The 72,089-nt window shown below is 27.3% G+C and overlaps 1 protein-coding gene and 1 long non-coding RNA gene across 2 annotated transcripts; both read left to right on the top strand.

Annotated features, from left to right (window-relative positions):
* The first annotated feature begins 9,368 nt into the window (after positions 1 to 9,368).
* Positions 9,369 to 10,439, top strand: LOC136077076 (uncharacterized). Its single transcript, XM_065791589.1, has one exon. It carries the CDS (start codon positions 9,369 to 9,371, stop codon positions 10,437 to 10,439), a length of 1,071 nt encoding a protein of 356 aa, XP_065647661.1.
* A 14,952-nt stretch (positions 10,440 to 25,391) lies between these two features.
* LOC136076320 (uncharacterized) lies at positions 25,392 to 27,274 on the top strand. The gene is made up of 3 exons (XR_010636162.1): positions 25,392 to 25,415; positions 25,710 to 25,757; positions 27,214 to 27,274. It is a non-coding gene; the product is annotated as an uncharacterized LOC136076320 (long non-coding RNA).
* The last annotated feature ends 44,815 nt before the right edge of the window (positions 27,275 to 72,089 follow it).

Below are 72,089 nucleotides of genomic sequence, written 5' to 3' on the forward strand. Positions count from 1 at the left end.
GAAATTACCAAAAAAATTGAAAAAACATTACTTACCCTAAATGTTTACTCATTTCTGATGTACTTCCATGGCAGCAAGTTAACACTGCTTGGCATTGATTACAACTTGATTTATAAATTTTCTTTTTGGTGACAGAATTCACTGTCACTTCTGGTAGTTTGGTAAAGTAATTCCAAATTGCATTATTAACTTGAGACATTGTTGTAAATTGTAATGTTGTTGTTGTTTGTAAGAGTTGTTTGTGAAACAATAAATTGTAACTGATTAGATTTTCACAAACCCCACTATTTATACTGGTAAAGGGGAATCCTTTAGGGGAGGTAAATTAAATTTGAATGAATTTGAATTTAATTTCGCACGCCATTATTAAAACGTATTTGTAATAAAAACGATTCTTTACAATAAAAACGATTTTTTAATTAATAATTGAAATTTACCGTTTTTATTACAAAGAATCGAAATTACCGAAATAATTGAAAATATTGAAAAGAATCGAAAATATTGATTATAACGGAAGTATATTATTAAAAAAAAGGCGAGTAATCAATTTACGGTTCTTTTTGATTCCTATTCTGATAAAGAACCGATAACTTCGGTTCTTTGCGATTCCTTTTTTTATAAGGAACCGATAACTTCGGTTCTTTTCGATTCCTATTCTGATAAAGAACCGAAACCTTCGATTCCTTTTGATTCCCCGAAAAATACCGAAGAACCGAAGAACCGTTTTTCGGGAACTTCAGTCCTTAAATTTATTCAAGCGCGTTTTGTTTCTAAGAGTTTCAGTACATTGATTTTTTTTGTTTGCGTAAAAGATCGATTATGTGAACAAACAAAAAAGTCAATGACGCCAAGTACTGAAACTCTCAGAAATAAAACGTGCTTGAAAATATTATTAAGTCTGTTGATTGCGGCATATATTATGCTGTGTTTTTTTATCAAAATATTTGCTAAGCAAAATCAATTCTCAGTAATTAAACTGTAATAACATTGTTTTACCGATGAATTAAATGTAATTTTATTAAAATAAGTTTTTTATATTTTCATAAAGATGATTTATAAAGATGATTTGAGCTTCATGGTTTCATGTTTAACAGCGTAAAAAGTTAAAAAAGGTTGTGCCTTTTATATATTCAATATTTTTATCTTTGATGCAAATGTTTTTTTTGTTGTTATTAAAAAAATATGCATCGTAATTATGTTACAAAGAATTTTGTATTAAAAATATCACATTTTTAAACAAGTTATTTTCAAAGAACTCTTGACATCATGAATCATCATGAATATTATTGGTAAATAACATTCATATTTTTATATAGTTAAAACTTGAAAAATACTGATATTTATTCATATAAAATACAAAAAAACTTAGCTAATCCTACTATTTTGGATGCAGTTGTAAATAATATAAACTTAACTGCAAATCATAACCTGTCTAATTTCATAAAGCATCTTTGATGAGGGTATATATGCAAAAACTCTAAAATTTATTTTGAAGAGAATAACAAACAATGGATACAAAATGAGCCAATATCAGTTTAATTTGCAATTGATAATGAGAAAATTCTGCTTCCATTGATAAAGAAAACTCTGCTCTTATCCAACTGTAGTATCTGGCAGACCCCAGGCGAATTTTGATTCTTTAAGTAGAAAAACAAAAAAATGAAGATTGACGCAATTAGTTGCATCATATTCATCTTAAGAACTATTGTTTGCATCAGGGCAGTGCTTGCACCAAGATAGTAAAGAAAAAGAAGCTAAAGCTGTTTTACAATTATCTGAATATATGAGTTGAAAACTATTACAGGCCATTTTTTAACACCTAATTACTTAAAAACTCACCACACTACTTCTCTTGGTACTTTGTCAAAAACTTTTTAAAGGTCTACAAATTACATTCACAGGTTTTCTTTGCTTTTCTAATGACATTCTTGCCTTAGCTTGTCTTACAAGAAATATAGCTTCTATTGTTCTCTATTTCTTGGCTTAAAATTACCTAACTGCATATAATGGTATATTCACTGGTTCCATGGGCGCCTGCAAGATTTTTTGATGTTTCAGATAGGACACTTTCACACATTGTGCAAACTCCAAACTTAGGTATGTTCATACCTAAATGAGAAAGTCTTGCAAAAACTTGGGTCGGCGGAGGCCTGGGAACAAAAAAACCCTAAAATATTCCCCCCCCTCTGCCCAAACGTGAGGGTACTAATGTTGTAAATTTTTCAACTTAACTATCTTAAACTAAATTGAAATTTATTGACAGATTTTTAATTTTGTAGAATAAAATTGTAAATTAGAATGCGAATTTCTAAATCCCTCAAAATGAGGGGTTGTGAACTTTGCATGGTCATAACTTTTGTAATTTACAATATTTTTCTACGAAATTTAAAATCTGTCGATAAATTTAAATTTAGTTTACGATAGTAAAGTAGAAAAGTTTACTACATTAGTACCTTAACGTTTGAGCAGAGTGGGACAAATATTTTAGGGCTTTTTTGTTACCAGGCCTCCGCCAACCTAAGTTTTTGCAAAGCTTCCTCATTTAGCATAGGTATAAACATAATGAAGTTTAGAGTTTGCACAATGTGTGAAAATGTCCTATCTGAAACATCAAAAAATCATGCAAGCGCCCATGACTGCTTCCTATTTTGTCAGTAATAATTCTTTTTTTAAATTTCCTTACTTTTTCAAGCAATTTTATTTTTCTGTTTAAACCATATTCTTTACCTCCTTTGTAAATCTTTACTCTTCAACTTTTCTTCTGATTGTTTGAAATTTTACCTTTATAATTGCTTCAATTGTAAGTTTTTTTTTTAACTTTTTTATCCAGCTCTTTAACAACCTAAACATCTTTCAATCTCTTTAACAACCCTAATATACTCTTTCAACAACATTTCCTATTTTTATAAACATTTGTTTTCCGCTCAGAACATTTTTTTCCTTTGAACCTTTTTTTTTATGGCTTGTTTTTTGTTTTGTAAAACTAAGTATTTTTATTGTGACGCCATCACTAGGAAGATTAACATCCTAGGTTAATACGCTCCTCTTGCCTTTATCTCACTAAACTTAGGTTTTTATTTCAAAATATTCCATTATTCAAGTGAGTTGCCTTCACCATTACTAAAGAGCCTCATTTGCCCTAAAATATTTTTCTTTTAAGATCAGTTATAATCATGACATTATATAAGCAGACATCTCCTTTTGGTAAGCATTGTAGTGCTCACTAAAAGGAAATTTCACAAATCTTTTTTTCACTTGTTTTAAGTGCTTAATAAGTGCTTACAAAAATTTATCCTTAATAAATAATCTTTAATAATAATAAAGATGATGATCATGATCATAATAATAATAATAATAATAATAATAATAATAATAATAATAATAATAATAATAATAATAATAATAATAATAATAATAATAATAATAATACCAAAAATAACAATAATAGTAATAATAATAACAATAACAATAATAATAATAATAGTAATAAACACTGGAGAACCCAAGTTTTTTTTTGAATGGAATTTCATAGTAGTTATTGATTAAATTATAGGTGCTAAATTAAAAAATGATCTTAGTTTTTCTCTAACACGTCAAGTTTTTAAATTATAGGGTTTTCATTTTCTTAAAAAATGTGATAAAATGTATATTATATAGTACATAGCCGGTATAAGCGTATTTTATCCAAATATTACCATATAAAAGAAAAATTAAGCAACTGCAATGTTTATTGAACACAAATAATGTTTTTACATATAATATGGCTACTGAATATATCAATTTTATAAGTAGTTAAGGTAAAAAATGTACGTTTTTAGCTCTTTCTGGAATGTTCAGATTGAGGACTATGGCGTTTTATACTCCAACAAAGTCGGCTATCAATTGTACATCACATCTATCTTGATAACGTTGTTCCATGATCTTCAAGTCTTGATAAAATTGTTCTCCGTGCTCTTCACTGACAGCACCAATATTTTCACGAAAATTGGCGAGATGGCAATGCAGAAAATGTAGTTTGATGCTCTTATTGCTACTAAGTGCTTTCTAATTTTCCGATAGTTGCTAAACAATTTCATTTAATTATAAGCGTATATAAATATTATATTATGTATATTAGCGCTTATAGGAATTTTAGGTTTCCAATTTTTAACTCTAAACTGTTGTGGGATCACAGATGTCAAGTATGTCTGTGAAATCACAATACTATTAGCCTAATCGCTTCCCAAGAGTTTACAATTTGTTTCTTTTTTTCAAAGTCACTTGGAAGTCTTTTTATTAGAAAGTCTCTTGGAAGTCTATTTATCAAAAAGTGTCTTGGAAGTCTTTTTATCAGAAAGTTTCTTTGAAAGTCTTTGTATAAGAAAGTCTCATTGAAAGTTTTTTTTTATCAGAAAGTGTCTTGGAAGTCTTTAACAAAATAAAAATATTTTGATAGTTACAAATTAAATCATTTACATTTTTGATATTCTTTGTATACAAAACTGAGTATACAAGTATCTGGTCTTTCATTGTTTTTTATTGCTTGGAGGAGTAAAGCTTCATAAATTATAGAAAGATTTTTTTCTCATGGCGAACATGGGTTTGACGAAATTTCAAAACTTGATATAGAAAAGGCGTAAATGTCAGTAAACACCGAAAGTTTATTTGTATTTCGATCTACATAATATATTGTTATTCCTTTTAAGTTGTCATTGATAGTCCATGTAACTGTGTTTTATATCCCCAAAATCTGATATTTTTATTATCAAATTTTGAATGGAACCACAGACCAACATGTTGGTTGGTTTAATGTCTTTATGTATAATGTTTTTTTCATGGAGGTACATTATTCCATCGCAAGCTTGCGTTAAATAAGATATTCTTTCAGTTAAATTAAAGCATTTATTAATTCTTTTAGAGAAGACAAAAGTGTCATGGACATAAACACAGCATATTTCAAAACACAGAGCTGAGAGTCAAACACTGTATCCAATAAAGTTAACAATATTTTTATGCCGAATTTATCTGAGCTCTTCACAGACTGTAAAAACGCGTTTTTTTGAAAGCTGTGTCTTGAAAACTACTACTGCTAACTGTCGTTTTTTTATGGTTGACTGCTAAATTATTAGCAGCGCTCCCTTCACCAATTAGCTGGTCGAAGTTAAGTGATAGTTCTGGGATCTCCAGGTGTTGCACTTTTTTTTCCAATTCGCTAATTTTAAAAGTAAAAAACTCATTTTTTTCAGGTACAAACTATACAAAGTATAGATAAATCCGGTTGCCGATCAGACAGCTGATGCCCAATCCAAATAGCTAAAGAAATAAAATGTCATATTCAATTAATAATATTTTCAATGATTGAAACATCTTAAAATCATTTTTTTTTTAAACATACGTTAAAAAAAAAGAAGTTAAATTTCTGCTGTTTTATAATTATAATATAAGTTATTTTTCAATTTATAAATCCAAAATAATATTTTTTACAAAACACATATAAACCTATTTAATTCAAGCGTGGCTTTCGGTCAAATGCGCACTTTCTAACAGCTGTTTTATCATAATTTTTGTGTTAATTTTGTGAGAAATAAACCAAAAGTTTTCGACATTAAAATTTACAAAGATATACTATGTCAAAGATTTTCGAAGCCTGTTTACTCTGAAAGTTTTTGTTTTTTCACTTAACTTTTTTTTTTTGTTGAGATTTTTTTAAAATTTTTTGTTGATAACAATTAAAAATTAATATACAGGGGGTGGGGGGGGGGGGTGGGGGTCTTAACAAGCTTAGGATGTGCCAGAATCTCATATTTTTGGAAAAAAGTCATAACTTTTTTTCCTTTCATCCATAAGCCTCAAAATTTAATTGGATGATTATAATTTGAATGAGTATTTTTTTTTTGTGGCTGCCATGGCAACCCCAGTTGCATAGCAACACATATTTATGCTTAGTTCCACAAGATTATTTTTAGCCAAATGATTCTAAACTTGGTATGCAAATAATTTGATAATTCTAATATGATTGAGCATGCTATTTGTTTTAATTTACAGTCACACTTTCATATAGGTATTCACATTTCCAAAATTATAAAGATACAAAAGACACATTTATAAACTAATATTATCTGTGGATGACCTCAATAAGTCAATAACTCCAGCTGGTAAGTTTTTTGTTTAAGTGTGACTTCCTGATGTCTTTCTCCGAGATGCAATAAATGGATCAGATGTACACAGTAGTCGATTTAACAAATCTTGGTTAGTTTTCACACGAGATGATTTTCTTTCAAAACATTTACGATAGTTTTAAAAGTCTTTAATGCGAGCTTCTTAAGCTACTTCAGAATACATACCCATGGGTAATGCTAAAGTTTTAACAATTTCAGAACCATAGATTAAAATTTTGTGCAGAGTCTGTGGCATATAGTACCAAGGATAACAATGAACCAAAAGTCGAGCTGTTTTTAAACAGAAGGCCTCAAATTTATCAGTGTCAATGTCGAAACCACATAAAACTGTTGCCAATATAATATGCAAATTTAGAATCAGCTTAACATCAATATTTAAAATTTCTGCAATTTTTCCGCATTTTGAAATGCTCTTCGAGCCGTGTTTCCATCATTTGATGTTCTACTATCACCAGATTTTGGAACATCAACTATCTAGCCATCTTTAAATCTATTTTGAATTTGTGTTTTAAGCCTTTACTTTAGATTTATCTTCCACTGTTCTTGCCTGCCACTTTTTCAAAGTCATTTTATATCCAATATGAAACAAACATTCAGAAAAACGTATCCAAGCATGTAAGGATAATAAACCAAATGAATAATTGCCTGTCATACCCTTTTTCAAAACCATTTTCTTCTATACCATTCATTGCTTTAGGACTTGTCCCACATATAGTACAGCATTGACTAGAATTTGTAACATCTGAAAGAGCAGTGTGAACTTTTCCATCAATCATAGTAATTTGTATTATATGATGTATTTTGATTTTTTTATTATTTATATCAACTTCAGTATCTTGCAAGTTTAAAATCTCAAGCCTAATAAGTTCTTCTTTTGATTTAGAAACTGCTGCTGTTTCTTTTTCAAATTTAAATCGCAGAGGTCTACAGTACATTGTTGATGATGGTCGTGGATTTTGGCAAGCTGGGTACCGTTTTCCATTTGAAAAGCCACACAAGTCCAATGAAACAAGGCAAGTAATAAAATGTGCCTGCTCATTGTTAAAATATCTTGTGATATTTGTTTATATATAGACTGTCCTGTGGCACCATCAAAGCCATTTTGTATCTCAGAAAAAGTCTTTTTGGAGTACCTTCAGTGCTAAGGACATCATACTGTGCCTTGCATATTCTATTTGCTGTATGATCTACCAAAGCTTGCAGTTTTATATATGATGTGGGTCTTGCATTTATACATAAAAAAAAAAAGAATATTAAAAACGTTAAACTCATATATATTGAGTGCTTTCATATCATATAAAAGAGGCTTGGCATGAGCAAAACAGTCCTTGAAATTTATAAGGCATGCAACATGCTTCTGTAAAAGTAAACTTAAACCTCTCTATCTGCCGATAGAGAGGTTTAAGTTTACTTTTATAAGTGCCACCCAAAGCAATGTTTGCATAGTTAATATGGCAATGAATTCGCGAATAATATAATTGAATTAAGGTATGTTTATCAAGAATGTTTCTTATTTTGTATAAAATGCTAATACTCTTTGAAATTTTATTGCACAAGTTAGCAATGTGGCTTTTCCAAATAAGATTTTCATCGATATATACACCTAAAAATCTTGTCACTAGAACTTTTTTAATAATTATGTTATCGATAAAAAGAAAAGGTAAGTTGCTGGGCAGCTGGTGCTATTTACCATAAGGATGGAAAAAATCCATTTAGTTTTATCAATATTGAATGATAGTTTGTTAAACCACTCTACCAATCTTAACCACTCGGAACTTCACCTTCTTCACTAAACCAATCTAAACCACTCGGAAATTTTGGCTAGTTCAATGTTCATGTTGCTAAAAAGTGTAAAAATGTCTTTATGATTAAGAAATAAGTAAGAATCATCAGCAAACATAATTTAATAAATTCCCAAGTACTTCAAAAAATAATATTAAATACCGAAAACAGTTTTTTAAATGGGGCTAAAAGTTATAGTTATAGTTAGTTTTTTCTCTAAGTACCGTAAGTTTAATTTTTTTTATCCATTTATTCAACCAAAAATTGAAAAATTACAAGTTCTTTTTATAATTTTACGAAGTTAGGTTAGGTGTCACTCATAGTTAAAAACTCGTCATTGGAGTGACACCTAAATAAAATAAACAAACAAAAAAAGTAGTAATAAAACCATGTGTAAATTAAATTAACTTAAAAGTAATAATAATATCGATAAAACTATAAGAAATTAAATAATAAGACAAAAAATATGAAAGCACTAAATTAATAACAACAGCAAACAAAAATAAAAACAATTAGCAAAACAGCACAAATAAAAACAAACTTTACGCATACGAAAAGACAAAACACAAAAAACGAAAAATGAAAATGCAAACACAAAAACTTCTAAAAAATAAAAAAATAAAAATAATAATAATTTTTTGTTATTTTCGGCGAAAAAAAAGGTGTTAGAAAAGTTGGTACCGTAAACCGGGGTAAATTTGGCCAGCGGGGTAACTTTGGCCATTTTAAAAAATTTTAATTAAACATCTGTAACTTTTTAACATTTAAGTAACGTTTTACTATTTTTGTTTTATTTGTAAATACAATCTTTCTTGCTTAAATTTTGATATGAAGTTTGTTTCAAATGCTCTTTACTATAAGTAAAAAAGAATGAAATCTTGGTAAAACACAATCAAAAACTGTAAAACAGAATGTTGTCTGGGCAAAGATAAAAATGATAGCAAACAACTCAGTTTTACTGCTGTTTTAAAGACAAAGGTTCAGATAAAATTAAGTGAAAAGTTTTTGGCTCAAGTAACAACATTCTGGTTTTTTTACAGGGTGGTCAAAGTTACCCCGGTTACCCGTTAGGTTTATACTCTTTTGGTTTAACTTAGGCCATGTAAATAATATTCATTTTAAAGTAGTTTGATCGTTATTTATTCTAACTATAATATTTTTTGAAGCATGTTATCTGAATTGTTTATTTTGAAAAACAGTTTTTAGCATGAATGTATTTAAGGATTATTAAAAAAGTATATTTTCTTGTTAAACTATTTGTTGTTGTTGTTGCTAAATCATAATTTTGTTAACTTTATCACAAAATTAAAATTTAGAGACTCTTATTTTTATATTTAATTGCAATTTAATAAAATTATATTATAGTTTAATAAATTATTACATTGCAGTTTGCTTGTGTTGTTTATATTCACTTTTGTTTAAAGCATAATGCCTCGTAAATATAACAAGCATAGTGTTGGAAAACGTGCATACAACACCTGTTCTAATACCATTCTTTTGAAAGAGTGTATAGGTGCAATTAATGAAGGTATGTCTATTCGTCAAGCCTCAAAAAGGTTTAGTATACCAAGAAGCACTATACATAATAAAATGAAGTCAAAGCATAAAAAATGCATTGGTGCACCAACCATATTTACTTATGATGAGGAGCAGTTATTTTCATCTAGAATCAAGGTCATGTGTGATTGGGGATTTCCATTAAATAAACTTGATGTTAAAATGTTAGTAGCTGGTTATTTAAAATCGCAAAATTGTACTGTAAAAATATTTAAAAACAATATTCCTGGTGATGATTGGGTCTCAAGTTTTATGAAACGTTCACAGTTAACCCATAGAATAGCGTCAAATATTAAAAGAAAACGTGCAGCTATAAACAAAGAGCAATTAAAAATTCATTTTGACAATATTAGACTTGAGCTTGAAGGAGTTCCACCTTGTAACATTTGGAATTATGATGAAACAAATTTGCGTGATGACCCTGGAAATAAAAAAGTTGTTATGAAACGTGGAACTAAGTACCCTGAGAGAATAATGATTAGCAGTAAAGCTTGTTTCTCTGTAATGTTTTGTGGAAATGGTGTTGGAGAAATTCTTCCACCATACACAGTTTTTAAAAGCACACATTTATACGATTTATGGATAAAACATGGTCCAAAAAATTCTCGCTTTAATAAAACCCAATCTGGCTGGTTTGATGAAAATACTTTTGAGGATTGGTTTTTTCGAACATTATTGCCATGCATCAAGAAACAAACTGGGAAAAAAGCATTAATAGGTAACAATCTCTCCTCCCATTTAAGTCATAAAGTTATTCATTCTTGTGAAAAACATAACCTTAGATTCATATGCCTTCTGCCCAATTTAACCCATTTACTTCAACCTCTTGATGTTGCATTCTTTGCACCATTAAAAAAAACCTGGAGAAGTATACTTCTGGGTTGGAAACTTACTTCGCGTGGTAAAAAATATGCAACGTTACCAAAAGAAGATTTCTCTTAGCTGCTGAATGATTTAATGACATCCATTAATGAATGTTCGAGAAAAAATTTAATCAGAGGATTTAGTGCTTGTGGTTTGGTGCCATTTAATCCTAATGTTGTGTATATCAAATTACCAAGTGAAAACGTCTTAAGTCCTCGTAAAGCTTTAGACCAGAGCCTTTTAGACATTTTAAATGAGTAAAAAAATGAAGGTGGTGATAAGAAAGATGTTACACAAAGTAAAAATAGAAATAAAAAAAATATATCCAAAAAAAGACTTAAAATTGAACCAGGAAAATCTATTTCTGTAGAATACAATAGTGAAACAGAAACAGCATCTGAAGGTGAATCAGTCTCTATTGAATTTATGATAGATTACTGAAGAGATGCCTAAATTTTTTTAAAAAAAACAGAGTTTATGTTACAAATTGTTTGTTTATGTTACAAATTGTTTGTGTTACAAATTGACGCAATTTGTGTTACAAGTTGTGTTATACAAGTTTTGTTACAAATTGAAATAAGTTGTGTTACAAAGAGTTTATGTTACAAATTGTTTGTACTCTCTTATTTTTTGGTTTTTCTGACATTTAATAAAAAAATAAAAAAGATTATTTTAGCTACTATTTTTTATTTTTTTTGGTTTTCTTTTCTTTTATTATGTTATATAAAGATTTGTGTTGCATGCTACGAAGAATACGTGATATTTACCAAATTAACGATGCCCCTTAGTATTGTTTTAACAGCCATCATAAGATGACATTTAATTTTAACTTTAGAGAAACATGTTTAATTTTTTTTAGTTGATTAAGGCGTCAACATTTGCTAACATTGGTCAATTTGAGGCGATTATTTTAGCAAAGATATTATTTTTTAAAAAACTAAAAAAAAACTTTTGCAAAAAAAAAATGTTTTCCTAATTCTTTCTTTTTATAAGTTAAATGTTAATATATGAGGCTATTGATTAATTGCATTGAGACGTTCTTGCTTCTCCACAACTTATTGTATTATATATTGTATTAGGAGTTTTGGAAATATATAAACTTAGAGACAAACTTCGAGAAAATCTACAACTTAAATATATTCTTAAATAATACATGGAATATGAAAACTTTTTCAGTAGATTTATGTCTTCATTTTTTAGCAGAATTATGTTTAATGTCCTTTTTTCGATATTTTGAAAGCGTAACGTATTAATGTTATATATTTTGCAAAATTTTAATCCAAATGAATCCAAGCCTATTTATTGAAAGTAGTAGGAGCGCGTGTAATTAAATAAAGAATTTTGAGAACCACCTTATTGTATGTTTTGATCCTTAATTTAACCATTAAAGAGAGGATTCTAACCTCTTTTTTTTACATCGTTTTAGTATTACCAAAATTATGAATAAGAGATCGTCCATAAAGTACGTACGCTCGGAGGGGAAGATGGGTTTGCAAATGGCGTATATGTGATGGGGGGATGGGGGCAGTGAGTAAATTGTAGAAATAAGGAGACACTAAATTAAAAACTGTCATAAAATGTTGGGTGGGTGGGTTAAAAGCGGAGGTACTTTTAGGAAGCCAGAGGGAACTCAAAAAAGCGTATGGCAAAATGCGGGGAAGGTGAGGCTGGAATAAAAGCGTTCGCACTTTATGAACAACCCCTAAGTGTAAGTGAATAAGTAATACCAAAAATATGAATAAAACAATGATTTTTAGATTAGTTCTTAAGTGCCAATTTAAAAATTATCAAAGCTAAAAAATTTTCAAAAAGTGCAGTTAAGTAGTTTGGCATTAGACACGTCCATTAATTTATCATGTAGATAAATTTAAAAATTTTTTTAAATGTATTTTAAACGCATATATTTATTTAAAAAAAGCTATTAAAAAATAAAATGTTCTTTAAACTGTGACTAATTAATGTAAATTATGTTTGTAATGTAATTAATGTAAATTAATTTTTTTATTGTAAAATAAATGAAATTTAAATGAATGCAAATTTACTTTTTTCCTTCCTGTTTTCTTCTCTTTTTTCTTTTACTTGATCTAGCTAACAAAATTACAACACCTTTACCAAAGGTACCTTATACAAAACCCATTTAAAGAATTTTATTGCCTTGATATAAGAAGGCATTATTGAAAGCAAAGTATACACTTGGATTTTTTTAATTATTATTATTGAAGTTTCTACTGAGAAGATACAAAAAAATTTTGATCCTTTTTAACTATAACGATAATTCGGTATAATATAATGAAAACTTTTTAAAGAATTTAATTTTATATATAAATAATCAAATAAATTAAATTGAAGAAACTTAAATTGGCGGGAAATATTTAGAAGTTTTGAAAATTTACAATCAAAATATTGCTAAATTATTATGTAAATATAGCTAAATCAAATTATTTTTAAGGTGCTTCACCATTAAATAAGTAAAAAAGTTGGTTTTTTTAAATTAAGTGAAAAATTGACAGAAGTCTCACAAAAAAAAAAAATACATATGTAAGCTCAAAAACATAAACTTTCTTTATTATTCTGGGTAACTATTGTTGTTTATTTAAAAATTAAATTCTATAGAAACGTTGCTAAGGGGCAATTTTCTTGAAGTAATTTTTGTAATTTGTACTTATTTACTGAAACGAATATTTTTAGCCTGGTGGCTAGTATAACCAATTATAAATTAATATTTATCTTTATTTTCATTTTTATTAAATATATTTATTTTATAAATTAATTTTTATTTTCATTTTATGAAAAAATGAAAAAATCACTTTTTGTTCTCACAGTTTCTCAAATATTTTAAGATGTTGAAAGTTTGAAATTTTTCCAAAAAATTTTAAAATGAGTATGACTACAATACGAACCTCGTCATTCAATTAAGTCTCATCCTTTTTCTGTGACTGTTCCTAAGTGCTCCGAAAACTCTTATTTGTCTAGTTTTTTTTCTTCAAACATCAATTCTTTGGAATTCGCTTCCTTCATTTTGCTTTCCTGATTCATATAATTTGCAATCCTTTAAGTTGTCCGTCAATCGTTACAATCTTCATCTTTTCTGTTCCAGTAACTTCCAACTCTAATTAGCGTTTGCTTGCAACCTTGTTGGAAGCGAAGTTGTTTAAAAAAATAAAGTTAGACTGAAGCAATTGGTTTTTCTTTTTCTTTTGTGTTTTTCTCAAAATGTGATTTTTTGAAACGGTGCGATAAACAACTTTTTTCAAATAAGTGTAAGACCTGAAATTTGGTACACTGATTCTATTATATATAATCTATTGACTGAATTAACATTTTTATTTTTTACTTTTTCGGTTCTTTAGTAAATTGGGCTTCTGTATTTTGGATCAAAATTTTGCTGCCATTTTGAATTATAACTTAAACAAAAACTTTTCAATAAATTTTTATTCTTTTGATTCAGCCGATTCAACCACTGTATCTCTAATCCTTCTTGAGTAATTTATCACAGGGTAGATGCCCTTTTTTTGGTCCCGCGGACCAAAAAAAGGGCAATAAATTTAAATAAAAATTCATAGTTAGAAAAGGTTTTTATATTGTTGCCAGATACTGAGTTTTTTGTTAAAGAATTTAAGGATTTAGTTTTCAAGGTAGACTACCACCTTAAAAACAGGAATCATTAAAACAGATATATCAGATCACTTATTTAGACCAATTTATTATTTATTATTTAAAGTTGTAAGAACAGTTCAAATTTCTGTAACCTAAATCTACGAGATCTAAATTATAAAATTTCTCGGGAACAAAAATACCCAAAAAGTGTGTTTCCAGCCCGAGTGTGACGGCATTTAATTAATAAAATAATCTTTTTTAGAATATTATAATAAGTTAAAATTCTTTAACAGGTTTTTAATTTTGCCTAATAATCTTTTATCGTTCAAAAATCACGACCATGTAAAAATTCTACCCTCACCCAAATGAGGGGGGTTATAAATTTGACACGATCATAACTAAAAGATTATTAAATGAAACTAAAACATGTTGATGAATTTATAGTATATGAGTTTGTTGTATTATTTAATTGCCCTCACACTCGGGATGAGGGAACACAATTTTTTGGGTATTTTTTTCCCCATGCTCCAACCACCGCAATGTTAAAAAACTTGAAACGTACTGAAAGAAATACTCGGAAAAACCACACAAAATTAATTTCTTTTAAAACTTTTAATAAAAACTTTTTGCTAAAAAAAATTTATAAAAAATTTCTTTAAACACTTTATTGATTGCGACAGTTGCCCACCTTTTCGACGCCGTCTTTACAGCCTTCATTTTTTACAGCCTACAGCCTTTATAGCCAACACCTTAAAGAAAAAGAAAATCAAGAAACCAGATACATGATTAACGGGTGGTTACTAAAAATCCGTAATAACTTTTTCTGAATTTTAAATGCCACAAGCTAAATATTTTTTTTTCATGCTTATATCCATTTTAAAGCTTATTTAATTCTCTATAAGTTAATTTACTTGTTTTTAATAATAATTAAGATAATTAATAATGATTAAGAAAATAATGATGGCCAAGCAAAAAGAGGTAAGAAAACGGATTTACGAGTTCTATTCGAATAACAAATTGCAAGGTAAAAAGTTCACAGTAGCTCACTTCAATGAAAAAATTCCAAGAAGCACTATCTATGATATAATCAAACGTGTTGAGAATGATTCTAGGCGCAAGAGCGCCTTTTTTTTTTTTTTGGCTTGTGGCTTTTGTAACGATCGGACGTGTTTTTGCAACGTGGTAAAAAAAAAAAAAAAAAAAAAAAAATTAAATTAAATTAAATTAAAAAATTATAATAATATAAAAAAATAAAACAACAAATCTACAAAAATGACAGTTACATTAGTGGAAATTAAAAGAATGATAAAGGATATGTTTGAGGAGTTTGAGAACAAAATTGAAGAAATACTGAAAAAACAAGAAAAAATTTTTGCAAATATAATCAACGCTAATCTAAAAATAACAAATCAGCGTCTTGATAAAGTGAAAATGATGTCGAACGACAATGTTAATATTATTAAAGCTATATCAAAAGATGTGGAAGAATTAAAAACGAGTTTAAATTATCATGAAGAACTTGTTGAGAAGAAGATAAAAACCGCCGTTAACACAGTGGATAACTATAATATAAAAATTATAATGAAACAAAAAACAATAAAAGTGAATTTACATATGTAAAAAAGAAATTAAGAGAAATGGAGGACAGGTCCAGAAGAAACAACCTAAGGGTGGACGATAATGAAACCTGGTGCGATAGTGAAGCGAAGGATCTTAAATTGTTTGATGAGCAACTTGGCTTAAAAAGTATAAAAATTGAGCGTGCACATCGCACTGGACTGAGAAACAATAAAAAACCTAGAACTATTGTCTTAAAGCTATTAGACTTTAAGGATAAAATTGCTATCTTAAGAAAGTCATCAACATTAAATGGAAAAAACATTTACATTAATGAAGATTTTTGCGCAGAAACAAACCTAATAAGAAAGGAGTTGAGAGAAAAAATGAAAGTGGAAAGACATGCGGGGAAATTCGCTTACGTATCGTACGATAAATTAATCATTCGGGATTGGAATCAAAAGGAAAAGTAATTTATGTTCTTAATATCTTCTTTCTTTTTATAGTTTATATTTGTATATCTTTTTATATACATAAGTGCTCTATTTTATATTTTTACGAATAAAAGAAATAAGTTTTCTAAAGGAAGATAGAAATAAAAAAATTATAATAAAAAAAAAAAAAACTTTAAATATTTTAAATAATATTTATTAAAAAAATTAAAAATGGTTTCGAATATGACTGAAAACGAAAATTACTTCGAAAATAGTTCATTTCATGTTTTTAGATTAAATAATTTAAACACGCTCGATGAGCACGATCCTGATAAAATTTAAACACGCTCGATGAGCACGATCCTGATAAAATTATATTTGATGACTATTCATTAATGAATACGGAAGCACAGTATTTATTTCCGGACGAAATAAAGCAATATTTATCGGATATTGAACCTTTTGAGAACTTATCTCTTCTTCATCTTAACATAAGAAGCGCTAAAGCAAATTTTGAAAACTTTAAAATATTCTTAGAGGAAAGCAATTTTATTTTCAATATAATTTGTTTAAGTGAAACTTGGCTAACTGATGATGCATTTAGCGAAAGTTGTAGGTTTGACGCAATTCACTTACAAAGAAAGTCTAAAAAAAGAGGTGGTGGTGTTGTTATTTACGTCAAAAATAGCTTGCGGTTTAAAATGCGAAAAGACATGTGCATATATGAATGCAACGGCGAATTTGTTTCGATTGAAATAGTTGATGATAAAACCAAAAATATTTTAGTAACCTGTTGTTACAAACCGCCAAATGCGTCCACAGAAAATTTCTCAAATCATCTCCAGAATATTATTCAAAAAGTTTCTCTAGAAAAAAAAAACTGTTTGTATTAGGTGACTTTAATATTAACGCCCTAAATTATGATATGATATAGAAAGTCAAAACTTTTACAATGATTTATTTCGATATGGTGTGGATATTATTAAAGCAAAATATCAAAAAGTATTGGCGTTCTATATCAGTCACGGGATTTACTTAATAAGCATCATGTAAAACAAATCTGTTTCAGTTTTATACAAAGTTACTTGAATTACGCGAATATTGCGTGGTGTAGTACATCTAAAAGCAAGCTTGAAGCACTCTATCGAAAACAAAAACATGCCTTAAGAATAGTAAATTTTAAAAATAAAAACATACATGCAAAACCACTGTTCGAAATTATGAGCATCTTTACGTTATACGAGATAAACGTTTATAAAATTTTATGTCTCATGTACAAAAGTAAATTTCAACAACGCCCATCAATTTTTAATGATCTTTATGAAATAAAACCTAACATTAAGTTACTTTACGCAAAACAGGCTTAATTGAACCATTGTGCAAAACTAAACAAGAACAATTTAAAATTATGTATCGTGCTCCGCATATCTGGAATAAAATCTTTGCAAAATATAGTAATTTACAAGATGTAAACAATATAAACTGCTTTCAAAAACTAATAAAAAAGAGTATTTCAAAGTATAAAAATCTTATTAATGATTTATTTTAAACTGCTTTTTTTTGTTTTTGTTTCTTTGACTGTTTGTTTTATTTGTTCTTGTCTTTTTACATTGAATGTTTTTGGTGTTAACACTATTTACCTTAGGTAATTAAGTTTTGCTTTTAACAATATTATAGGAATTTAATATTGTAAAAACATAACTAGTACAACGGTTCTTGATGATAAGACTTAATGGTCTTCTGCAAGTTTCCCGCGTTTTTATATATTTTTGTATAACTATCTCTTATTATTTTGTCTTTGATTTTTTTTTTATATTTATAACTGGATTATTTTTGAAAGAATAAGAGTATCTTGTATTATATTACGGAATTTAATTGTAACAAAAACGGAAAATTTAATAAATAAATAAAAAAAATAAAGAGTGCAAGGAATTGGTTGTGTAGCCAAAACCATGACCACTAAGGGTATCAAGCACCTGAAAACCATATTTGATTACAGTGATTTAGTTTCGATTAGGCCAGCTGGTCGAAAATATGGATGCAGTCATTCGCATATCATTAAAACTCTTGCCAAGTACACTGACATTAAAAGTTATACAAAACAGGGTACACCTCATCGACAAGAGAACCAGAATAAGCAAATCAAACCCGGCATTGATCGTCTTTATTGTGATTTTAAAGGAAAATTGGTCATCCTTGACAACGAGTCTTACTTTACGTTGTCGCAATCAACAATTAATGGAAACAGCACCTACTACTCTAGCAACAGAGACAAGACTCCACCAAGTGTTAAATATCGCAAAAAGCGCAAGTTCGAACCCAAGGTACTTGTCTGGCTGGCCGCTTCTGACAAAGGTATTTCAAAGCCATTTTTGGTCCCCAGCGGCCTTGCAGTCAATAAAGTCATCTATGAAATTAATTGTATAAAGAGAAGATTAGTTCTGTTCATCAACTCTCGCCATGCCGATGGCAATTATATATTTTGGCCGGATCTGGCGTCATCGCATTATGCCAAAACCGTGACCAACTGCTATGAAACTCATAACATCAATTTTATCAAAAAAGTTGACAATTTTTGAAAGTCAAAGTGTATAAGAGTAACTGGCGAGCAAAAGACGTGAAGCAACAACAAACCAGAATAAAGCTTTGCCTGAAAAAAATTGATCTTAACCTTGTATTTTCATCTTTTGGGTCAACTCGTGTTAGAGTTGTCTGAATCCAAAGAAACAGACTGGTTGAAGACAAAGTTAATTAAAATAAATAAATAACTAAAAGTTCTTTTTAATGATTACGCAATCTTTTTAATCATTACGCAAAAACTTTTGACGTGAACGGACGTGCTTTTATAAACTAAATTAAAAATGGCTAAATTTACCGTTTCTCAAATTAAAGACCTGTTAGATATTCATGAGAATACTTTATTAAAAATATTTTACGAGAAGTTTGATAAGATGGAAATTAAGCTATTAAATCTTCAAGAAGAAAATACAAAACTAAAAAAAGAAACTAATGAACTAAGGAAATCGGCGGAGTTTCTTAGCGAGAAATATGAAGCAATTGTTCAAGAACTTTCTGAAATGGAAAAAAAGCCAAACTTAACATCAAACCAAAATGATATTACAAACGTTGTTGTCAAAGACAAACTAGCTGAGTTGGAAGACAGGAGCAGAAGAAATAACCTAAGGTTTACGGGAATTGAAGAAGATGAAAACGAAACGTGGGTATTGAGTGAGGAAAAGATTCAAAATGTTTTAAAGACAAAACTTGGATTTAAAAGTAATGTTGAAATTGAACGGGCGCACAGGACAGGGAAAAAAAGTAGCGATGGAAAATAGTACAACAGAACCATAATAGTTAAATTTTTAAACTACAAAGACAAAAAAACTGCGTTGGATAACTATGTTCAGTTAAAATTGTGGAACGATCGATTTTACGTAAACGAAGACTACAGCGAAAGAACTTTAGATTTGCGAAAACAGTTATTTAAGGGGGAAACCCCCTCTAAATTTACCCAAATTTTATAAAAAATATTTTTATTTATTTATGCATTTTAATGTATGCAGAATTCAAAATTATTTGTTTATTTACTGATTTTAATCATTAAATCCTTCAAGTTTAGCATTTTTTTAAGGTACCTTAAAATTTATACCATAGCAACGCCCATAGCAACGGTGTAGCACCTTATTAAAAATCCTAATAACTCATGTGTATTTTTAAATAGCTGCAGTAAAATGCTTGGTTTGGCTTCTTTACTTATCCAGCGAGCGAAAAAAGTCTGGTTTATCAGGTTAGATTACAGTTTTCTGTTATTCTGAAGCTTTTAAAGTTGTCAATTTTCTTAATTTTTAAAAAAATTGGTAAAGCGTGTAAAATAAAATCAAGAACAATAATTAAAAAAAGGAGGAGAGGTTTCTTAGGAAAGAAATTTAACAGTCTTTACAAAGAAAATATTGAAATGGAGTTAAATGATAATCTTTCTGTAACAATTTTGATTGATTCAAATAATACAACTGTCAATAATAACTCTGTAAATAATGAATCTGGATTAAATTTATTTTCTACATCTGTATCTGCGAAGAAGGTAACGCCAATTAAATGCTCCAGAGCTTTTACAAGAATAAAAATATCTGGATATAGGATTATAGATTGCTCTATATTATCTGATATATTTAGTGCTTTAGCATGCCCTCAATGTGGCGAGTGTTCATCCTTGTCATTGTCCGAAAAATGCAAGACAAAAAAGGACTTGCCTCAAAGTTACTTATCAAGTGCTTTAACTGCAAATATAAAAATGAGTTTTATACTTCAAAACAATGTAACAGAGGATATGATATTATTTGTAGAACAGTATACGCAATGCGTGCACTTGGACAGGGACATTCTGGTATAAAAATATTCACTACTTTAATTAATAAGCCACAACCAATGACTCAAAATAACTCTGATAAGTTAGCTGTGAAATAAGGTGCTGTCACACAAAAAGTTGCTAAAGATACCATGTTTGATGCAGTAGCAGAATTGCGTAAACATGTTGCTAATGATAAAGTTTTTGATGGTGTGTCGTGTGATGGTACTTGGCAGAGAAGAGGCTTTTCATCATTAAACAGTGTCTTTTCTGCATTATCAATGGACACTGGAAAGGTTTTGGATGTCGAACCAATGTGCTTGTTCTAAAAAGGTTGCTTTTTAAAGAAAGATCTTTTAAAAACAAACCCTACAGCCTATGCCCAATGGAGGAACTCTCACATTTGTGAAAACAATTACAAAGGATCTGCAAGCGGTATGGAGACCACTGGTGCAAAACGTGTGTTTTTAATATCTATTGATAAGTACAAACTGCGATATGTGAATTTTTTAGGAGACGGGGACAGTAAAAGTTTTATTAATGTCATAGATGCTTACCCTGGCATTCAAGTTAATAAGTTAGAATGTGTGGGACACTATCAAAAACGTGTTGGTACACGACTACGAAATTTAAAGAAAAGAGAAAAAGGTCTCGGTGGGCGTGGTTGTCTTACAGATGCAGTAATCGATCCTCTGCAAAATTTCTTTGGCGTTGCTATTAGGCAAAATGCTGGAAACTTAGCAGGTATGAAGGCAAGCGTATTGGCTGCATTATTTCATGTTGCATCTTCCTAAACAAATAACTTGCACTTTTCTCACTGTCATACCGGCATCATTAGTTGGTGCAAGTTCAACTTTGATAAAGCAAATAAAACCAACACTTACAAACCAGGTCCAGGTCTTCCAATGAACATAATTTTGAAAATTAGACCTATTTTTGAGGATCTTAGCAAAGATTCAGAACTAAAAAAATGTTTACATGGTAAAACTCAAAACGCAAATGAATCGTTCAGCAGTATGATTTGGGACCGATTACCGAAGACCAGATATGTGTCACTCGATAATTTGAAATTTGGTGTATACGATGCGGTAGCAAATTTTAATATTGGTATGAAAGCTTCAGTGTTAATTTTTGAACAATTAAATATGTTACCAGGTGCTTTCATGGTTAAAGGTTCCAATAAAATAAACAATAAAAGAATAAACAATCTAATTATAGAATGAATGAAAAGAATAATTTGAGGCGATAGTTAAATAGAGCAAAAAAATGACAATAATTTGGAAAAAGAGGGTATAACTTATAATCCAGGGAGGATTTTAAATACTGTTTTTTAGACTTAATGAAGTTAATGATTGCTTTTTTATACATTTTTTGGTGTTATTTAATAAAAAAATGTTGATTTGCTTTTTTCTCAGTATGAAGTATTTAAGACGCCGGCCAACATTGCTCGCCAACCATTCACGAGCCGTTTCTAAAATTTTCAGTGGTTGTTTATTAACTGGTATAGAGTGTTTTAAGTTGAATAGTTTTTTTTTTTTTTTTTTTACACCTGCTGTTTATGCTGTTTTAGTACCATATTATTGAATATTGGACTTTGACTTCAAAATACCTAATTTTATATTTTAAAAAAAAATTCTGTTCAACTTAAAACACTCTTCTACTCTATATAAACACCATATAAAAATTTCAACTTGGGTTATTTTGCTGTTTTTTGGTAATTTTTTATGGTTTCCATAGCAACATGTTACCATTTTATTTTTTTTTGTACTTTTTTCTAATTTTTTTTATATATGCTATTAATCTGACAAATTTTTTTTTTTCTAAAAATTGATTTTAAAATTAGAGAGGGTTTCTCCCTTAAAGAAGCAAAAGATTTGAGAGCCAAAGGTAAATATGCTAAAGTTGTATATAATAAACTTGCAACGCGCGACTTTTAAGAAATTCTTTTATTTTAGAGTTATTGATTTTATCTTTATTATTTATTTATTTTTAATTTTTATTGTTTTTAAATACAAAAATGGATTCAAGTCGCTCTAAAAATATTGACATTTTTAAATTTAATGATTTTATACTTAACAAAGAGTCCGATCCGGATCAAAGTTATTTTAGTGAAACAGATGCTTTACAAAGCAACTGCAGCTATTTTTATACTTTTGAAATAAAAGAATTTCTTGAGCGTGATAAATTTAATGCAATTCATATAAATATAAGAAGTTTAAGAAAAAATTTGAAAATCTTTTCAATAGTCTTGAGGAAAATCTAACTATTTTTAGTGTAATTTGCCTAACTGAAACCTGGTGTAGTTCTGCTGACTCAAATTTAGATAATAATTTTAAAATACCGGGCTATAATTTAATTTCATTAGGGCGGAAAACAAATAAACGCTGCGGTGGTTTAATTATTTATGTAAAAGAAAACCTACGGTATTTTGTTAAGCATGACATGAGTATTTCTGACGTCTATATAGAGGTTTTAACGATTGAAATATTAAGCAATAAAACTAAAAACATTGTAATTAGCTGTTGTTATCGCCCACCTACTGGCGAAATTAAAACATTTAGTTCATTTTTACATGACGATATTGTAAATAAAATCAACCACGAAAAGAAATTACTTTACATATTAGGTGATCTGAATTTAAATTGCTTTGAGTATCACGTCAAAAAAGACATTAATGGGTTTTATAATGGCCTATTTGAAAATGGAGCAGTTCCTCTAATAAACTAACCAACAAGAATTACTCAAACAACAACTTCCTTAATTGATAACATTATAACCAATGATATTTTTAATAATTTGTTTAAAAAAGGCATTATTAAAAGTGACATATCTGATCATTTCCCTATTTTCTTTTCAATAGATATTTATGCGAAAATTTTATATAATGAAAAAAAATCATTTAAAAAACGACTTTTTCATAATAAAAACCTAGAATCTTTTAAATATCAACTTTCTTTAGTTATTTGGGACATTATTAACTTTTCTGAAGACATTAATTTAATATACAAATCTTTTTTTAAAATTTTTTATGAAATTTATGACATCAATTTTCCCAAAGTAGAAATTAATTACAAACATAAAAAAATAAAATCGCAATAAATTACTAAAGGTATTCTAAAATCATCCAAAATTAAACAAAAACTTTATATTAAATATTTAAAATTAAAAACAACTGAGAGTAAGACCAATTATAAAAATTACGTAAGACTATTTGAACGCCTAAGGAAAAATTCAAAATTAATATATTACACTAACTTACTTGAAAAATACAAATTAAACTCTAAACGCACTTGGCAACTAATAAACGAAATTACGGGTAACACTAAAAAAACATCGCAATCTTTGCCCTCAGTAATTAAAGTAGATGATAATTTTATTCTTGATCAAAAAACAATTGCTTCCGAATTTAATAAATATTTTGTATCTGTAGGACAAAACCTAGCCGAAATAATTCCAAACCCTAAAAAATCATTTAAGGCAACATATGACCCTCTAAACTCGTATCTAAATTTTTTTGATTTGTCTTTTGAAGAGTTTGAAAGTGCTTATAAATTGTTAAAGTCAAATAAAGCAGTTGGTCCAGATGATGTCAATGGGAACGTTATTATAAACTGTTTTGACGTTTTAAAAGACACTTTTCCAAATTTATAAATGCTCTATTAATCAGGGAGTTTTTTCTGATGATTTAAAAATAGCAAAAATTATTCCTATATTTAAAGAAGGAGAAAAAACTAATGTTAAACACTATCGTCCAATTTCTATCCTCTCTGTTTTTTCTAAAATTTTAGAAAGAATTTTGTACAACAGAATATACAATCACCTTTTATCAAACAAATTATTATATAACATGCAATATGGATTAAAAAAAAATAATTCAACAGAGCATGCAATTATTCAGCTTACAAAAAGTATATCAGACTCATTTAATAATTCTAAATGGGAGTATTTATTGATTGAGCGAAAACGTTTGATACCATTAATCATAAAATTCTTGCTAAAAAATTAAAATGTAGTGGTATAACAGGCAATGTTTTAAAATTGTTAAAAAGTTATTTAACTAATTGCAAACAATTTGTTTACGCCGATGAAACATTATCATCAAATTTGTTAAATATTACATGTGGAGTTCCTCAAGGATCCATATTAGGTCCTCTTCTTTTCCTTATTTATATTAATGATTTATACAAAGCCTCGGATTTAATAACAATTATGTTTGCTGATGACACCAATTTATTTATGTCACACAAAAGCATTCCTACTTTATTTAGTTACTTGAACATCGAGTTAATCAAAATATCTGACTGGTTTAAGGCTAACAAATTATCTCTTAACATTGATAAAACTAAATGGGTTCTTTTCCATCCTCTTATCAAAAAACATAAACTGCCAATTTACATGCCTCATCTTGTTATTGACAATATACAAATTAAACAAGTAACAGTAACCAACTTTCTAGGTGTTTGCATAGATGAAAATCTTACATGGAAAAGTCACATTAAAAACTTATCAAGTAAAATTTCAAAAAGTATAGGAATATTGTACAAAGCAAGAAATGTTTTAAATAAACGTACTTTAGTACAATTATATCACTCATTTATTTATTGTCACATAAACTATGCAAACATTGCTTGGGGTAGTGCAAAGAAAATTAAATTTAAACCTCTTTATTGTCAGCAGAAGCATGTAGCACGTCTCATATATTTTAAAGACCGTTATACTCATGCCAAGCCTCTATTACTTGAAATGAAAGTTTTTAATATATATGAGCTTAACATTTTTAATATTTTTTGTTTTATGTTTAAATGTAAAACCAATTCATCTCCTATTTCTTTCCATAATTTGTATTCATCGAAAGACAAAAATAAATTCATTTTGCGGAATGATAATTTTAATAAGCAGCCCATTTTTCAAACAAATCTTTTTAAATTTTGTATTGATTATCGCGGACCATTCTTATGGAATAAAATAGTTTTAAAAAATTTTACTAAGGATTTTATTCATCAAACACGGTCGTTTGCAGGAGGAAAGGTATTATATGCATGCGCAGTGGAATTACATTTATTGAAGAATTTTTAAAATGGCTACGGTAACAGCGTTATAAAAACTAATCATTGACAACGAGTAGTTAGTTCAATTTTAGATAATTAAATAGATTTTAACTAGTTTTTTCATGAAATTATTTTGAAAATAACTTGTAGCTGTACGAAGAAATTTTTCAAATAAAATGCAAGACCTCTGATTGTGAATAATATCTACTTTAAGCTAAAGCAACTTTAGTGTTTTATTTACAATTTTTAAACCTTTTTTAAAATATTTTTGAGCGTAGGAATTTTTTAATTTAAATTTATTCAGCAAGATGAACCTTTTATCTTTTTTCTATTTTTTGCTTATATGAGGATTCAATTTTTTTTGCAGGGTTAAAAGAAAATCTTAATCATTAAACTTTTGTAACCTGTTGCTATGGTACTCTTTTCCGACGTGGCTATATGTGGCATATAAAAATATATATAAATATAAATATATATATATATATATATATATATATATATATATATATATATATATATATATATATATATATATATATATATATATATATATATATATATGTAAATTAGTAAAAAACACTTATATAACTTTTTTCTTCAACTTTAAGTTTCACCATTGCTGGATCATCAGGAAGAGTTACTAAATTTAAAAAAAATTCAATTTATAGAAAAAATTATTTTACAGGAAGTTATAAATTATTATAACTAAAAATAAAAATATTTTTTTTTTAAATTACTATATTTTTTTGGTTAACGAGAAGTTACAGAAAGTAATTATTAAATAAATTTCTTTGGAATGGGGATAATTTAATTTGGTCATTTGTTTTTATAATTTTTTAGGAGGTATTTTTTTTCGTGTTTACATTTAGAAATTAATTCAAATTTTTAATTTAATAAATTTTCCTGATTTAAATGAGTAATTATTTCAAATTTTTCTTGCAAACATAGCATACATTTTTTGGAAATGTTATTATTTAGCAGGGCATTTAATATTGCTCTGTTCTTTAAGAACATTGAACACTCTATTTGTAAAATACACTAACATAATTTACACACACACACACACACACACACACACACACACACACACACACACACACACACACACACACACACACACACATATATATATATATATTAGGGTACTGCAAATTGACATTTTTTGTTTCGAATTGAATCTCAAAGCAGGTCTTGATTTGCGAATCGAATCAGCAATTCGTGGTAAACCAAATTTAAGCATTTTTTTTTCCAAAAAAATAAAAATCTTTCTTTGATTAAATTCTTCTTGCCCGGATTATATTTTTGGCCTTCGTTTAAAAGTGATATTAGAACTATTTTCATTTACTCTTACTCCACCTGGGGTAAAAACCCATTTCAATTACATTTTAGCTTTATAAATCTAAAAAAATAGCAACATTTGCAAAATAAAATATGATTCAAAAAACTTGAATCTTTTTTTTCGACTCAATCAAAGCAACACTTGATTCGCGAATCGAATCGATTCGCAAGGCTCTAATATATATATATATATATATATATATATATATATATATATATATATATATATATATATATATATATATACACACATACACATACATATATTATTATGCACTCTTATTTATGATCAAAATTTTGAATGTTATTATTCCAGGCTTTCGATTTAGTCAATAACTTCAAATAAATTAACTATATTGCCTGCTTCAAAGAAATACCATTGGTTATGATTTTGATTTTATCAATTGAATGCTATAATTTTGATTCTATCTATTGAATCATCAGTCTGGTTTTGTACATATTGATTCAAAATTAATAAATTATGATAAAAATTGATTTAAAACAAACAAATATTATAGTATATATTTTTTTAGTATTCCAACCATATTTGGGTCTTGAAAAGGAAACTAACCTGTTGTAAAGAAGGGAAAAATAAATTAAAGCAGAAAGACTTTTTCTTGGAACTCTTTGGATATAAATATTTTTTGTATTTCGTGTTTAAATTTTTTTATTTTTTAATGTTTTTTAGCTTGAAACTGTTAAAGTCAATATGAATATATTTAGAATATTTTTTACATAAAGATTGAAGATTGTTTTGAAATACATGCAACAGTCAACATTTTAATGAGAGAATTTGTTGTGTTACTTGCTAATGAATCTTCATATAATAAATATTCTTGACATTGAGGACATATTGCTTTACTAATTGGCTTGAACTTAATATTTTCTACAATACAAAAAAAGCAGAAAAGATGCTCGCATTTTTTTAAAGTTAAAGGTTGCTTTGGAATTTTACCGCATATATATATTACATAAGCAATGTTGCAAATGTGGATTTAACTCATTATTTAGCTCTGATATATCTATGTCTTCATCTTGTATTATGGTTATTGCTTCTTTTATGGTAGTGAACATTGCAAATGTCCACTTTGAATCATTTTTTTGGCGGCCACTACATCTTGCTTTATTTCTAGATTGTTGTTTAGAAACTACTAAACATTTTCTAAGCTTTTTTACTGATTGGCAAGTAAAACAGTCATCACAGTGTGGTTTCCACTTAATACAGAGACCAAGGGCAGTTGATGTTTTTCTTGAAAGCACATTGTTCATTGTACAATAACATTTTTTACACATTTTTGGAGGATGGACAATTTCCAAATCTGTCATTTCAACATAAAACAGCTTCTCTAATTTTACTTTAAGAATTTCTCCTATAAAATAATGCTTTTTACCAAGTAACTGTCCACAAACTCTGCAAATGAGTTTAATATTTTTGTTGTGAAGTTCCATTTTATTTAATATTAGACTATATAAAAAATTGTATACATATATATATAATTATAAACAAATTTATTTTTTACAAATCCTTGTAATTCATCCATATTTATCAACCTATTCCTATTTATTTATTCTCTTTTCGAGATCTCTTTCTCTATTTCTCTTTATATATATATATATATATATATATATATATATATATATATATATATATATATATATATATATATATATATACTAGGTACGCGGAAATCGCGTTTTACGGAGCCGATTTTTGTGCTAAAATTTTGTTCCACGTTTTTTTCACTTTTTTTAAGGTAGCGTCAGACAAACGTTTTTTTGTGGTGTTTCTTTTTAGAAACATATATAAAACTAGATATTTTTCTGAAAGAAGAAGGGTTAATCTTGATTTTTATGTGGCTTTTAATGTATGGTTACTAATTTTTCATGGTTTGTTATGGTCCTGAAAATATAGTATATGTTCTCACATTAATTTATAGTAGAAGAAATGTTGAGCCCGCTTTTTTTATTATTGATTTAACTTTCTACATGCATTTTCTAAGCACATGCCAATTTTCAAAGAAAAAAAAAAGGGAGCAGATAGTTTACTATGTGTTATTCTACAAATACCACTTTTTTTAGGTAGCCTTAGGCAAACGTTTTTTTGAGGTGTTTCTTTTTAGAAACACATATAAATATAGGATATTTTTTGAAAGAAGAAAGGTCAAGCTTGATTCTTATATTATTTTTAAGTATGGTTGCCTAACTTTTTTATGAATTTTTTTGCTGACAATTTTCTATGAAAATTTAGTCGATGTTCTCACATTATTTTCGTATCAAAGAAATGTTGAGCCCGCTTTTTTTATTATTTATTCTACTTTCTACATGTATTTTCTTTTTACCTGCCAAATTTCAGCCAAAAAAACATGGGAGCAGATATATAACTAAGTGCAGCACTTTTGGTACCTAATTTCTGTTTTAATGAATTTTTTTCGGTAACAGCGAACTATATAAATACGGGGGCGGATAGGGGGGCCAGTTCTTAGAAAAACAATTTTTTTTTCCGCATTATTTTCATTATTAGATAACAGATAACAGAAAAACAGATAAAATGGTATAAAAAAAGACTTACAAAAATATATAGATTCTCTAACAGATAGTAAGCAAATTTTTTTTTTCATAATTATATTATTGCTAACTATTTTTAAAACAAAAACATAAATGTAAAAACCTTACTCTTTTTGTTTATCTTAGTAAGATAATCTTAAGTATAAAAAGATTAATGTATTACTAATACATTTTTAGTAATACATTTTTAATAATACAGTTTTAATCTAATACTATTAAATTAAAACTGTTTTGATTTTATTGATAGGTTAAAGTATAATTTCACAGGTTCATTAAAACATCATATAAGTATAAAAATTTGTTAATACACAAATAAGTATTAATAATACTTATTTGTATATTAACAAATACTTTGTTAAAAATAAATTATTTTATGATTTGTATAATTTGCTTCTTTTCTTTTAATTTCTATAGAAGTCTATAAATCGAATTTATATTGATTTATTCTTAACAGACATATTTTTTGGTGTTTAGTTTAAAAATGGTATAAAAATTACACTCATCTTCTTTTATTATTTTCCTGTTGCATACTACTTCTTTCTATAAATGTTATTTAAATAATTATACAAACATGTCTAATATTTGCTTCTTGTTTAGATCTTAGCACTATCATTATAGATTTTTTGAGATTTCGTAAATATAGTTCCCTTAACATTTTTGCATTAACTTAATGTTTCTTAAGTTTTTTTAAATATAAGATATAATTATTATTGTCTATACCTTTTTCTTGATGTATACTAGTTTATATATGTTTATTGTTTACATAAGTATATACCCATTCTTAATGTTAGCTTCTTGTTTATATACATATAATCTTTATATTTTAATTTTTTAGTTGTTATTTTTTGAACTTACTTTTGGCAATTACAAGGTGTAATTTTTTATTGTACAATTTTTTTGTTACCTTTAGTTGAATCGACAAGGTCTACCATTGGTAAGTTTGTATATTATAACTTTGTTATGAATCATAGTAACAAAAGTTTAAACATGTGTGTCTAGGTTTAACTCATATTTTGTTTAACTCTCCTTTCATCACTTGCTATAGTTAGTAATTTTGAAAACCAGGAATTTTTATTCTGTGAATATATTTAATGCTAAACTTATTTTTTTTTGCGGTGTCTTACTCCTTTTTTAACTTTAGAACCATCTCCATCTGGTACAGTTGGTAAGTTCTAAAAACCTGTTATGCATTCCTTATCAAATGCAACATTTATTTTTTATAACAATCTTTTAGCCTTAGTTCCAACTTTAACTGCAACAAGTGGTAAGTTTAAAAACTATTACTTTTTAATATGTGTACGCATTTCTCAACAAATGCAATATTTATTTTCTATTAAAACTTTTTAACCTAAGGAACATCCTCATCTGCTACAATTGGTATATTTTAAATACTTTACTTTCTAATATGTGTATGTATTTTTCATCAATTCCAATATTTGTTTTTTATTACAACTTTTTTACCTTAGTTTTATTGTCGTCTGCATCAAGTGGTATGTCTAAATAATATTCCTTTTTCATATGTGTATCCATTTTTCATCATTTGCTATATTAATTTTTTATTACAACTTTTTAACCTTAGGACCATCTTCATCTGGTACAATTGGTAAGTTTTAAAATTTTTACTTTCTATTTGTGTATGCCTTTTTTTATCAATTGCTATAATTTTCTTTTTTAAAACTTTTTTTACCTCTGTTTCATCGTCCTCTGCATCAAGTGGTATGTCTAAATAATATTACTTGTTAATATGCGTGTCCATTATTCATCATTTGCTATATTAAATTTATATTACAACTTTTTAACCTTAGGACCGTGTTCATCTTCTACGATTGGTAAGTTTTAAAAATTTTACCTTCTAATTGTGTATGCATTTTTCATCAATTACAATTTTTCTTATTACAACTTTTTAACCTTAGTTTCATGTTCATCTGCAACAACTGGTATGTCTAAAAACTATTACTTTTTAATATGTGTGCGCATTTCTTAGCAATTGCAATATCTTTAAATGACAACTTTTTGTACCTTTAGTTCCACCTGCTCAACCTTCTGCTGGTAAATTTATGTATTAAAAATGTATCTGAATGGTTATCAAATTTTTATTATTCCTATTAATATACACTGTTTAATACATTTATATTGTGTTTTCATTTGAATTCTCATAAAAGGAAAATCACTAGCAGTATTAAAATTTTTACTCTTATTAAAAATTTGTTTACCTATCAGTGTATTATTAGTCAATAATTTTATATATTTAGATAAACTTTAACAAGTAAAAAATTTTTATTAAGTGTTACATAATGCCATTTGTTACTAATATAATTATTATTTATTTGCTTTTAGAGCTTACATAGCCTACAGGGTTTACAGGACCCAGCATCCTGGACCCACCAGCAACAGATCATATTTGCGTTGGATCCAGTTTGGGGCAAAGATGACCCTCTTTTTAGATGGCTCTTTTATCCCCAAACAGGAGTGCTGGGGACAGCAGCAGAGGTACTGCAAGTGGTCGTGGCAGAAGAGGTCGACCTAGGCGGAATGTTTTATGGCTTGCAAAATGAGTACCGCAAGTTTTGTAGCTTGCAAATATGGTACAACAAGTTTTATGGCTTGCAAAATGAGTATCGCAAGTTTTGTAGCTTGCAAATATGGTACAGCAAGTTTTATGGCTTGCAAATTTTTTTTGATAGACGGCTCTGGCTTACCTTCACGTGGTGTCTATTGTTAAAAATGATTTAATTTTATTCATTAATGGAATTGAAAAATTAAATCATTCACTAAAAGCCAAGACAAAACTTAATTACATTTTTTATTTCAAAATACTTATTGTTTTTGTGTGTTTTTTGTTAAGGTTGGAGTGGGTAATCGGTCCCTTTAAAGGACAAAATGGATATTCAAACTCATCTTGTAATGTGGTAAATTAGTTTTTTATTCTAATTTCTCTCTGTTTAAGAAAGCATTTTAACATTTTTTGTGAAATTGTTATTAATTTTTTTTTTCAGGTTTAGGGCAGCAGGGGGGAGGGGGCGGCATACGCCCCCTCCCCCTAAAAGGTAATTTTATACACCACTAGTTACTATTTTTTAAAGTATTAAAATGTTATATTTATTTTTTATAATTTACTCATTTTAGTAAATATTACAATATTTAAAAGAATGAAATTTTGATAGGGTGTGTTAAACCTTACCCACAACCTAACACCCAACTTTATGATAGACCTGTAATACTCGCTAGTGATGTAGAATAAAATAATACCAAAATCTTATTCACAAATATTATCAATTTCATAAAAAAAACACTCTTTAATGGAGAAAAAGTGTTTTTTGTGAGGTGTCGGTGGTGGATTAGCACCCCCTCTGGATCCCTTGATGCGCCATTTACCTAGAAAAATATTTAAAATTAAAGCCCATTTTTACACCTATCTTTTGATATCAAGTTATAGATTTTTGAATAAGAATTGACAATGTTATAACAATTTATGTAAAAAAAAAAAAATTTTTGACCACAGTTATATCAAGAAATCCATATATCGAAAATTTGCTACTAAAAACGTCATAACTTTTTATAGAATTGTCCGATTTTCGTAATTTTTTCACCTTTGAAATACTGTATTTAAGAGCTTTCTAATGATATATAACATTCTAGTATTTGAATAATTTAAAAAAATCAGTCCACGTACCTATATATACACACATCGGAAAGGAGTACCGTAGCAACAGGTTACAAAAAGTTAACGATTAAGATTTTATTTTAACCCTGCAAAAAAAATTGAATCCTCATATAAGCAAAAAATGCACAAAAGATAAAAGGTTCATTTTGCTGAATAAATAAAAATTTTAAAATTTCTACGCTCAAAATTTTTTTAAAAAAGGTTTAAAGATTATAAACAAAAACAGTAAAAGTAGCTTTAGCTGAAAGTAGATTTTATTCACATTCAGTTGTCTTGTATTTTATTTAAAATATTTCTTAGTACAGCTGCAAGTTATTTTCACAATAATTTCATTTAAAAAAATAGTTAAAAGTCTATTTAATTATCTAAAATTAAACAAGTTACTCGTTGTCAATGATAAGTTTTTAAAAACGTTCCATCCGTAGCCATTATTAAAATTCTAAATTATTTTTAACTCTACTGCGCTTGCGTATAATAACTTTCCACTTATTTCTAAAGTCTAAACGACCGTGCAAAGTAACTACTTTTCTTTTAAACGAAAGCTTAAAGAACTCATTTTTACAATTGAAGATGTAACAATATACTTTTGAAATTTTTTTATTTTTTTATTTTTTTAGTGATCTTCCTTTTACCCCCTATTTAACTATTGATTTATAAAAATTATATATGCATCATTAACAACTGTAATATATAATAATGTATCTTGTATTTGTAACGGAATATTTTAAGTTTCTTGCCTCGTTAACTTATTTTTTATCTTGTAAATATCTTATAAATTTTAACACGATCATTTCTTAGCGGTACTCGACGACAAGACCGTATGGTCTTCTACTATTCTTTTATTATTTAACAACGATTATTATATATATATATATATATATATATATATATATATATATATATATATATATATATATATATATATATATGTTTTTATTATTATATATTTGTATTTTAAATATTGTAACGAAATGCTTATTTATAATGTAATAAAAAGAACAACAACAACAAAAAAAAAAATGATAGTTTTATTTAATCTCTACCATAAAAACTATGGCAGTAATTGCCCATAAAAGTTTGTCCGGATTTTTAGTAACCACCCGTTAATATTAATAAAATATAATAATATAATATAAAAAAATGGGATTAAGGAATTTTTTAAACAAAATTAGCTAATCAACAATAAAAATAAAAATTACCAGCATCTGTTCGAAAAAAGTAAAATAAGTAACAATTCGTACTCGGTTTATAAAAAATTTATATAGTAATATTTAAGTAAATAATAACATTTAAGTAAAAATAAAAATGGAAAAAAAAAACCAAAAGAGTATTGTTAATTAAAAATTTACATTAAAAATGAAATAAGAAAGAAAAAAAATATATATATATATATATATATATATATATATATATATATATAAGTATTACTTTAATTTACAAAAAAATGTTGACAACTTGGTGGCTTTATTGGATATTTTTAATATATTTAATTTTAATGAGGCTTTAAACTGTTCTATACTCGATTTCTGTGTATTTAAAACTTTAAAAAACTCATTCCACAAATCAGTTAGACGATATTATATTGAATATGAATTATATTTGTAGAAAATAATGTTTTTGTTTTTATTGGGTATTCATGGATTATTTCTTTAAAATAGGCTTGAAATATTTCTGGAGAATTCCTATTTTTGTTTTATACGATACCTATCTTTGTTTTAAACAAGAACTTGAAAACTTGGTATGAATTATTTTATTGACATTCAGGGCTTTTATTAGTTTTACCCGCCTTAAAAAAGCACATTACCAAACAACTAGGCTAAATAAATTTTTCCTTTTTACAGTAAAACAAAAAATGTATATAAAACAGACACTTTTTTTTTTTTGCGCTTTAATGACTTCACTTATTTTATTAATTCTCTTTTGAGCATACTTTATTGAAACCATTTGGGAATAAATAAGCTACAGAAGTAGTTGAAACTATTTTGGAAATAAAATATATTAAGGAATCCAATGCATTTAAAATAAAAAATTATTTACATTATCTAAAAAACTTCCTAATAATATGAAATATGAAAAAAAATGGCATTGTTTTTTATTCATATTCTATTTGAAATTTCTTGTTAAAATAATTTTTAGTTAAAAGCTTATTGAGTGTTAAGAACATATAAGATATAAATAGAAACATTGGTATGGTTAACTTTTGCAATAAATGTTTTTGAGCATATTAATTAATTTAATAGCTGTGTAACTTAGGGTAATCTGGGGCAAGGCGAGACACTTTCAGGGAGAATATTCATAACTTGAGAAGAATCACGTTTAACAACATAAAATTTTGCAGGCCACTAGCAAATTAGGTGTCTAATGATCTCTTAAATATATGTGTTGGTAATTAAATTTAAAATGACAAGGTAGCATTGGTACATAATTAAATTCAAAATGACAACAACTACCTTGTCTCACTTTCGCCAAAACCTGGGGTAAAGTGAGACAGATTTCATTTGAAGAAAAAACTAAGAAAAAATTATAATTTTTAATAAAGTTAAAGCAAACTTATAATAAATACGATCTGATTAAATATAAGAATGCAAATAAAAACACAAAGGTATTATTTTATAATGCAATTTTTCCTTTTAAATCAAAAAACATGATAGGAACTAAAAAAAAATTATCAATAAAAAAAAAAAATATGCAAATTTTCATGTTAATCAAAAAATTTGAATAAAATCTATTCACATATTAAGCAAACATCGTTTAATGTGCAGTCTTCGTGTACGCAAACAGTACATACACAACAAGCTTTACTGTCATTTTGGGAAACATTGCATCATTTCCCTTGACAAACTCAAAAAAACCATTCCTTTTCATTGTTTACATCTTTTTCAATCAAGCATTTCTTTATTTTTCTTTTCTTTTCGTTCGTTTTTTATTTTTTTTGTTTAATTTATTATCATTGTTCTTTTCCAGTAAATTTCTTTTCTTACTGTTATTTTTTTTCCAATTTTTTTTTTGTCATTGATCTTTTTAAGTAAAATTTTTTTCCTACATGGAAAACTAGTTACAATCTGAGATTTTTCAGCTAATTCTCTTTTTGGAGAATAAAGTTTTGGAATTTGAAGTGTCTTCAAAAGAACTTGATAAAGTAACAGTGGTCTCTGAAAAACTTTCATTTGGCTTTAATTTATCAGGACTCATTAATACTAATGTAGTCAACTCTGGGTGCTGTAAAATTTGACTTTCTTTTTTGTTATCGCGTTCAAAGTGAAATTCATGAGGTATGGATAACCTGATTTTATTATTATTATCACTCAAAGATGTCCTTAGATATTCATTTTCTAACAAATGCCAATTAAATGGGACAATTGCACTTGCTCTTAAACTTGAAGTAGCATTTTCCATATTACCAGCTCTTAAATATGTTTCATTAAAAATTTCCCAAAGATTTTCTGTTTGTGTTTGTCTTCCTGAATGGTTTTGCATCTTTCTCATACATGCTTGTTTAAAAAAGGCTTTCAAAGGATTAAATAATCCACGGTCCAGTGGCTGAAGTTTATGAATTGTTGTGGTGGTAATGATAGCAAAAACAATCCATTGTCACGAGCATATACTTTAAGTTTTAAACTTTTGGTATGAGAACGACTGTCAAATATAAGTAAAACTTTGTTGATCAAGGTGCATCGTACATGTTTAACAAAATGTTCTATACATTCAAGAAATAAATCAGTATTAACCCAGCCATTTTCTTAGCATCTTTAAATAGTTTCAACTTGAACATTATCAGTGAGTAATAATTTCTTTTTTTTTTGCGCCTGAATATCATCATGGGTGGTACATAATAACCAACAGAATTACATGCACATAAAATTGTTGTTGTGAATTCTTTTTTCTCACTTGTCACTGATGAAACACACCGTTTTCCTGTGGATGATGTGGCTAAAAGTGATATTTATCTAACAAATTCTCTAAACTACTAAAATAGATTTTAATATTATCTTCGTTTAAACCAAACACTCTGTTTATAGAAATTGCTTCTGGTTTTCTTAGTGATAAATCAGGATGGCATTTTAAAAAGTCTTGCACAAAGTCTTCTCCTGCTAATTTACTTTCTTTGTTAAACAGATTTGGAATTAAATTTTTTTTGCAGAACTCAAATACTAATCTAATATCTATCATTGAGAGACCATAAAAGGAATAGTCCATATCTATAATATACTTATTTAGATTTTGTTCTTGGTTATCAGAAAACACTTTTCTAAATCTTTCAAGTAAATTAGTATGTAAACTACGTTCAAGTGAAGCCTTTTTAACACGCCAATGTAGTTTTACAAGCTTTTCTTAAAGACATCTGCTTTAACTTCACTGCTGTAATAGCATTTTTCATGTTATCTTTGTTCCAGTTAGCTTGATTAGTTTTTATCTTGTAGTTTCTCGTTTAAAAATTTTTGGTCACTAAATGACAACAAAGTTATGTTAGATACATTTATAGTTTCTAATTAAGTTTTTTTTTTTTTTTAAGCCGTAATACATAAACATAATTCGTAATACAATAACGCAAATAATACAATTCAACGTACTAACAATATAAAGCTAGGTTTCCAAAAGAAGATCATAAGGATCTTATCATCGGAACCTTAAAAAGTAATATTTATAACGTATATATATAAAATAAAAAGTATATATATACTTATGTAAAACATATATATATATATATATATATATATATATATATATATATATATATATATATATATATATATATATATATATATATATATATATATATATATATATATATATATATATATATAAAAGACTTTTACATATATATATATATTTATATAGTAAGATGATTATAAATTTTGTTGTACAAAATTCTTTATAAAACTTTAGAGAACAGAAAGTAGTGAAATTGGACGATAGTTACTTATATTCTCAATGTCACCACCTTTTAATATTGGTATGACTTTTGCTAATTTTAGAGCTTGCGGAAAAATTCCCTGTTTAATTGATATTGAAAAAATCTTAAAGAGTATATCTTTTAAAACATCAAATGAACTTACAATAATGTTGCTGTTAATACCATCAGGGCCTACTGCTTTGTTAGATATACATATATATATATATATTATAGTGTTTATTTATTGGTTTTAAAAAAAAAAGGCCGTTAAAAACAAATAAAGATAAATCGTTTTTCCATATAAAAGTAAAACATAAGACATTAAACACGTTCAGTTTATAAACATCTAGACCATCATATAATCAAAAAAATATTTTGAATGTGAAAAGCGATCCGCATAATTAACTACGCGGATTGCATGCTTCTGACGGCGATAAAGATGTTGTAATTTACTTTTATCCGTACTTCCCCAGGCGATGATTGCATAATTTATATAGTTGTATATAAATGAATAATAGAGTTGGGTTAAGTTTTTTTTGTTTATATAATTTCGGGCTTTGAATAAAATGCCAATATTTTCGGAAATTTTTGTCCCTTCATGATCAATATGTTTTCTCCAAGTAATATTCTCATCAAGATAAACACCTAAGAATTTTATAAAAGTATCTCTTTTTATTATTGTTTCATCAATATAAATTTGAGGCATATTACTTGGTAAAAAACGTTTTTTTGCGCAGGAGTAAAAGATAATCCATTTTGTTTTGTTAATATTTAAAGTTAATTTATTAGCTTTGAACCAATTAGAAATAAGATTAAGTTCTTTGTTTGTAGTTGAAAAGAGTTCATAAAAATCAGTATGGGATAAGAAAAGATTTGTATCATCAGCGAACATTATGCTTTTCAATTTGAAAGCATTGTTTAAGTCGTTTACATAGATTAAAAATAGTAGTGGTCCGAGAATAGAACCTTGTTGAACACCAAAGGTTATGCTCAGGGGTTCACTTTGCTGACCATCATTACTATACACAAGTTGTTTTCGATTTGTTAAATAGCTTTTAAACCATTTTAAGATTTCATTGTTTAAACCATAATGTTTAATTTTTTTGATTAAAATGCGGTGACCGACCGTATCAAAAGCTTTTGATAGGTCAATAAAAACACCTAGTGTATATTGAGATTTTCAAAAGATTCAGAGATATTATGTATCAATTGAATAATGGCATGTTCAGTTGAACTCCCTTTTCTGAAACCATACCGATTGTCATGAAATAAGTTGTTGTAATTAAAATAATTGCATACTCTGTTGAAGATAAATCTTTCTAAAATTTTAGAAAATATAGAAAGAACAGAGATAGGACGATAATTACTGATATTGGATCTGTCGCCTTCTTAATGGATAGGGGTAACCCTGGCAAGTTTTAAACGTTCAGGAAAAATACCTTGATGAATAGATGCTCTGAAAATTAGAAAAAAAACATTTTTTAATTGTCCGTAGCAATCTATAACAATATTTCCGTTTATTTCATCTGCACCAGGTGCTTTATTTTTTTTTAAGGATTTGAAAGCTTTTTCAAACTCATCAAATGATAGTTCGACAGATAATTCTTCAGAGCAAATATCTTTGTCAATAGGTATCAAAAAATCATAAAATGAGGTTAGGGTATTTGGTATTTTTCTTGACAGAGTTGATCCAATTACAGTGAAATATTTATTAAATTCATGAGCTATTATTTGTGGTTCATAAAAGCTATTGTTAACAACTTTCACCATTTGTAGCAAAGACCTTGAACATGTTTTTAGTTTTCCAGTAATTTCTTTTAATACTTTCCAAGTGCTTTTTAAGTCATTTTTAGCTTTATTAATTAATTTTGAATAGTAAGTTTTTTTTAAATTTTTTCGAATTTTTTCAAAAAGATTTTTGTAATCTTTATAGCTTTTGTAATATATATAGCTTTTGTTTTGTTTTGGATGATTTTTTGAATCCTTTGGTAATCCAGAGATTATTAAAGTGTTTTGTTTTTAATGTAATTGTAACAATTGGGAAATTAGATTCGTAAATAGAGGTGAATGTTTCAAAGAACTTTTCATAAAGGTTGTTTGTGTTTTCATTAGAATTTAAGTGTTTCCAATGTAATAATGAGAGCTGATTTTTGAAAGACTCAATATTTGATGGTTTAAAAAAACGTTTTTTTATAACTTTATTTAATTTTTGTTGCGGTTGGTCAGTCGTTTGAGGTAGCCCAAGTTTCAGTTAAGCAAATAATATTAAAAAAGTATTTAGTTTCCTCAAGTAAATTTTGGAACTTTTCAAAATTACAATTAATGCTTCTGATATTTACGTGTAGAATTCCAATTTGAACGTTGCTTTTCTTGTTGACATTCTTAAATAGAATTCCTTTTAATTCACTTGGATAATAGTAAGAACATTCAACTTTTGTATCGTGAAAATAATTAATACCTGGGTGGCAGTTTTCGTGTAATGAAAAAAATTTCGTTTCAAAAAAATTATAGGCAAGAGTTTCAAAGTCACTTATTAAAGCCATGATTAGTTATAACAAATAAATTAAAAAGGAGTTCTTTTTAAGAACGAACACATTTACTTCCGAAATTCTCTAGAAAAAATTTTATCATATTTTATAACTGCATACTTACCTTCGAGTCGCAGCTTTTTGACTTGATCCCACAACTTTTTTCGGCTTTCTATCGTTTTTTTAGCGATATTATTCATTACCCATTCTAAATATTAAGCATACCAATGGAGCTGTGAAATATTTAATCTATTAAATTCAGAATGAATTTATTCATTGTATTGCTACACGTTTAAAGACAATGTTAACCAAAAGTATTAACAATGCTCCTTTTTATACAATGATACCACGCTAGACTTAGCAAAAAAAACCCAACTAAAGCAAGTACTTAAATATGTTTAAATAACAAAAAATGTAAAAAAAAACAACAATAATTGAAATTAGGAAAGATTTTTTGGTTTTGCAAAAGTACACAACTACCCAGATCTTGGATTATATAAAGAATCATTAAATCTCAAGATTTTAATGCCATTTTTTAAAGCGCATGATTTAGCTTCAGTGTTACCAGTATTTTCTTTTAGAATTTGCCATGTGCGTTTGGAATGATTTTCGTTTTGCTTAAATAAATTAGATTAGTATTTTTTTTTTAGATTCTTTTCAAGTCTTTCAAAAACTTTCGCATAGTTCTTGTAGATAGTTTTACTTTCAATTGTCTTAGCTTTTAAATATTTAATGTATAATTTTTGTTTGACTTTCGAATTTTTTTAGACTGTTCGTAATCCATGGCGATTTTACATTACATTTTAGACTTATTTTACATTTTGGAAAGTTAACATCATGTATTTCATAAAAAGATTTTACGAATTGCTTGTAAGCTAGATAACGTCGGATGAAGTGTTTATATTTTTCTAATGAAGCTATGAAAGTTGCTCCCAAAATGATGAAAAATTTGCTTTGTTGTAGATGAGTTTAAAAATGGTTTGTTTGTCAATTGGTGTTTCATTAGAAAAATAGGGAAATGATTGGAGATGTCACTATTAACAATACCTTTTTTAGAGATTAGTGAAGCTGTTTTTTCGGTGATTCTAGTTGATTTATCTATTAATGGAAACATTCTATTTTTAAATAAATCGTTATAAAACATAGGAATCGTCTATAAATTACGTCCTGCAATAGGGTAGAGGAGAGGGGCGAAGGTTTTCAAAAAAATCAAAGGATTTTCCTTCAAGAGAGTTAAGTTAAATAAAAAATGAAAATAGCGTTTAAGTTAATATAAATTGCCTCGTAAAAGAGCTTAGGTTCTCTTCATTTTATTAAACAAATTTAGCATTGCATAATTTATGGTCGGTTCCTTAACTGAAGTTCAACATTTACGTTTCTTTACGTCATTTTTTAGTCATTCTATAAAATAGATTTTTTCTAAGCATTGCGCAATCTGGCTTTCTCGAAAAGCCTTTTGATAAATTTACGACAATGAGCAAGTAGCATCAATAGGCGTATTTAATTTAATCTTTGAATTGTTCGCATTCTGTTTGTTTTAGTTTTGCTTTTAGCAAAGATTCTCCAGTGGGCACAGTACACTGGGTCGTATCTCTTGTTATATTTGTTATTTTTGAACTATAAAGTTGATCAGTTAATATTGTTATATTATATCAGTATATTATATCAATATTAGTTATATATTATTATCAATTATATATTAGGGATCGTCCATAAAGTACGCACGCGCGGAGGGGAAGAGGGGTCTGCAAATGGCGTGTATGAAATGGGTGGGCAGTGGGTCAATTATAAAAGAAAGGAGACACTAAATTAAAAAAATATCATAAAATGATAGATAAATAGGTTAAAAGCGTAGGTACTTTTAGGGAGGTGGAGGGTACTCAAAAAAGCGTATTGCAAAATGCGGGGGTGGGTGGGGGGTCGGACGAAAAAAAGCGTACGTACTTTATGGACTACACCTTATATCAGTTATATATTATATCAGTATATTATATGAATATCAGTATATTGTTATTTTTGAACTATAAAGTTGCTTGTTTAACTATTTTAACATTTGTGTTTAATCTCTAAGTTGTCGAGAAGTAATTTGCAATACTTATTTGCAGTTATTACTTTTTGCATTGTGCTTTTTTATATATTTGTAAAAGTTATTATATATTAGGAATAATAACTTAAAAGGATTAAAAATTATGATTATAAAAGGATTAACAACTTATAATCAAGTGATTATATAACAATATATATTCACTTGATTTTAAGTTGTTAATCCTTTTATAATCTTAATATAGTTACATTGTTATAATTATAATTGTTATAGAAAACATTCGTTTTTCTTTTAAATTTATAATATCAATTAAAACAAATAAGATGCAACCGGTCTATTAGATTTTAGTAGGCAATGCCTTTATATCTTTTTAAATAGGTTACAACTTTTTTTTAAACCATAGCTTTTCGCATTGAATATATATTTATACATAAATAATTAATAGTTAAATTTCAAGCATTATTTTTTAGGAAGAAATAAATAATATAAATACCAATTCAGGCATCATTATTATTCAGTTAATCTATTGTAACTTTTCATAATTTAGTAATGGTTAAACATTCAAGTAATTTTTTTTATTCTTGGTTATTTAAGTTAAAGTGCTTTTATTATTTTCAAGGTAGTTTTTAGAGGATCAATTTAAGCAGGATAAGGAATTCAAATGTTCACAAAAAAAATTATATTTTCAGAAAATCACAAAAAAATGCTCTAACAAAGTGATTTATACATATTGACTATTGTATTAGGATTAAAAACCATAAATGTAATTTAAATTTTATTTGTTTGACATTCTTGTAATCCTCTCAATACAGTGTGTTTTCCAGATCATTGAATTCAAATATCTGCAAAAAAAATCAAGGAAGAGTTAGAGAAATTGAATTAACTTTAAAAAAAAATTAGGGAATATGGCACTCCATTGAACTTACATAACTTAAGTAAGTTGAAAGTCATACACATAATGTAAAGTTATATTCAGCAAATTGTTTTATGAACTTCTCTTGACTTACATTTCACTAAATAGGTTGTAATTGAAAAGCATTTTTCTAAAGGAATTAAAGTATAATTTTTCTGAAAATGAGTTTTGGTTCAAATTAAATCAATACCTTAAAATATTGGCAAACAACCGGTTGATTCCTAAGGTGTAATTGTATTAATGTTTATTTACATAAAGTAGAACTACAGTTGAGTGGCCTAAAATAAAGTTTTTATTGCGCTCTGTTCTGTGGAGAATTTTAAAACTTTAAAAATATTTATTGTCATACTTCAACTAGTTTTAGTCACCACATAAACCTGGAGGTTTTGACGTGTGACAGCAATATTTGTTTCTTTTAAAATTTAATTCTTTTAAATAAATATAAATTTCTTTTATGAAAGTCTCCATTGACCGGAGTGCAACAAGTCAAAATATAAAATTATTTTAGGTTGCTTAACTGTAGGATTACCAAATATGCAATTAAATTCCATATTTTAAAAATAATCTAAAAGCATATTTTCAGAAGTTGAGCTTTAGTAACTTTAATCAGAGATCATGTAAAAGATAAAAAAATCATTCTTAAGTATCAGCTGAGATCACCCTGAGAATTGGTCAATATTTTTGTTATTAGGCATTTAAAAAGATTTGATTTTTTAGTACTGTAAACGAAATTACTAGTGCTTCAGTATTTTAGTTACAAAAATTTTTAGACTTATTGGAACTAATGATCTGTATTTCAGCAGATCTGTATTTCAGGCTTCCTTTAGTAAATCTGTAAAGAAGTCTTAAGCGAAACTCTTTATACTCACTCTTTAATTATTTTAACAAACGACTACACCAACTTTTTAATTTTTAAAAACTACACTTTAATATTTTCAAGTCAAAAAATGTTTAAAAAACTTTTCTGACACAGATTTTTAACCAAAATTTTGTTTATAATTTTTTGAAAACGAGACTTTTAAAAGCAAATTAAAAACAGACTAAGTTCTTAACTTTTTAAAAATTATTATTTTTTTACTAATATAGCTCAAAATTTGATGCAGGTTTCTAATCTGCAATAAGTTTCTTAATAAGTTTTTGCATAATATTTTCATTTTGAAACTGTTTTTTAAAAATGTTTGTAGCAACGCGCGTAGCAACATAGAGTATGCACATTTTGTGTGGTTTTTCAGAATTACTGTTTCAAAAAGTAATTAGGATTTATATTATATTTACCACCTAATATTATGTTGTTTTTTTATACGCAGACATACAATTTTTTTGCAAGTTATTAAATCTTTATTATAGAGCGACGTAAATAAAAATATGAAAAATCTTATTGTATATTGAAACCGCATTATTTATATTGGGTTATAATCAAGCCTGTAGTTAAAATTTATTAAAAACTTAAAATGGCACCAGAGCATTTTACTTTAGCTGGTTTTACTTATAAACAAGAAATTAGTAAATAATACAAAAATAGATAAAAAGATATCACTATTTAAGACATAAAGGTTTTAAGGTTTTTACAATTTCAACATTTATTAAAAGGCAATAACTTAAATTTACACATTTGGAGCAGTTTTGCAAAGTTACATTACTTCTTTGCTCATTCAAAAACTACAACTTCAAACACCTTTATCGTCTTTTCTTTATCTTAAAAATTTTAAAAAATTCTGAGAACAATTTTGTTCTAACTAATTGACTTGATTTTCACTTAATATTTAAAATACACTCTTATTTTTTTATTTATGATTACTACAATTATTATCATTAACATCTTGCTTGTTTATTTTTTATTTTATTATTAAAGTATGATAATAATAAAATATAAACAAGCAAGAAGCTGTTTTCATTTGTTACCTATCTATCATTTTACATAAATCTTGTTTATTTTTAATGTCAGTATAATATTTACTCTGTAGATTTTATTTTAACTATATGTGTTATTTTTGTTATAGCAACATAGATAAGCTAAAGCATTATATCGAATGTAATTACTAGTATGAGTACTAATTATCAGTATGAGTTTCTTAGCCAGATTTTCGTACTTAAAATTAGAAGTCATTCTTTTAATCTCTTTCTCATTAAATCATTAGGAGAGCAGATTAAGAGTATTCTGACAAATTATGTAGAATCAATTCAAACGTAGATATTACAAATTAATATCATCTAAATTAAAAACTAACAAATATAAGATATAATCAGTGGCCTGGCAGCGGTGGAGTGGTTGGGCGGGATGACCAAACAATGTTTTTTTAATATTTTAAAACATATTTGTTTCGCATCCCTACTCGAAAACCACAACTCAGTTTTTGACATTTTGTTTTAAAAAGCATCAAACTTGTTTTTATAAAGCGAAATAAAATCTTCAATTTATTTTTTAAACTGCAACGACTTCGCGAATTGCGCTTGTCTTTTTATCTAACTGAAATTAAACACAAAGTAAAAATTTAAATAAGTAAAAAAAGAGAATAGAACATACCGTAAAATGGGGACTTTGGCCCAAGCTGAATATTTTACTTCACTAATATACTTAGTACCATAATGTCCGGATATTTAGTCTTACTTATTTAAAACTTAAAATTCTTAAAAACAGCACTTTGTTAGGACCACCTAAAATTCGATTTATTCAAGTCCTGCAAACTTTTACACCCCTATCAGTAGGTATTTCACAGAAATATGCAAAAAATTTATTCTTATTTACCAGTGTTTAATTCTATCTTGTTTTGGCAGCTTTAAGGCTTATAAAATTTATGTAACTGGAGCTCAAAAAAAATAGGGTGCCTTTGGCCTACTACCTGGGCCAACTTTTCCCAGGCTTAATAAAGTGAATGTAGTATTAAAAAATGTTATATAATAGTTATAATGATTATTTGTAAGGATTAGAATAGTTTATGTGTTGTCATAATGAAAATTCATATTTTGTATTAGAAGTACAATACTAAATCCGTATAATTGTAAAACTATATCAGTTCTTAGTTAATATATGCCAAAAATTTATAAAAAAATCATGTAAGCAGAAAGTCTGTAACCTGTAGTTTATAACAGGTACACCATAACGCATTAAAAATTTAAAAACTGTTTATTAAATTAAAGACAACCAGCTTCAAAGTACAAAATATCCATATCAGTATCAAAGGTAAGGTTAAACACGCATATCTCAAAAAGCTTGATGGGTAGCCGTTGTTTATATCTACAAAATAAATGTTTTTCTGTTGATATAAATTATTCCACGGTTTTTTTGTGGAATCATATGACTTTAGACGTATCGCAAGATACTATTTAGACAAAATCGTAACTTGTTGAAAATGTATCTTCATTTTTTATACTTTTTATGTAAGTTTTGTCACAAAATCTTTCTCAAAACTTTTTCGTAAATTTTTGAATTTACTAAGTTTTTAAAAATTTACAAAATTTTGAAGGTTTTTTTCTTTTTACCTTAACATTGCTACTTTCATAGATTCACTGCATCATTTAGAATCTCTTTACTGGGTTAAGTCAAAGTCACTTTAACACGCGGGGTGAGTTTTGCCCACCATTTAAACCCTCTAAAAAATACTTAAAGTGGTTAATTTTCAGTTATGAGAGAGATAGTTTTAATAATCATACCTATGCACTTTTAACGGTGCTCAGTGTTTGAAGAAATAACTTTTGTGGCTTTCATGCACTAGACGTTAAAGTGTAAAAAATCCACCTTAGTTTGCGTTAATTTATTAATTTACAAGAAAAGGTTTTAAAAAAAGAAAAAAACCCGGTAATTTAGTAAAAAAATCTGAAAGTTAAATATCAAAGATTACATAAACTTCATCAACTGCTGTGAATTCTGTTACATTTATTTGGAGCTATGGAGCAGTTTCATTTATTTATACTTCCTCAATCCATGCTAGGATGTTTTGACTACTGTCGCTGTCATACGCATAATCGAAACATGCTATAGTGCAAGAGGGGATCCAAATAGTGTTACGACAAAAAAAATACTCAAAAATCCTTTAAGCTAAAGAACAACTAATGAAAAAAAATTTTTGAAAAAAAAACAGATGTACTAGGTCAAATGCTGAGATACGTTGGTTGTTTTGCAATTATTTTAGCTTTTGGGTTTTCTCGGGTCGTTGAAGACGACTCCCACAGCCCGAGAAAACGCGACAAGAAAATAGATGGAATAAGTCAAATGCTGAGGTACGTTGGTTGCATTACAATCATTTCAGTTTTTGCGTTTTCTTGGGTTGTGAGAGTCAGAATCGGTCCTTCAGGAAATAAATGATACACACACCTACCTCAAACACAAGAATTGATGCGATATCAAACTAGATACTCTAAAACTATTTTCAACAGAGATTAGAAATCAAATAATTAATAAAGAAGTCGTTTTAATTGTTAAAAATAAAATCTCTCATAAAACACACACGTCGAAACTTATCTAAAATCTATCAATTATTTGTTCACTGTTACACTACCTATTATAATATCAGGTAAGTAAAGCTCTTTAGCCCTAAAGAATATACATACTATAAAAACAAGCGTGTGGTATAGTATCTAATTTTGATAAATACGCTACACCGTTATTCAAGCGTTTGATGCTCATGTATTAAACCATTTTCAAAACTTACGATTAATGCTTGACTATTTAAAAATAAAAAAATAGCACGCTCCTAAAATGTTTTGAAAAACAAGTTTTTTGTAATTGATCACAAATATTCAACTAAATACAATTTTAAAATTAAGATGATTTGATTTTAAAAACTTTTCTATCTTATTCTGAGAACCGCGACTATGGAATTTAATTCCAAAGAGAAAAACAAAACATATGACATCAAAACATAAAACCGTTACTAATGATGAAGTGATTAAAAATTTTCTGTTAAGCAACAGTGTTACCGCTGTACAGAACAATTCCAGTATTACGTACGCTCTCATTTGAGTTAATAACATTAATCCAAATAAAAAAATTGATCCCATTTTTAAACCATAATTAACAAAATTAAAAAACAGATAGTTTTGGGTTTTAAAAAGAAACCCAAAACTATCTGGTTAGAAAACCAGAGTCAACTTAAATTGCGAGGGCATCCTTCAAAATTTTTAATTTTAATGAGACAGGTTTTACTATTGTGCAAAAAACTCCTTGTGTCATTGAATCAAAGGGAACAAAGCAAGTCGGGCAAATAACATCTAGAGAAAGAGGTGAATTAGTAAAAGTGTGTTGCATTGCTTCCGCAGCTGATATAGTAATACCCCCTGTTATTGTTTGTCCAAGAAAATTATTTAGAAAACCACTACTGAAAGGAGCACCAGAAGGTTTTATTTAATTAGCCAATCAATCTGGATGGATGAATGCTGAAATATTTATAGATGTTTTAAAACATTTTGTTAAGTTTGCACGCCCTAAAGCGATCAAAACGTTTTATTTATTATCGATAATCTTGAAAGCCACCTTTCACTACAGCCACTTGAATATGCAAAAGAGAACCATGTTTGTATGATAACTTTGCCACCACATACTTTACATAAAGATAGGTCTGTTTTTGGTCCAATGAAAACATATTTTAATGCAGCTACCAATAGCTTGATGCTTAGAAATCCATTACAAGCCATTACCATTTATGAGATGGCTAGTCTCATTCCACAAGCATGGAAAAAATCTTCCAAGCCAACAGCTCATGTGAGAAATTAATTACAACTGCTACTTCCTTCATTTATCTCAGATTTGGATGTGTAACATAAAGCTGTTGTAACTGATAGAGAAGGATGCAGTGAAGGCTTATTTGAGAAATTAATTACAACTGCTACTCCTTCAGGTATCTCAGGTTTGGGTGTGCAACATGAAGCAGTAGAAAAAACTTAACTGTAAATTCTCCTGAGATTCTTCAAGGTTATCCAAAGGTAATTTAAACTAAATATTCTTAGTTTAGGTTTTCTTTAAATTTTATAATTATATAATCCTATAATATATATTTTGCAGGTACAAATTTAACATCTCATTTGGCATATAAACAAACTTAAATTTGGAGTTTGCACGTTGTGTGAAGGTGTTCTATCTGAAACATCAAAAAATCCTGCGGGGGCCCATGCACACATGCCACCCCTTATATACTGGCCCAGAGTAAGGCCTATTTTTTGAGTCGACAAAAAACAGGTTTTAGTAGGGCCGTGGTTGATGGGTCGGAATCCCCCCACCCCCCAAAAAAAAAAAAAACTTGTCATTAGCGTCTCAAAATCTTCCAAATTTGACCGCTAGGTTTTGCTAAATTATAAAGCATCTTAAATTAGTAAAAGAGCACAAAATTTGCTGTTTCCTCCTCCCCCCTCCAATTAAGAGGGTATAGGTAGCCTACCCTCGGCACTGGGTTTTAGCCATTGTTTTCAAGACTCATTTTTTACTTACTAAAGAGGGGTACCTGAAAAAACCTTCGCCTTCAGTATAGTTTATTTTTATTTGATTCGTTATTAAAACAAAAAAAAAGTTCAGTAGGATTTCTACGGGAATCGAACTTGAAGCTCCGCCGACCGTTCCCTCCGCGTTAACCTCTCGACTTAACACACACATTGTTTGTATACAATTCAAATTTATTAAAATTTAAATTTGCATATATATTTAAAGACGTTTTTTGAATGCGCAAACAAAGGGCTTTGAGGTCGTATAAAGTATCTAAGGTACCCTCTACCATTTTTTTTTTTAAATAAACTTTTTTATTGAGAAAAAAGTTTATTTAAAAAAAAGTAAAGGAGGGGGGGGGGTATTTGAGAAACGTACGTACTTTTTAAGGGGGGCTGGGGACATAAAAGTACGCATGGCAACAGCGGGGAGGGGGGGTCAAATTTCAAAATTTTTGGCGTACGTACTTTATGGACGACCCCTTACTAGTGTCACAAAAAAAAAAAAAAAAAAAAAAATCCTAATTTCGATAAACTAAAAACGACAAAGAATTTTAATTTCTTCTATATCTGTTGATTAAATTCTTTAAGTTAATATATTTGTAAGTATTTAAGAAACTAAAATGAAGAAGCAAAAAATCTGTTTTGTTTTGTTAACGAAATATATTTGATAGCCCTTAGTTACATTTACAGTTATATTTCTACTGAATCGCCAAAGTTTTGAAGCTACTCCACGGAATAAGGATGTCTAAGTATATAACAATCATTTTTATTGAGCAACGCAATACCATTAAATGTGAACATTTTTTAAAGAAAAACACAATATTTTTTAATATTGACATGTTTCGTTGTTAACATACTACATTTTCAAAAGATAAAATTACAATTTAAAATTTCTGGATATAAATATAAAATCAAAATTTGAAGACATTACAGAGAAATATTAACAGACAAATAGAATTGTTACAAACCAATAAAAATTATAATACAAATTATAATACCGTAAATAGCAAAAAGATAAAAATAAAATTATAAGTAACTTAAAAAAAAAAAACTAAAAAGTAGACAAATTTATATTATAGTGAACAGTGTGTTTATTTAACGATGGGTTTTCCCATTTAATATAATTATTTTTATGTAGAAAAGAAACCATTATATTGAAAATTTTATGTTTTTCGTTCTGAATCGTATGTATACTGTATAGTTTAAAAGATGAATATTCTAAAACGCAGATCGTTGCAAATGACCAGTGTTTTGGAAAATTAGTGATTTGAAAAAAACTAAAAACAAGTCTCATAATAAAAACAAGCAGTTCAGAAAAATTATATAAATAAAATAAAAAATAAAATAGGTGAGAGTGGGGAGAAGTGGGACGCAAATTTTTTTTTCAGGGTAATTACAGTAACTTTTTTATTTGATGTATGAACTGAACCAAACTAGTCTTAACAAATAAAGCAGTGTTTGGGGAACCGAAACCACCCCCTAAGATAAACAGAATGTTTTAATGTTTTTAAGTATATATTTTTAGGTTTAAGAGGAACCCTGCTATTGGGGTAAAGTGGGACAAGTGTGCGGGAGAAGCGGGACATTTGGGGGAGATGCAGGACTATGTAAAAACGACTCTAAATCTAGTTCAATTTAAAGTTAAGTTTAGTTTAAATAAAAAGCGGCAGTGGAGTAGCGGTAGAGCGCTTGGCTTGTAAGTTGTAAGGTTCGGAGTTTGACTCCCACCATGTCCCTGGAAGTACCACGCTAAACTTAGTTTCTCCGTGCAGTGGGCCTTGTTCGTAAAGGTTTGTGTTTCCAAGTTAAAGGGTTGAAAGAGGGTTGTAACCACAATAAAAAATATTTAAAAATGCGTAGCCTCCTCGCCTGAAGTGGCCCCTTTGGAGAGGTGAATAATAGAAAAAAGATATATCAAATTACCAATGCCTTTTTCAATCAAATTAAGATTACATTTTAAGAATTAAAATTTCTTTACTAAAAAAAGAAAAAAGTTATTTTACATTTAAGATTCTAAATTTCACTTGGAAAATAATTTCACCTTTTGTTCTTGATGTTGTTCCAGTAAGCGGTTGAGGCAGGACTGTTTTTATATCATTAATATTCACACTACAAATGTCATTAATTCTAGGTTTGACAAATTTAGAAGTTTCTTTATTCTGGCATTTCAAGATGCTGACATCTACATCAAAATTTGTGTCTACATAATGAGAAATGGTGTTTTTACTACAAACCTCGCAAAGAACATAATCACTGACACTCACGTCTAAAAATTTTACGAGAAGGTATTGCATCATTTGGCATAAGTACAAACAAACTTAAGTTAGGAGTTTGCACGATGTATGAAAGTTTCCTATCTGGAACATCAAAAAATTCTGAGGGCGCCCATACATGCGTGTGCATAGACGGAAACTATACCCTCTACTCCGTATACCATACATCTTTTTATGTTGGCAAACTAGTATCTTTAGTCAGAATGTAAATTTTCTACTGATTAGCTGGTTCATTGTGATAAATTAGAAAATCGAAGTACGTACTTTTAAATTGAACCCTTATCTCCCCCCCCCCTCCCATACGCTTTCGTACGCTTTTTGAAGACCTCTCCCCTCCCCACTATGAGCGTACGTACTTTATGAACGACCCCTAATGTAACACAACTAAAATGTCTGAAATAAGTGATTTTAAATGAAATAAATGATTATGAATTTTTCGGAAATAAGACAATTCTGATCTGATCAAAACTTTTATCCAGATATTATTTATTTCAATGACATTATTACGGATTGTTTATATTAGTAACCTAACAAATTAAAGAATTTGTTTATAAAAATACGAAAAACAATAGTGATCAACTAAGAATTCTTCATATAAATATCAGAAACCTAAATCGTAATTTTGAAAATCTTCTTAATTTGAGAGAAAAAAATAATATTTTTTAAAATATCATTTGTTTAACTCAATAACTGAAAAATATTTAAATGTTAAATTGAATTTTAATCTTATATACTTTGATTTAATTTCTCCAGAGAGTTTATGAAGAGTTTATGAAAGTTTTTGAAAAAAAAGTATTGCGCGTAATATAAAGTATTTCTGACGTCGACAAATAAATTACAACTATTGAAATTCTAAACCATCAATGGCAAAACATTTTTATTTCACATTTGTTGGTTGTTATAAAGCTTTACATATCCAATAATAAAAATAATAATATAAACTTACAATGATAGAAAATATAACAAATATTAACAAAGGTATCTGAAAGAAGATCGCGAGGGTCTTGTCGTCAGAAACTTAAATAAGCATTTAACAAGAAAAATAAACAAAAAATAAATAAACTTTTACTAAATTGCAAGATAAATAGTCTATGTTACTGAAACAAGATCAAGAGGATCTTCTCATCAGAATTTTATTCAGGAGTAAACCAACATTTTAATTAAAAAGCATAAGAACAATAAATAAAATAAGTAGGAATAAACTTCTATAAACGTAGACATAAACAATAAAAAAGTAGACCAAAATATATTTTCAGTTTTTATTACTAATATTAACTCAATATATTATTTAATAAAAGAATGAGGTTTTTCAGTTTATTTTTAAAAAAGAAAAAACTAATAGGTACTTCAAAATTAAAATTTGGTAAAACAATTTTATTCCAAGGGTGCTCGATAGGTAATACAAAATTGATTAGAGTTTGTTTGACAAAAAGGTTCATTTAAAAATATGATATTTCTCAAAATATATTTACTGATTTAAAAGTAAAAAGATCTTTGAAAACGGCTTAGCATAAGTTATTTATCCACATATATACAAAACATAAAATAATAAATACAATTAACATTAAATACAATTTAAATGAGAATTCTAAATACATATGAATGTATTTGGAATCCTCATTCGAATAAAATAATGCTTTGATTCGAAGCCTTCGAATGAGAGAATCAATTTTCAAAATTGATTACGCGGATTGCGCATTTCTGATGGCGAATAAGAATTATTTATTTACAAAGTTATTGCTTTAGGTCTCTTAAAGATGTGGCCAAGAATATGAGCATGTATTTTGAACAAAAACTTTTTAAAAAAGGCATCCTTGAAAAGAAAAAGAATTTTATTGTAGTGGATTTCAATATGAATTGCTTCCGCTGTTTGGCGGACTGTAAAGTTAAAATATTTTTATATTTGAATTTTTGTAATGGAAGCCATTCCTTTAATAAATCGCCCTACCAAAGTAACTCCAAAATCAGCTACTCTAATTGATAACATCCTAAAAACTGATATTTTTAACATTGACTTAAATAAAGGTACCCTAAAAACAGACTTATCTGACCATTTCTCCCTTTTTTTTTACCCTTTTAATTTAAAAGTATGACTAAAACAAACATAAAAAGAAAATAAATGAACATAAATGAATATAAAAGAATATAAATGGTTTAAATCAATAAGTTAACATTAAATGTAAGCAATTGCTCTTCAAAAAATTTTTTTTTTTCATTTTGCGAATTGATAAAAATTGCAAAAAAGAAGTTACAATAATAGAAAACCCTGGCCGGAGCAAGAAGAAGACAGACTTGTCTTATCAACGAGCCCCGTTAAAATATTGTTTTCAAACGTATTTAGATTACTAATAAGTGATTAAATAAAGCAGTATAAGTACCTAAAAAACTTCAGCAATAAAGTGATTTTTTGCAAACAATCTTCCAATAATTTAAAAATAAAAAAATGAAATAATACAAAAGTGAGATATTCGTGAAAGCTATTAAACACAAAAAGTTGCGTTAAGTTTTATTAAAAATAATCCAACATAAAAAGTAAATTGGGCTGATTAATAAATATCAACAAAAACTTTAAACAAAAAAGTACAATACTTAGTAAAAAAAAAAAAAAAAAAAAAATTAGATGGCTTTTTAATTCAAAACTTTTAATTTGTTTTTAAAAAAGATCTTTGAAATCTAGTATATCGAAGTCCATGTTTAGTAAATGCCGTTTTGAACCAGCGTTAAAACTTTCTAAAGTGCAGCTTAAAACTAAGTCTTGTTTTTTATAAAAAATATGAAGAAAATTTTTCCAAACAAAAGGTCCCCGATATTGAGTTTGGTACAAGCCTAACTTAAGATGGTTTTTTTTTTTTAATTTTTTCATTTTGTCATCAAAAAAAAAGAATACAATGCTGTTTTATATAAATAAAATTTACATGACCGGGGCTAAAAGAAGACAATATTTGCCTTATCACTACGCCCCAACGTGCTTTCATCAGCAAGCGTGTACAATCATTAAAATGTAAACATAAAATTACTTTGTACGAAAAATACAAATAAAATAAATACAAATACAGATAAAAAATAAATACAAATTTTACATGTATGTTAAGATCAGTAACTAATCTATAATCAAAAGAAGATCGTTAAAAAAAAAATAAAAAATAAAAAAAAACAAAAAAAAAAAATAATAATAATAATAATTACACCTAAAAATTAAAAATAAGTTAATGGAAGAATTTAAGAAAAATTTAAATTAAAGACCAGTTAATAAGATGGTTGTTACAAAAGAAAAATTAAAAAAAAAAAAAAAAGAAGACAAAAAAAAAAAAAATCTTAAAAAGAATTTAATTCCTTAACATTGCTAAGAAGTTTTTGTTTTAGTTTTTGTTTGAATAGAGTAAGCGAAGAACAATTTTTCAGCTGGCTATTTAACAAAGTGTTCCATAATTTAGGACCTCTGATAGCAATAGAAAATTTAGTAACCAAATAGTGCATTTTAGGTTGCTCATAATTGTAATTTGAAAATCTTGTAGGGTACTCGTAATTAATTTTATTGAAAAGTGTATTAAATATTATAGGAGTTACTTTATTATGAAATTTGTACATAAATATAAGAATTTGATTAAGGTTCAACTGAAAAACATTAAGTATGTGATGATTTTTAAATAGTTCTTTAGAATGCGTAAAACGACTTGCACCTTAAATAATTCTGACAGCGTGTTTTTGTCTACTAAGCAATTTTTTAACTTTACTAACATTAGAGCTGCACCATGCAATATTTGCATAGTTTATATAACAATGTATGAGGGAGAAATATAAGATTTTTAAACAGTTTTGGTTTAATAATTGCTTAGCTTTGTATAGAATGCCAATATTTTTTGAAATTTTATCTTTTAATGAATCACTCCTAAAAACTTTAATGATGACTCTCTAATTATTTTAGAGTTACCAATATTCAGATCAGGAAGTTTTAATGGAAAATTGTCTTTATCGTGAATTCTATGAAAAAAAGTATACTTAGTGTTATTTAAATTTAATGACAATTTGTTTGCCGTAAACCATTCCGCTAGATTTAAAAGTTCTTTGTTTACTATTTTAAATAAAAGGTTGACATCTCCATTAGAATAAAGTAAATTTGTGTCATCTGCAAATAAAACTGAATTTAAATTTTTGAAAACTTATGAAAGTCGTTTACATAAATAAGGAATAACTGTGGACCCAGAATGGAGCCTTGGGGAACACCGCAAGTTATAGTCACGTAATCAGTTTTTCCTTCTTCGTGTTCTATGTATTGTTTTCTATTGCTTAGATAACTTTTGAGCCATTCTAAATATGTGCTTTTAATTCCATGGTCTACTGTATCAAAGGCTTTGCTAAGATCTATAAAAACTCCGAGGGTAAACTTACTTTCGTCAAATGCTTTAAATATATCGTGAACAATATTAATAATGGCATGGCCAGTTGAACACCCTGGCTGAAATCCAAATTGTTTATTACATAAAATATTATTTATATTAAGAAAAGTTAAGATTTGGTTATACATAATTCGCTCTAAGATTTTCGAGAAGCATGGAAGAATTGAAATAGGTCTGTAATTTTCAGGATTAGAAATGTCTCCTGATTTGAAAATAGGTATGACCCTCGCAATTTTAAGTTTCTCCGGATAAATACCTAGTTTTAAAAATAGATTAAAAATATGTAAAAGAGGGATTGTTAAGTATTTTATCGATTTTTTAATTACGTTACTACTAATATTATCATACCCCACACTTTTGTTTAGTTTTAAAAGATATACTGCATCTAAGAGTTCCTTTTCAGTAATTTCATGATTATCCATCTCATAGGTCTTATTAGGAGTAAGATATGACTCAAAATTTACTTCAGTAGTTTCTATTTTCAACGCTAACTTGGAACCTACACTGACAAAATATTGATTAAGTGATTCAGCAATTAAAGATTTATTTGTAATCGTTTTATTTTCAATGTTTAGATTTATAGGAAGACTATTTCCGTCAGTTTGTTTTGTGCCAATTACTTCCTTAATTATGTTCCAAGTATTTTTTGGATCATTTTTATGTTTTCTTAAATGCTCGGTATAGTAATATTTCTTTGATTTTTTAATAACCATCTCAAAAACACGTTTATAATTTTTGTAATTAGTTTCATTCTTGAAAGTTTTTTTTTTGAGAAACTTATTATATAGTCTTTGCTTTTTTTTTGACGACTTTATAATTCCAGGCGTTATCCATGGATTTAATGTTGTTTTTTTTCACACATTTTGTAACTACAGGAAAAGCCGTATTGTAAAGTTGTTGTAACTTATCAATAAACTTATCGTATGCCTTATCTGTGTGTACAATATCAAGGAGGTCATTCCAATTTAAATCTGATAAAAGAGTATTAAAATTTTTCATGGATTTTTCATTTATATTTCGCGTAAATTTTTTAACTTTTTGTGCATAAATGTTATCACATTTTTGTGAGATAAGAAATACAGGGAAGTGGTCTGAAATGTCGCATTTAAATATTCCTGTTTTTATTTTTGATTTTAATTCATTGGTGATTATTTGATCAATCATTGTTGCGCTTTCTCTAGTTATTCTTGTGGGTTTATTAAATAGTGGAATATAGCCTTTCTGATACATGACGTTAAAGAAATTATTTACATTTGTATTTAACTGACGCATGTTCAGGTCAAGGTTGAAATCACCTACAAAATAAATGCTTTTATTTTTGCTTAATTTATTTTGAATTTTGTTTTTAATATGATTTTCAAATTGTTTTATTGAGCCGGAAGGTCTGTATAAAACGTGGATGATAACGTTTTTTGTGGTTTTATTTATTATTTCCACACATAGTGATTTACAATCATTAGTGGTTGAGCACAAATTTTTTTTAGCTTGTACGACAAAGAATTACTTATAAATACACACAAAACCCCTCCTTTCTTCCCAGATCCTCTAAATTGATGAATCACTTTATAATTTGGTAGCTGAAAATTTATATTTGTCTCGATATATTCATCAGTACACCATGACTCACTGAGACTAATAATTTTAAAATTAAATTTAACCTCGAATAAAAATTGTTTAAATAATTCAAAATTTTTTGAAAAACTCCTAATATTTAAATGCAAAATTGAAAATGAATTTGCATCTAGTCCTTGCATTAGGTTTTCAGTTTTAGGGTCTTAATATAAAGTAAAAATATTTTGAAATACTTTGTTATTATTAAAAAAATAATATCCGGGTCAGAATGCTTATCTAGAAGTATCTTACATTTATTTTGTAATGAATTAAATTCTAAGTTAAGTGTAACATTATCTTCATTCATAAGTAGGGTATATTTTATAAACTGTTAAATCATATTTTTCCGAAAAAAAAAAGGGAAAAAATTAATAAATAATAATAATAATAATAAAAAAAATTCTAAATATAAATAAAGTAATTGAGCACTCGCTTTATTTTTCCTAAATTCTCTAACTATAAGTTTATCATATTTTATAGAAGAATATTTACCATTTTTTCTATGCATCTTCATTGACGTTGATGTATATTCCTGTTCCTTTAAGTCGATTAGATGATTGTGGTACTTTTATTTTGTCTTTGTAATGTAGAATTTTAACAACAATTGTTCTAGTTTTATTTTCTTCTTTTTTTTAAACACTGCGAGCCCTCTCGATATAAACGTTCTTAATATTTAATTCATTGTTTAGAAATTCTTTAAGCGCACTTATGCCAATGTTTAGAAATTCTTTAAGCGCACTTATGCCAATGTTTAGAAATTTTTTAGGCGCACTTATGCCATTTGCACTTATATAAGTTATTACATTTTTTTAATACCTAGATAGTTAGAACTGCTGCTGTGCGCTTGCGCGCTCGACAGTGAAATTAAATAGTTAACTTCAAAAATTCTTAGTTTATAATAAAAAGTGCTGGCTATTAAGCCAATTCAAAAATTACATGAAAAATCTAAAATTATATGAAATTTCTACGCACCACTGATAAAGTATATATATTTGTATTAAATTATAACAAAGTTCTGTAGTTGTTAAGGTAACTCGCAGAAGATTAAGTAGGTCATTATATCGAGAACCTTAACATTAATATTATGAAGTTGTTTATTAAGTGTAGTTGCTAACTTAAGTTGTTCACTTTATTTTAGTTAGAACTCTTGTAATTCCAAATTTAATAATTCAAAAGATAATTTAAATCAAACAAATTCTTCGGTCACTTCAAGGTTCAATATTTAGGATTGAACTACAATGGTTCAAAAACTCTTGAATATGAAGCACATTTTAAGATCCTTTGAGAATTCAAGTTATAGGGAAATGAAAAGGCAAAATGGGGAACGTTTTGAAAGCCCTAAGTTATAGTGAAACTATCAGTCATGAAGCAGTAATACTTTGTCAGTATGTTTCATGTTATCATTTTGATTGATTGCCTGCACGAATTTTCAGTTTGTAAGTAAAAAAATTAAAATAAAAATTAAAATAAAAAGTTCATATGTCATTTGGTCACGTGACCGGGACAAGATGACATTCGGTTTCTGACTCCAATTTTAAAAAGATTTAAAAACTATTAACTAATCTAACTAAAGAAATACAAAATGAATACGCGTCGAAAAAAATGTATACTATAACAATTACACCCAAAGATTCCATTTGACGCCATTCAACGTATTTTTTTTTAAGCGAAAGCAAAGTATTTTTTTTTAAGCGCAAAAAGTAAACTTATGCGTATAAAATTGAGTAAATAATATTAAAAAAAAACGAATTGGTGTTTTTAAATACAAGATGTATATACAGTTGTTTTCGTCTATTTTTAAGTTTTTTTGTTGAGTTGCTATATGGAAAGCCATGTGGAATTTAAATCCGTTGATTTGCGCCGTAATGCGAGAAAATCATTAGTAATGGTCAACAATGTTCCTTCAATTCGAACAACACCTGAACCTATTGCTTTACCAAAATACGAAGATCTCATGACAGCCTTGCAATGGGTTCCTAGTACGATGCATTCGTTTTACAAAAGTATTTCTTCAACAAACAATAACAATGATGCAAGCATTAAATAAAAATACTATCAAAATTCTCCAAGCAGTAATATTATCGTTTTTACTTTTAAATATTTTACTTTTTTGTTCATGCCCATTACTTAAGTGCAAAATAATAATAAATAATTTCTTATTTTTAATTTTGTTTTATTAATTATTTAACAAGTCCCAATTCTGAATTAAGAAGTCGAATGTCTAAAACTTATTTTTAAGTACTTTCATTTTCTAATGCTATAAGGTCGAATGTCTGCTAAAAACGTTAAAAACCACAATAATATTTTTTTTGTCAAAATTATATTTCATGTGCCTTAAGTCAAATTAAATAAAACACCAAAATATTACATAAATTTAACCATCAAAAATAAGCCAATAAAGAGATATTATTTTACTATTTCCTCTCTCCTGAACAATTTCTAAAATGTGATAACCAATCTTTGACTTCTGAGGTACAGATATTTATATATATATATATATATATATATATATATATATATATATATATATATATATATATATATATATATATATATGCATATATATATATATATATATATATATATATATATATATATATATATATATATATATATATATATATATATGCATATATATATATATATATATATATATATAAATATATATGTAGTCACAATAATAATAAACAACAAAATAATTAATGAAAATGCACTTTGATATAATTAGGAAATAGTCATAAAACAAATAAATAGGAAATATTAAAAACAAATATTTATATAAAAAAAAAGATGAAGCAATGAACGGAAAAATATCATAAATATAAAACATGTTTATCTAAAGTTTAAAAAAATATATATTGAAATCTTACTGTCAGATTTTTAAAAAACTGATTTCAAATAAATAAACAAATCTATAATTTAAACTGAAAAGGTATTATATAAAAATAAAGTTTAAGCACGCTAAGATTTTTGCCACCTCTTTTTATTTATATTTTTGTGAAATTTTTGTATTAATATATTGATTTACGTTAAAAATAAGGCATTCTTATTGACTTTTCAGAAATCAATTAAAAAATAAACTGTTGCCATATAAAATATTCTCTATGGTTAAGAGCTGTTGCAATTTTAAAAATTCGAAAGTATTTAGTATTTTCTAACGCATGCGTACCTAAATTAGCGCTTTTTACTAATATCTAAACGACCGTGAGAGAAAACACTCCACTATAAACAACCAGTTTTATAAATATACGTTCCGAATTTTTTCCTCAACCAGTGATCTAGTCTTATTTTAAAAGAAAGTACAGTTAAGTAGATAGTTACTTAGTCGGGTTGTTCGTTCCAGTATTTTGCTGATGCATTATATAGTTAGTTGTGTCTTGGAAGGCAGTTTGGAACATATTCACGCCTTATTTTATGATTGCGACCACGTGAAAAGGAGTTAATAAATTTTGGTTGAAGTATATTATTAATTATATCAAATTGATACATTAGTTTGAAAGTTTGGGTAAGATCGCATTGTAGGCGCCGAAACTCAAAGCCTATTTTGTTGCTTAACAGATTCAACCAAAGCTACGTCAGTTTTTAAATACGGACACTAAACAGACACTGCATATTTAAAGTGGGATCTTATAAACACTTTATATATTTTGGGAGCCATTTTTTCATCAATGATGATGATTTTCTTTTCTTGCATACCAAGAATTTTTAAGGATTTGGAGACAACTGATTGAATATGAGTGCTCCACTTAAAGTTAGATGTAAAAATGACTCCTAAATCGCGCTCTTTAGGAGAGCTTTTTAGGCTTTTATTTATACCTTGGTTATTTTGCAAAAAGTAATTATACATAGAATTGGTTTTACAATAATGAATAACACATCATTTTGAAATGTTTAATTTAAGTAACCAAGTGCTTGATCACTCGTATACTAAGCGTAGACTATCCTGCAGATCAACGAAATTAGTCTGCGATAAAGTTTAAAAAAAATGTTTAGCAAATAGTTCAGAAGTTTCAGATCGTTTGTAAAGAGAATAAAGAGAACAGAACCTTGAGAAACATCACTAAGAACATCAACCAAGACAGAGCTAGTATTGTTAATTGTAACGCGATGCTTTCTACTTACTATAAAGGAATTAACCCATTGTAGTAGTTTGCCGTTTATTCCGAATGATTTTAATTTTAACATAAGTCTGTTGTGAGGTACGGAATCAAAAGCTTTAGCAAAGCCGAGGTAGATTACGTCTATAAACTGGTGCGATGCTAGGGTAGACAAAATAATATCAAAAGTCTCTATTAGATTGGTTGCGCAAGATTTATGATATTTACTTGCGCAAGATTTATGATGAAGGAAGCCATGTTGATTTGTAGCAGATTGTTATCGTTGATGTGCTTAAAGATTTTATTCTTTAGAACTTTTTTAAAGATTTTGCACGCAACCGAGGTTAGTAAAATTGGTGGATAGTTTTCAGGAGGTAGTTTGTCTCCCTTTTTTTTATAGACTGAACTAATATTTTCTAATTTCAATAGAGATGGTACTATTCCAGAATTAAAAGATTCATAGAAAATTTTCGTAAGCGGAATTGCGAAGCTTTTAGCACATATCTTAAGTATTAAAGGGCGAGAGCCGTAAGGTCTGAAAGGTTAGTAAGGGTTTAGTTTGGTTTGTTCATTAATAATGTCTGCAATAGAGAAAACCAAGTTTTTATTATAATTGCATTTAGGTTTAAACTTCACTTTTATTTAAGAATGGAAAGTTTTTGGAGCTTTCAAGAGTAAACAGATTTAAGATTTAAATTGAGAGTTCAGAAGTTCAAGTATACTGGGAAGAGTTTCAGTAATTTCTCCTGAAGCATTTTTGAGAGAAGGAATTTTATCTTTAATTTTTAGTTGGTTGATAATGTATTTATAGACGAGTTTTGGGTTGTTCTGAGATTTTGATATTATTTTATTTTATTGTAATATTTTTGCTTGAAAATTTCAGCTTTAACGGAAAGATTATGACAATTGTAATTTGTTTTGAGATCTTTATTCTTTCATTTAGTTGAGAAGTTGATATGCCAAGCCAATTTTTTTGCTCAGAATAATCTTTTAATATGTGGAGTAACCCAAGGATACTTTACTTTTTTTTGTTTTTTTTTTCTAGGGGATAAAAATTTCGCAAGCAGTACGATGAAAAAACGATAAGCGGACGTGTTTTTGCAAGTTGAAAATTTACAAAGAAAAAAAAAAAAAAAAAAAAAAGTAATAATAACTTAGGACAAAAAATTGTTTTACATATATTAACAAAAAACTTTTAAATTAATAGTGGTAATAAATATTATTGATATTATGGCAGTTACACTTGTTGAAATTAAAAAAATGATAAAAGACTTGTTTACAAACTACAAAGTGGAGATGAAAGCTGCGCTAATGCAACAAGAAGCAACTTTATAAGTATCGTTAGTGCAAACACCAAAATCTTAAACGAAAGATTAGACAAAGTAGAAAAAAATATTTTAGAGAACGCTAAAAAAATATCAACACTGGCAGCAGAAGTTGAAGAAATAAAGGTTAGTCTAAATTTTCATGAGGAACTTATTGAAAAAAAAATAAAAAATTCGTTAGATATTTTCATAAAAAATAAATCTAACCATAATGAAATACAAAATAACAACACTGACCTCAAAAAAATTAACAGTAAGCTAAGAGAAATTGAAGATAGAACAAGGAGGAACAATCTAAGAGTTGACGGAATTAAAGAAGATGATAATGAAACCCGGCTGGAAAGCGAACAAAAAGTAAAAGAAATATTTAATGAGTACTTGGGTTTAGAAAATGTAAAAATTGAAAGAGCACATAGAGCTGGTAAAAAAGGTGTAAAAGAGAACAGAACAATTGTTCTGAAATTATTGGACTTTAAAGATAAGGAGAAAATTTTAAGAAATGCCTCAAAGTTAAAAGGAAAAAATATATATATTAATGAAGATTACTGCATGGAAACGAATAAAATAAGAAAGGAATTGCGTGAAAAAATGAAAATTGAAAGAAAGTTGGGAAAATTTGCTTACATATCATACGACAAGCTTATTGTACGCGAGTGGAAGACAAATAAAAAGTAATTTTTTACTTATTTTATTTACGGTTTATTTAATTCTTATTTATTTTTTTGAATATTTTTATTGATAATATATCAATAACGAAACCCTTTAAAATGAATCCGAAAACGTTTGAATACGAAAGTCTTTTTGAAAACATTTCAGATAAGGTTTTTAAAATAAATGATCAAAATACTTTTGATAAATATGACCTTGACAAAAACTTTATTGATAACTTTTCATTAATGAATATGGAAACAACATGTTTCCAGATGAAATAAATATTTAAAAGATGTTAAACCTTATGAGAGCCTTTCTCTTGTTCATCTTAATATTAGAAGTGCTAAAGCAAATTTTGAAAACGTTAAAATATTCTTAGAGGAAAGCGATTTTATTTTTAATATAATTTGTTTAAGCGAAACATGGTTAACTGATGACAAATTTAACGAAAGCACGCTTTTTCAATTAAATAACTATGAAGGAGTGCATTTGCAGAGGAAATCGAAAAAAAGAGGCGGGGGTGTTGTAATTTACATCAAAAATAGTTTGCGGTATAAATTACGAAACGACCTATGCACATCTGATTACGACAGGGAATTTGTTTCTATTGAAACCATTAACAATGACTCTAAAAATACCTTAATATCATGCTGTTATAAACCGCCACAAACATCAACAGAAATATTCTCAAATCATCTTCAAAATATTATTTTGAAAAGCTTACAAGAAAAAAAAAATTATTTATCCTAGGAGATTTTAATCTTAATGCTCTAAATTATGAAAATAATATAGAAACACAAAGTTTTTATAATAATTTATTTCAATTTGGTGTAATTCCTCTTATAAATAAACCAACCCGAATTACAAAAAATTCGGCAACACTAATATATAATATACTAACAAATTCTTTATTTGAAATCTCCTTAAAGAAAGGAGTAATTAAAACATCTATATTGGATCACTTTCCGATATCTATTTCAATAAGTACCTCAAATAAAATTAAAATAAATGAAAAAAAAACAATCACAAGGCGACATTTTTCTTTGGATAGCCAGGTTAACTTTAAAAGTGAGTTAGCCAATATTGATTGGTCAAATTTAGAATCCTCAAATGATATCAATTTAATGTATAATACGTTTATAGATATTTTTGTATTTCTTTATGATAAACACTTCCCCAAAGTAGTAAAAACAATTAAATTTAAAGACATAAATTCACCTTGGTTGAGTAAAGGTCTTAAAAAATCATCTAAGCGGAAACAACGATTATATATAAAGTACCTTAAAAAAAAATGCGATAAAACAAAATCGGAATACAAGAGTTATGCAAGTCTCTTTGAGAAAATTAAAAAAACCGCTAAAGCTAATTATTATAATAAACTACTTGATAAGTGTCAAACAGATTCTAGGAAAACATGGCAATTATTAAATGAAATTATTGGTAAACCAAAAATTAACAAACCGTGCTTTCCTAAAACTATAAAAATCAACCACAAAACAATTCATGATGAAAACGTCATTGCAAATGAGTTTAACAACTTCTTTGTTAATATAGGATCTAAACTTGCTTCCCAAGTTCCTAGTGCAAATAAACCTTTTGATAAATATTTAGATCGTAATAAAAATGAATTGAATAACGAAAAACTAACCATGTTAGAATTTAACAATGCTTTTAAAAGCCTAAAAAGAAACAAAGCAACCGGAATAGACAACATCAATAGCAACATTATAATTAATTGCCAAAACGAGCTTAAAGTTCCTTTATTTAAAATATTTAAACACTCCTTAGAGGAAGGTATCTTTCCTGAAAAACTGAAAACTGCGAAAGTAAAACCTATTTTTAAATCAGGAGATACAAGTGAAATAGGCAATTACAGACCAATATTAATACTTTCTACATTCTCTAAGAAACTTGAGAGAATTATGCACAATAAAGTATATACTTTTTTTAAAGAAAATAATTTTATTTACTCCAAGCAATTCGGCTTTCAAAAAAATACATCAGCTGAACACGCAATCCTTCACCTAGTTGATGAAATAAAAAACTCTTTTACAAACGGAGAAGTTACATTAGGTGTATTCATAGATCTCTCTAAGGCTTTTGATACAGTCGACCACAAAATATTATTATCAAAGCTTAACATGTATGGCATAAGGGGTAGAACGAACAAATGGATAGAAAGACTACTTAGAAATGGATAGAAAGACTACTTAGATAAACGTGTGCAATCTATATACTATGGAGATAATAAACTCTCTAATCCTTCCATATTAAAGTGTGGTGTTCCTCAGGGTTCAATACTTGGGCCTTTGCTTTTTTTAATCTACGTTAACGATCTCTATCGGGCATCAAAAAGAATTTCAACTATAATGTTTGCTGATGATAGCAACTTTTTTATCTCCAGAAAAATTATAAACGAACTGTGCGTAGAAATGAATCAAGAATTAGAAAAAATTTCTGGATGGTTTAGGGCAAATAAACTTTCTATTAACTTAAGTAAAACGAAGTTTTCTTTATTTCATCCTTTTTTTTAAAAAAAAGAAGTTGAATCTTCTCGTCCAAAATTGTTTATTGAAAATAGAGAAATAAGTAGGGATAATAGTTACTAAATTTTTAGGTGTTTTTATTGACGAAAATCTAAATTGGAATAAACATATCGCCTATTTAAGAAGTAAAATATCTAAAAGTATCGGAATAATATACCGATCACGCCATTTATTGAAAAAGCCGCTACTCAAACAAATCTACTATAGCTTTGTTCAAAGTTATTTAAATTACGGTAATACAGCATGGGGTAGTACCTATAAAAGCAAACTAGAACCTCTCTATCGTAAACAGAAGCATGCTATACGAGTAATTAATTTTAAAAATAAAAACGAACACACAAAGCCTCTTTTTGAACAGATGTCTTTACTAACATTGTTTGAACTAAATATATATAATGTTCTAAGTCTTATGTATAATAGTAAAATGCAAAAAACTCCTTCAATTTTCTATAGTCTTTATAAACAAAAGCCCGAGTATAAATACCTGTTGCGCACAAATAGTACCCTTTTTGAGCCTTCATGCAAAACTAAGCTTGTGCAATTTAAAATTACTTATCGTGCACCTCATATCTGGAATAAGTTTTTATTACTTAATTAAAATATTATTAACCTTGAAAACTTAAATGGCTTTAAAAAAACTATAAAAAAGAGTATTTTAAAGTATAAAAATTTACTCACTGATTTTTTCTAAATTTGTTCACTGCTAGCTTCTTATATAAACTCTTATTTTTTAAAATACTTTAATATATATTTCAAACATTGCGTTAGCAATAAACGTGGTAATATTAAGAAAAAGTAACGATACATGTTTGTATAATTGTTATCTTACACTTTAATACAATTAAAATGTAACAATTTAACGTAAAAATTTTGTAAATATTTTAATTTTTCTATACGTATATATATATATATGTATATATGACAATGTAAAGCGGTTCTTGATGATAAGACCTTTTGGTCTTCTGCAAGTTTCTCGCGTTCTTCTTACAGTTCGTATTACAGAAGTTTGTTTATTATTTATGTTTGTGATTTTTTTTTTTAATATTTATATGTATATTCAATCTTAACGAATCTTTATTATGTAATCACGAAAATGTATACAATGGAACAAAAAATACATAACAAAAACAAAACATAATAAGAAAGTAATATATAGAACATTTGATCCGCATTTTTGTGTTGAAATAAAATATTCCAATCGATTGATGCAATGAAGTTTGATATTGAATTATAATCACCTTTGTTGTAACTAAACAATTGAGATTCGTTTTCGGGTAGCGATTCTGAAACTAAAATTCTCAAGGTGATACTAAAGTGACCCTTAGTATTATTACCTAGCATTAGGAGACAAATTTAAAATAGAATTATTGTTATAGGGCGTAGTAAGTGCAACATATTTTTTGGGGAACCTTAGGATGTCAGGAAAGTAGGGAATGTGATGTGTTGTGTAAAGTGGCTGTTTTGGTAAATGTTTCAAAATTTATATTTGTTATATACCATGAAGTAATTTAATACCATTATTAGACCACTTCATATTCGGGAAATTAAAATCACCTACAATCAAACAGTCATCGCAAAGCTTCCTAATTAAGCTTTGAGTTAATTTGAAAGATTCAGCGACATAGTTTATTAGATTAGCATCATTTAACCTATATATACAACCAATAAGTATGCTTTTATTATTATATTTTACTGACAAAATTAAGTTCTTTAGCCAATTCACATTCAATACAGAGTCTTGCTAGATCATTCAAACGATTTTGTCCCATTGTGGATCTATTTTGCTTTTTTAATTCTGATTTTCGAATTTTGTTTAGTAAATTTAATGGCGTCAAATTTATAACAATAAAATTAGCCGTGTAGATGGACTTCAAATGCAAAGTTTTATTAACTAGATCGTTATTGATATCAAAAATTTTTCCTTAGAATTTTAAATTCTTCTCATTGTATTTCCAAATTAGGAATTTTTAATCGCAATAATTAAAACCCTTTATATATAGTTTTGAGTATCTTTTTTTTTTCGTTTGTTTCCTTATTATTTTTGCTTTGTGTTCAATTATATTTGAAAATAAATTTTAGAATTTATTATCTTTACTTTTTGAAAAGAAAAAAATTTTTTTTCTTATTTTTCTTTTTATATTTGACAACATTTTTAATGACAAGGCTGGGTGAATTTGTATTGTCTGTTACCCCCTGTTTACAGCCCTGTTATCAACTCCACTGCTTCGTATACCGTTCTAAAGGGCGTAGCTTTTAGATTTGTATTACAATTACATTCATTACACTTCATTCTTATTTGATAGTTTAAATATTGCTCAGCCTCAGTCAGATCTGGGCTTATAAAGACTTTTTTGTAATCATATGAATTTTTTAATTTTTTTGCTTATGTTAGTAATGGGTTTCTTTCAGAAACATCTGATAGTTCAACGATAATTCTGGTTTATAAGACATAAATATAATAGTTTTACAAACTTTGTTTTGCATTAGATGCGATGGTAGTTAATATGTTTGCATCAGATGCGATGGTAGTTAATATGTTTGCATCAGATGCGATGGTACTTAATATGTTTGCATCAGATGCGATGGTAGTTAATATGTTTGCATCAGATGCGATGGTAGTTAATATGTTTGCATCAGATGCGATGGTAGTTAATATGTTTTGAACGAGGGATGGCTCTTTTACCTACTTTTTTTTTACTTTTTTCATCAAAAAGTAAACTACTTAAGTAGTTTTAAACGTTTTATGTAAATTTACATTTTCGTATAAGTAATCAATTTTTTTGAAACGATATTTACTTTATAATTAAAAAAAGTAAGTTTTTTTACTTTCAAAAGTAAGTTATGTAAAAGAAGATAACATCAAAAAGTTATTTACTTTTACATGTAAAAGTACATAACTTTCATTCGTTTATTTAACGAAATTTTAAAAACTGCCATTTTAATTATAATTTTTCAAATCAGGTTAGGTGTAAGTCATATAGTTAAAAACTAGTCAAAGGAGTGACACCTAAATAAAATAAGCAAAAAATAAAATCAACAACGACAATATTATTAAATAATACAAAAATTAAATTAACATAATTACAAAAAAAACGATCAAAATATAAAATAGACCTAATAATCTTAATAATACAGTTAAAATAACATCTTGATATAATTGCTAAAGTTAACCTCTAACGTCGTTTCATTAGTTACAAGGCTTTGAAAGAGCGCGTTCTCAAAATGCACGCGGTCATCGGAGAAGGATCTCTTTAAGTGAGTTAAAACTTTTTACCTTTTGGAATTTAATTATTATTTATTAGTTTAGAAATATTACATAAAGAATCATATTGAGATAAATAATAATCGTTAAGATCATATTATAATTGAAGTAAGTATAGAAAATAGTTTAGTAATTTATATATAACATTTTTATAAGAGAAAGGATGACTCTTTTTAATTTTTTAAATCTTTTACATTTTGTTTGTTTTAGTTTTTCTTTTAGCTTTATTTTTTTTAGCAGTTTTGTTTTAATTGAGCTTATATTTTATTTTTTAGAAGGAAATTAGAGGTATGGATTATGCCTCAATAAAGTTATACTAATGCTATGTCCATAAAATTGGTTATTACTACTTTGAAATTTCTCTGATGCTGTTAACTATTTTTGTTCTTTTTTAGAAAACTTAGAAAAATAAGTTAAAATTTTGACACATGTCATTTTATTAAAATGTCACATGTTAATGTATGAAAAGTTTAATTTTGTTATGAGGATTTCAGCTCTTATAAAATCATCCTTGTGTTGGTTTGACAACACAACAAAAAGGAGATTATCAGGGTGTCCACAACCTATAGCAGAAGATTTCCTTACCATCTTTTTTCAAATTGTTTATACATTATATAAATCGCATAAAAAGATTATATCTGATAAACACTCCTTTAATTATATAAATTGTATCAGATATTTAAAATTAACTAAAATTAAAATACCTCTAAAATTACCTAATCTTTTAATCAATAAAACATTTAATAAATGGGAACCAATCGTTAATTTTTTAGAAGTAATACTAGATGAAAAATTGTCATGGAAACCACATATAAAATACATAGAAAATAAAATCTCAATACATATTTCCATATTATATAAAACTAAACCATATCTTTACACTGCTTCCTTGAAAAAAACATACTTTTCATTTATTCATAGTTTTATCTCTTACTGTAATATTGTATGAGGTAGTACTAATTATAGTAAATTAAAAAAACTTTATAGTAAGCGAAAACATGCATGCAGGATTGTATTTGGTGCACACAGAACTTTTCATTGCAAATCTCTTTTAAGGAAGCTTGGTGCTCTAAATATCTATAAACTTAATATACACCAAGTTCTACAATTCATGTTTAAATAAAACATGGGCTTTCTCTTATTGTATTTTAGTCTTACATTACTGATATCTCGCAAAGGTATCCTACTAAATTTTCAATTAACAACTTTATTGTACCAAAACTAATTTAAAACTAAGTTCTTACCAAATCCAATACCGTGGACCGTTTCTATGGAAACACTTTTCAAAATCTATTACAAAAAAAATAAATATTTTAAACATCTCTTTGGAACAATTCAGGAAAGAATCTAAGAGTCTCTTATTACAAAATGACTTTGATTTAAAATATCTCTTTTAAAATAAATATATAAATAATATAAATTATCTAAAAAAATAGTTATTGACACTACTTATCTTTTGTTGCAGTTTTATTTTTATGTAATTTTTTTTGTTAAAAATCTTTAATACTTTTATGTTGTTGTTAATCTTTGATATATTGCGTTATATTTCAACACTAATATTTATATTATATTATTATTTATATTGTAACTGACGTGTGTAAAATTCTTATTATGTCTATTTACATTGAAAAAATCGTCAGTTTATATGCAAAATAGAAAAGTAGCTAACTTTTCTATTTTGCATATAAACTGACGATTTTTTCAATGTAAATAGACTCGATGATGAGACAGTTTATATTTTCTGCTTGCTCCAGCTCTCTTATTTATTAACACAATTTATTTCATTTTAAATTTTAATATGCGGCAAATAATAATAATAATAATAATAATAATAATAATAATAATAAAAAAGTAGTTTAAAGACTTTTTAATATAAATTTTTGAAAACTATTTTAGCAGTCGATGTCTTTGCGGATACCAGTTATATTGCGTCATGTTATCATAACAAAATACTTGATTGGAAAAGCAAATACAAAGAAAAAAAAACTAGCGAAAAAGTGCGTTTTAATGATCAGTGACTTAGTCAAAGTTTACACGTGTGTGAATTACCCATAGCTTAGAAATTATGCTCTTTTCCCGCCTCCACCCCGAAAAGTTTCATTATGGCTACTAACCGATTTCTGCTTGACAAAAAAAAAGAAATCAAAAAAATAAATGATTATTTAGCAACCCTTATTAGCACTCATGCGGCAGGGAGCCCGTCTCTACACTACTGGTATACCCTC

Source organism: Hydra vulgaris, chromosome 02 (assembly GCF_038396675.1).
Source record: "Hydra vulgaris chromosome 02, alternate assembly HydraT2T_AEP".
Lineage (NCBI taxonomy): Eukaryota > Metazoa > Cnidaria > Hydrozoa > Anthoathecata > Hydridae > Hydra > Hydra vulgaris.

Coding starts and splice junctions, on each gene's coding strand:
- LOC136077076 (XM_065791589.1), top strand. CDS start 9,369: ATGCCTCGTAAATATAACAAGCATAGTGTTGGAAAACGTGCATACAAC.